Raw genomic sequence first — 72,089 nt, forward strand, 5'->3', positions numbered from 1 at the left:
AGGCTTGTTTGAACACTGTATGCTGCTATCCCATGAACTGATCAGGACTCATGATGCCATGTCTTTGTAACTCCCTCATTGTAAACAGAGATCGATGGAAGTAACTGAATGAAAAGTAGGAGGCGGAGAAGAGAAGAGGGGAAGGAATGGGGAGAGATGAAAACAGGGAGGATGTATCGGCAATGAGATGGAACTCCTGGTTGAATGTTATGCAAGTCACTTCAATTCCTCTGCCCAACAACAGCTCAGACTGTAAGCATGAGTCACACTGTATATGCCACACAACATCTCGTCAAGAAAACCAAAGTCTCTTGACCTCTAATCCATCCTCTGTAACAGTGATCTATTGACACCTGAGCCCTGACCCATGACCATGCATGGTGGCAGTGAGTGATGATGCAAGCATCCACCTGAACAGGTCAACATCACATGGGTCAATGGGGGGCCATGGGATTAGGGATATATCACACAGGTTGATATTACCCGCCCCGTGATGCTTACCCTTAACTCCCATTCTGACACAAGGAATAAGGGGTTATCTACCAATAAGATGCTCCCATGCCCCCACCACCATTAAGACACACAGCCCACCCCCCAAACAGCAAGTGAGTGAAGAGCGAAATGAGAGGAAAAGTGGCATTGATGCTTTAGAAACCGTTCGCTCCGTGGTGGTATCATTTGATTAAATTAATTTGATTCAGCATTTGTTATATAATTTCCTAAAAGGAGGGCACCAGCTTTTCCTACCACACAGGCCTAAGTCAGCAAACCATAATGAATGTTATTATGCATACATACACACCATTTCAGCCCACTAAGTCTCAAGGACTTATTGTGTGCCACAGCAGCATTTCAGACAATGGCCTCTATATCCTTCCCCCATCATTTCAAAGCACTGTCACTAAGTAACACTCATAAGAGCACTCGGATAAACACAAGGAAGTAACAGCTAAATAACTGGAATGGGGCCTGTCACCAAATGTATGTAACTGGTTTACTATGGACCGAATACCTGTTTCTCTGGGGAAGAAAAAATGAAGAGCACATACTACAGTATATCCCAGATCTGTCAACAAGACAACCGCATGTATGAAAGAGCTAACCACAGACATTCACAGAGGATCCAATATCAGATGCTTTGTGCAGTGTAGCTGTTAGCTAGCCCATGAGTCCTCTAAAATACAACCCTCCTGAAGCCTCCTGCTCGAGCGTTTACGTCCGTCATTCAGAATGGAAATGAGGCAGACAAGGCTCTAGGTTGAAAGAACCAGAGGATTTTAATGCTCACCTCAACCATGTTACTTTTGCCTAGCAGGCCTGGAATGAGTTTTAGATTACTTAAATCTTGAAAAACAACAACAATTTGGACAGTTTAGGAGGTAGGGGAAATGTGGTCATAATTCATGCTCAATGGGAAATCCTTCAGATTCCCATCTTTCAATGAGAAACTAGCTAATTTTAATTACATCAGATAATTGTGTTGTAACTGTTGCCAAATAATGACATGTATTGCTAAGATTCTGAGGGTATGGTGCCTCCCCTAGTGGGTCTCAAACCCAGGCCACCTTCACCAATAACAAATGCCCTAACCACTGTCCCAATAAGGGATATCCCTGAAGGCATTTGCTTATTAGGTAGTTAGGCCCTGTCCAGAAGCAAACCCTAACCCCTTCTCCCTAGGCACTTGTGTAGATCTCAAACAACTGTATATGTATAAGCATAGGGTGAATGCACTTTGAAGTAAATCTCTGCTCTGTTAAAAAGTACACTCAAGAAAAACTATTTCAGTTCCGCGGCCCTGTGGAAATCTAATTAGAATAATAAAAAAATCCCCATATAAAGCTGCCAGGTTAAACTAGAAATATCCGTTTTTTGCATTGGATGCGTCGCACTTCCGTATCTGCGGTGAAAGATATAAAGAGGTGTTTTTCAGACCATGGGACATCCCAAAAATTGGTCTTCTCACAAAATCGTCTGTAGCGTAATTTGTAGGACATGCTAACCTCTCACCATTAGAATAACAGGGGAGGTTAGCATTTTTGGGAGGCATGATATTTGTAACTTTCTCACTCAATTATTCACGATTCATTTAGGATTATCCGTAATCATGGTAGCATCCACATTAATGTAGAAGTTTTTATAAACATATTCTATTCTTATTTACAATAAAAGTGGCACAATACATTATTTACAGTACCATTCATTTCTATTTGGCACAAAACAAAACTAACAGCAAATGCATCCAACAAATCTTTAGAGTCACACGCTTGATGTAGTCATTGCGTTCTATGAATATGGGACCAAATACTTGATCTTCTACTACTTTGATTTGATTTATTAGAATCCCCATTAGCCAACCCCAATTGCGACAGCTAGTCTTACTGGAGTCCGACACATAACGGAAAAGAATACAGACAAAAGACTTCACAATTGACATACATTTAAAAACATGAACATGTAGTGTGTGTGTGTGCACATCTATCAGTTACACACACATGTCAATACATACCACACAACAAGTGCAGACTTTAATACACATACAAGTGAATTTGTCCCAAAACCTTTGGTGCCCTAAAGTAGTAGGACTGTGTACAAAAAGTATTGTAACTTCTAAACAGTTCACCCAATATGGATGAAAATACCATCAACTTAAAGCTGACAGTCTGCACTTTTACCTCGTAGTCATTGTTTGATTTCAATTCCAAACTTTTTGAGTTTAGAGCCAAAATAAAAAATGCTTCACTGTCCCAATAATTACAGCTGGTACGGTATATACAGTGTAAATATACACTGAGTGTACACTCACTGTACAAAACTGGAGTATTTAAGGTATATAGTGTAAATGTAGGCAGGGATTAGGAGAAATAATAATAATAATAGTAGTAAACAGTATGGCAGCGGGCGTGGCCAGTGGCACAGTTTAATAGGCCTTTCTCTTGGTCGCAAAGAAAAATGTTGCTGATTTAAAGCGAAATTCTACACATTTTGTCATGGGGTAAAAACTTTTTTTTTTTTACAGTTTTAATGCTAGTTTCTGCAATTATACAGATTTCGTCATGGGACTATGAGAAAAATTGCAGTTTACAAAACACATTTCAGGCAATTCCACACATTTTGCCATGGGGCCGAGAGAAAATGGTCAGTTTTAAAGCAAATTTCCTTCTATTATAGACATTTTGCCATAGCTTATGCATTGTTCTTAAACGTGACTCAAACATGACTCAAACATTACAGTAAAATCAATAGGGGGCCCATGCCATGACATTTTGGGGAATGTTAGATCGTCCCTGACTGTCTAGTCTTTATTTGAGGGATTGTTTGTTCTCAAAGATGATCTTATTTAAAAATATGTTGCTCTATTATCTTTGTCGTTTAAGTTTAAACTAAAAATGTTGTCTCTGCCCTATGGTAAAATGTGTAGAATTGCAGGAAACAAACCTTAAAATGTAACATTTTCTCTCCGCCGTTAAGAGGGGGGCCACTAAAATGTTTTGTCGCAAGGTGGCGGGCCCTCAACCAAATCTAGCTTTTTTTGTGCAGTGGCTGTCAAGATTCGACCATGAAGGCCTGATTCATGCAGTCTCCTCTGAACAGTTGATGTTGAGATGTGTTTGTTACTTGAACTCTGTGAAGCATTTATTTGGGCTGCAATCTGAGGTGCAGTTAATTGCCGATTTCTGAGGCTGGTAACTCTAATGAACTTATCCTCTGGGTCTTCCTTTCCTGTGGCTGTCCTCATGAGAGCCAGTTTCATCAGAGCGCTTGATGGTTTTTGCGACTGCACTTGTGCAATTTTCCCATCTTGAAATTTTCCGCATTGACTGACCTTCATGTCCAAAAGTAATGGACTGTTGTTTCTCTTTGCTTATTTGAGCTGTTCTTGTCATAATATGGACTTGGTATTTTACCAAATAGGGCTATCTTCTGTATACCCCCCCACACCTTCTTACAACACAACTGATTGGCTCAATCGCATTAAGAAGAAATACATTCCACAAATGAACTTTTAACAAGGCACACCTGTTAATTGAAGTGCATTCCAAGTGACTACCTCATGAAGCTGGTTGAGAGAATGCCAAGAGTGTGCAAAGCTGTCATCAAGGCAAAGGGTGGCTACTTTGTAGAATCTCAAATATAAAATATATTTAATTTTTAACACTTTTGGTTACTACATGATTTCATGTGTTATTTCATAGTTTTGATCTCTTCACTATTATTCTACAATGTAAAAAATAGTAAAAAACCTGGAATGAGTAGGTGTGTCCAAACTTTTGACTGGTACTGTATAATAGAGGGTTAACCATGTTAGGATATATTGATAGCTGTAGTTAGTATTTATTGGGCCATTGTATAACGATTGATTGAAATACATTTCATGAGATAACAAGTTGTATGTTTTAATGGAGGTAGTTGATTTTGTGTCATGTATTTAATGTTTTGAGTCTTAATGCATTTTGCAAATGAAATGTCTAATTTTGGCCAACGTGTTTCAGTTTGTGTTAATCTTTTTGAAAAAGTTAAATCTGTTCGGACAAATGTGCTCAAGCAAACGAGGAAAAACTGTTGTCCAAAATCTCCATCTCAACCATGAGTCAAAGATAAGAATAGGACTAAATCAAATCAAACTTTATTTAACGTGCATTTAAAGTTTGATTTGAATTAGTCATATTCTTTGGTTTAGTTGAAGATGTGAATCCAACATATTAATGATTAACTTGAAGATTAAATTTGAATCAACCAAAGCTTGAAACCCTAGGCCTATATGTATTGTATATTTTTAGTTTAACCCTGGGTGAATTGAAACAATAGCTGTTGATGACTTTGCAAATGCTATATAGGCCTAAATAGCTTAATTGAGGATATTTGAGTGATAAAGTATGGTTACATTTCATTTGCTCTGTTAAACCTACACTTTGGAATGTCTTCAATAGCAACTATGAATATGTTTGCTTATTAAGAGGTCTCTCAACAATCATTCTCAGGACAGCACATTAGTAGTAGTCAGTAACAAATATAAAAGCAGGACTTGGTTAAAACCCTGAATGGGAGACCAAATGAATAACTATAGATCAACTGCTCACTAGGAGGTGCTGCCCAGCCGATATTTTTGTTTTTGACAGTGGATATAACGTTGATGATCTGACGTTGTTCAAAAGGTACAAATTCAACATTTTATACAAGGTTTGTCTTTGTTGAAAATTGGTTACAATGACATAATCCTTTGGTTGAAGTATCACCCTCAAAACAGTTTACTTTTTTCAAATTGAAAGTATTTTCCACATAGTTTCCACTTGTTGTTGATGAAGATACATACCCCTCCCCCTCTTTCCATAAAATGTGTCTAGAACTCTAAGATTTTACATTCTGAGAACATGTATGTTTGATGTGACATTGATAGTAAAATGTTCTAATTGTACACAGGAATATTCTTGCAACGTCCTATGAAACGTCAAGAATTCACCAATAAATTGGTCCACATGCAAAATGAAAGGCATGGAAACCGTAAATGACTTGGTAATAGGAAATACATTTATTTCCATGATAGAAATAAAAAGCAATTTTGGACGGACTATTTTCAAATACATGCAACTTAAGTTTAATATCACAAAATGTTGATTTGAAATCTTTTGGACATCAGAACAATCTCGAGGCAATCCTATTTAAGTCAGAAAAGGAGATTCATACGACAGGTAAGAGATAATGAAAAGCTTGCAGAGAGCCTATCCAACTGACAATCTGTTAGAAAAAAATATAAACTATTTGAACCAAGACTTAAAAATAACTGATATTGGCACAAGATGGAGGGAATGTTGGAACATAAGTAACTAACAAAATTTCAGTTAACGAAAATGTAGGCTTAATCAATGGAGAGAAACAAAATGGTGGAGTTTGAGGCCATGTGGCGGAGAGTGATGCTGGCGCTGGAGATGGGTGTGTGAGCAGGTGGGTCTGGGTAGGTGTGATGTCGTTGATGTTTGTGTGCATTTGTATGCTGCCGTATGTGTGTATTGTTAGATAAAAATAAATAAAAAATAAACGTGTCTAGAACATTCATATCTTATACTCTGAGAATATGGCAACCATGTTCTGTGTATGTTTGTTGTGGCGTTGATGGAATATTCTACTAACCCACAGAAATGGACACAGTAATGTTCTTGCAACGTCTCATGAAACTTGTCTAGAACATTAATATCTTATATTGTGAGAACATGGCAAACCATGTTCTGTGTATGTTTGGTATGATATTGATTGAAATTCTCATGAAGAAAAACACATACACAAATTTAAGTCTGTTCTCAAACACATGCAAACATGCACATGCTCCTTAGTTAATCAGTTTTCAGTTTATTCAGTTTTCCATATGCAAAGTTCTGACAGGTTTGATAGTATTTACTCAGAGAGACCAGGTAGCAGTAAAGTGTGGCAAGAGACAAGGCTGGGCAGGGGTTCTGTAGAGCAGTGGTTCCCAAACTTTTTATAGTCCCGTACCCCTTCAAACACTCAACTTCCAGCTGCGTACCCCCTCTAGCACCAGAGTCAGCGCACTCTCAAATGTTGTTTTTTGCCATCATTGTAAGCCTGCCACACACACACACACACTATACGATACATTTATTAAACATAAGAATGAGTGTGAGTTTGTCACAACCCGGCTTGTGGGAAGTGACAGAGTTTTAAATCATTTTCCACACACAGTCTGTGCCTGTATTTAGTTTTCATGCTAGTGAGGGCCGAGAATCCACTCTCACATAGGTATGTGGTTGCAAAGGGCATCAGTGTCTTAACAGCACGATTTGTCAAGGCAAGAATACTGTGACCGCAGCCCAATCCAGAAATCTGGCGGTGGCTTCTGATTAAATTCAGTTTTCACAGAACTGCTTGTTGCAATTTCGATGAGGCTCTCTTGTTCAGATATTGGTGAGTTGACTGGAGGCATGGCATGAAAGGGATAACGAATCCAGTTGTTTGTGTCGTCCGTTTCGGGGAAAGTACCAATTTCAAGTAATTGCGCACCCAGCTCACTCAGGTTCTTTGCTTTATCACATTTGACATTGTTCCGTAAGCTGGAGATCTTTTGGGGCGGCAGGTAACCTAGTGGTTAGAGCGTTCTGCCGACAGGTTGCTGGATCGAATCCCCGAGCTGACAAGGTAAAAATCTGTTGTTCTGCCCCTGAACAACCCACTGTTCCCTGGTAGGCTGTCATTGTAAATAAGAATTTGTTCTTAACTGACTTGCCTAATGAAATAAAAAATTGGCCACAAAAAAATCATACAATGATGGAAAAAAGACCTGTGTGTTGTCCTTGTTAATGCAGACAGAGAAGAGCTCCAAATTCTTAATCATACACTCAATCATGTCCCGCTCATTGAATACATTTGCGGAGAGTCCCTGTAATCGTAGATTCAGGCGTGTGAGAAACTCGTCATCATGCAAGCGGTCAGACAAGTGAACATTTTGGTCAGTAAAGAAAACTAAGCTCATCTTTCAATTAATAAAAACATGTCAATATTTTGCCCCTTGATAACCAGCACACTTCTGTATGTTGTAAAAGCGTTACATGGTCGCTGCCCATATCATTGCATAATGCAGAAAATAAATGAGGGTTCAGGGGCCTTGCTTTAACAAAGTTAACCATTTTCACTGTAGTGTCCAAAACGTATTTCAAGCTGTCAGGCATTCCCTTGGCAGCAAGAGCCTCTCTGTGGATGCTGCAGTGTACCCAAGTGGCATCGGGAGCAACTGCTTGCACGCGTGTTACCACTCCACTATATCTCGCTGTCATGGCTTTTGCGCCATCAGAACAAATACCAACACATCTTGACCACCAAAGTCCATTTGATGTCACAAAGCTGTCCAGTACTTTAAAAATATCCTCTCCTGTTGTCCTGGTTTCCAGTGGTTTGCAGAAAAGGATGAATAAACAAAATGGACATATACCAGGAGCTGTGCCAGGCCCCTCACATCTGTTGACTCATCCAGCTGTAACGCATAGAATTCACTGGCTTGTACGCGAAGCAGTAATTGTTTCAAAACATCTCCTGCCATGTTACTGAAGTGTCGTGAAACAGTGCAGGTGTAGTACTGCTGGTAAACGCAGTACTAGAGCTGGTATGTCTCTTTTAACCATTTATCAATTTTAGAGCAAACGGAATGAGCAGCAGCTACGTTTGGCTACATACGGACCGTTAGTGGCATTCCTGTGAGAGAGTAATGGTTCATGTGATTGGATGTTAATTATTTGACTAGGCTACCTGTATTTGACATTGTGTTGTTATTTTCGCTGAACACTAGATGGTTTAATTTCATTTTTGGCAGTGAAACGAGGCTACTCAGGAGAGAAAAAAACATCACCCAAATGTATAGCCTAGTTGGAAAATATAATTGGACTGTTTGAAAATGCGAGTCACATTTTTATTTGGCGTACCCCTGACAGCATTTCGCATACCTCAGTTTGGGAATAGCAGCTGTAGAGGATTGTCTCCTCAGGGAAGTAGCGGAGGTGTCACACATTGGAACCTAGACCTATAGCTTCATATACTAACTGTACAGCTGTTATGTTTGTAATTAGCATTCCAATATCAAATATTGTAATCACTGCTTAAATTGCTAAAGATCTTATTTATTCAATCTCTAAAATGATACATGCAATTAGGGGGCTGCCATAAAGCATACTTGTTATCACCCTGCCATAAACACAGACCGAGCCTAGCTTATCTATTGATACCATCACTGCCATGTTTCTCAAGAGTTAAACAGAAATGAACCTGGAATTATTTTATATGATGTGGGGAAACTTTGTGGGGTTAAATGTAACACGTGAAAGATGGTGAGAAATGGAAGTTGGAGGAGCTTAGAGGTAAGTCAGTTGGGGAAAGGGACCCTGTGGGGAAAAAACAGGTCTAGCTATGTGCTTTGAAAAGAGACCAGAAAAATGTCAGAGCTCAGCATACAGTAAGACAGAAGAAAAGAACAAAGAGAAGTGTGAGAAAAAGAGCCTGTCTGTGTGTGTGACCTATGTCAAATCAAATTGTATTGCTCACATACAGTACACGTGTTTAGCAGATGTTATTGCGAGTGTAACGAAATTCTTATGCTTCTAGATCCGACAGTGCATCAATATCTAACACGTAATATCTAACAATTCCACAACAAAACCTAATACACACAATCTAGTAAAGGAATAAGAATATTTAAGTATAAAATATTTGGATGAGCAGTGACAGATCGGCTAAGATGCAATAGATAGTGAATGATACAGTATACATTATATACTGTACATATGAGATGAGTAATGCGAGATATGTAAACATTCTTAAAGTGGCATTATTAAAGTGACTAGTGTTCCATTTATTAAAGTGGCCAGATATCAAGTCTGTAGGTAGGCAGCCGCCTCTCTGTGCTAGTGGTGGCTGTATAACAATCTGATGGCCTTGAGATAGCTGTTTTTCAGTCTCTCTGTCCCAGCTTTGATGCACCTGTACTGACCTCGCCTTCTGGATGGGAGCGGGGTGAACAGGCAGTGGCTTGGGTGATTATTGTCCTTGATCTTTTTTGCCTTCCTGTGACATAGGGGTGTTGTAGGTGTCCTGGAGGGCAGGTAGTTTGCCACTGGTGATGCGTTGTGCAGACCGCACCACCCTCTGGAGAGCCTTGCGGTTGTGTGTGGTGCAGTTGCCGTAACAGGCGGTGATACAGCCCGGCAGGATGTTTTGTTTTGAATACGGCAAGATACAGTTGTAATTTACCCTTTAGTCAGCAGCCCTGTTGGTTCACACACACACACACACACACACACACACACACACACACACACACACACACACACACACACACACACACACACACACACACACACACACACACACACACACACACACACACACACACACACACACACACACACACACACACACACACACACACACACAACTCTGTGATGTCAGCAGCGGGGGAGGGGCTTGCCTTATATGGCTTTATTTGCACAATACCTAACTTCCTCAGCATCTGCCATTGCTGTGCTGAGAGCGAGTGAGGGAGGGAGAGAGGCAAGGAGAGGCAGAGAGAGCTGCTAGGAAAGCGGTAGTAGCAGCACAGTGAAAGAGGTCTTGAGCAGCTTGAATAAATATTTGTGAAGGGCTAGGAGGACACTGCCCATGGCTCAGTCTGCTAACGGTGTGGACCAGGATCTGGCCAGCAAGAGGCTCCACACGAGGTAGGACCCGAGCTGGAGGTGGGGGTTAGTGTGGTGTGGGACGCCTGGATGGTTGACAGACCCTGTTCTTAGTGGGGGGAGGAGAGTGGAAAGTGGCGGAGAGATGAGGGAGCGACAGGGCTGAGAGACACAAGGGCTGCCGGCTCTCTGCCTGGCTGCCTGAGGAGGGCAAGACAGGGGAGCTAGCATAGCCACAGCTCCCTGGAAGTAGGCTCCAGCCAAAGCCTCATTCCTGGCCTTGGTCCTGGATAGCTTAGCCTTTCCTCTCCCAGACTTTGATCTTGATGCTGCTCTGTGGGATCTTAAGTGAATGAGCAGACTGGAAGGGGCCATGAAGAACGTGGGATTCTGAGTGGAGCGTCTCAGCTGAGATTAGGCTCTATATTTGACACACACACACACACACACACACACACACACACACACACACACACACACACACACACACACACACACACACACACACACACACACACACACACACACACACACACACACACACACACACACACACACACACACACACACACACACACACACACACACACACACACACACACACGCACACAGCTGCTCAGTTAAGTCTGTATCTGTGGTAGGTGGATTTGTATATGCAACAGTCTGTCTAGGGGTGTATGAATCTTCCCGCACAGCCATGCCTTTCTCTGTCTGTTCCCTTCCTGTGCTCTCTACTACTGACTGCACTATATCAGTTGGTTTCACACTGCTTTAAGGTTAAACATTATGGACAGGTTAATTATAGACTGTATAGAAAGTATGACAGTGAAAATAATGGTGTGTCAGTTTTATTCTAGATTTGAATGTCCCTAAGGGATACACGAAGTGTGTGTGGATTGTCTGAATCAGCAGTAAGACCATGTTGGATTCATTAGCTTTAAAAAAACAAAATGTCTGCTGGAAATGTTAATGCCTGTTGTGAATGAACATTCACAGGGCCTGCGAGGTCATCACGCTACCCTCTCTCTCAGACACACATACAGAGGTTAACCCTGTGTTTTTCGGTCACTTTATTTGGATAGTCTGGATTTTCCATCTTCAGATGCTCTACAGATGGTCATGCAGTACTATCTGTTGATAAGCAACTGCTTACTAAGATTAGGTTTAGAATACGGGTTAGGGTTTAGATGAGGGTTACATTTACATTTACATTTAAGTCATTTAGCAGACGCTCTTATCCAGAGCGACTTACAAATTGGTGCATTCACCTTATGATATCCAGTGGAACAACCACTTTACAATAGTGCATCTAACTCTTTTAAGGGGGGGGGGTTAGAAGGATTACTTTATCCTATCCTAGGTATTCCTTAAAGAGGTGGGGTTTCAGGTGTCTCCGGAAGGTGGTGATTGACTCCGCTGACCTGGCGTCGTGAGGGAGTTTGTTCCACCATTGGGGTGCCAGAGCAGCGAACAGTTTTGACTGGGCTGAGCGGGAACTGTACTTCCTCAGAGGTAGGGAGGCGAGCAGGCCAGAGGTGGATGAACGCAGTGCCCTTGTTTGGGTGTAGGGCCTGATCAGAGCCTGAAGGTACGGAGGTGCCGTTCCCCTCACAGCTCCGTAGGCAAGCACCATGGTCTTGTAGCGGATGCGAGCTTCAACTGGAAGCCAGTGGAGAGAGCGGAGGAGCGGGGTGACGTGAGAGAACTTGGGAAAGTTGAACACCAGACGGGCTGCGGCGTTCTGGATGAGTTGTAGGGGTTTAATGGCACAGGCAGGGAGCCCAGCCAACAGCGAGTTGCAGTAATCCAGACGGGAGATGACAAGTGCCTGGATTAGGACCTGCGCCGCTTCCTGCGTGAGGCAGGGTCGTACTCTGCGAATGTTGTAGAGCATGAACCTACAGGAACGGGTCACCGCCTTGATGTTAGTTGAGAACGACAGGGTGTTGTCCAGGATCACGCCAAGGTTCTTAGCACTCTGGGAGGAGGACACAATGGAGTTGTCAACCGTGATGGCGAGATCATGGAACGGGCAGTCCTTCCCCGGGAGGAAGAGCAGCTCCGTCTTGCCGAGGTTCAGCTTGAGGTGGTGATCCGTCATCCACACTGATATGTCTGCCAGACATGCAGAGATGCGATTCACCACCTGATTATCAGAGGGGGGAAAGGAGAAGATTAATTGTGTGTCGTCTGCATAGCAATGATAGGAGAGACCATGTGAGGATATGACAGAGCCAAGTGACTTGGTGTATAGCGAGAATAGGAGAGGGCCTAGAACAGAGCCCTGGGGGACACCAGTGGTGAGAGCACGTGGTGCGGAGACAGATTCTCGCCACGCCACCTGGTAGGAGCGACCTGTCAGGTAGGACGCAATCCAAGCGTGGGCCGCGCCGGAGATGCCCAGCTCGGAGAGGGTGGAGAGGAGGATCTGATGGTTCACAGTATCAAAGGCAGCCGATAGGTCTAGAAGGATGAGAGCAGAGGAGAGAGAGTTAGCTTTAGCAGTGCGGAGCGCCTCCGTGACACAGAGAAGAGCAGTCTCAGTTGAATGACTAGTCTTGAAACCTGACTGATTTGGATCAAGAAGGTCATTCTGAGAGAGATAGCAGGAGAGCTGGCCAAGGACGGCACGTTCAAGAGTTTTGGAGAGAAAAGAAAGAAGGGATACTGGTCTGTAGTTGTTGACATCGGAGGGATCGAGTGTAGGTTTTTTCAGAAGGGGTGCAACTCTCGCTCTCTTGAAGACGGAAGGGACGTAGCCAGCGGTCAAGGATGAGTTGATGAGCGAGGTGAGGTAAGGGAGAAGGTCTCCGGAAATGGTCTGGAGAAGAGAGGAGGGGATAGGGTCAAGCGGGCAGGTTGTTGGGCGGCCGGCCGTCACAAGACGCGAGATTTCATCTGGAGAGAGAGGGGAGAAAGAGGTCAAAGCACAGGGTAGGGCAGTGTGAGCAGAACCAGCGGTGTCGTTTGACTTAGCAAACGAGGATCGGATGTCGTCGACCTTCTTTTCAAAATGGTTGACGAAGTCATCAGCAGAGAGGGAGGAGGGGGGAGGAGGGGGAGGAGGATTCAGGAGGGAGGAGAAGGTGGCAAAGAGCTTCCTAGGGTTAGAGGCAGATGCTTGGAATTTAGAGTGGTAGAAATTGGCTTTAGCAGCAGAGACAGAAGAGGAGAATGTAGAGAGGAGGGAGTGAAAGGATGCCAGGTCCGCAGGGAGGCGAGTTTTCCTCCATTTCCGCTCGGCTGCCCGGAGCCCTGTTCTGTGAGCTCGCAATGAGTCGTCGAGCCACGGAGCAGGAGGGGAGGACCGAGCCGGCCTGGAGGATAGGGGACATAGAGAGTCAAAGGATGCAGAAAGGGAGGAGAGGAGGGTTGAGGAGGCAGAATCAGGAGATAGGTTGGAGAAGGTTTGAGCAGAGGGAAGAGATGATAGGATGGAAGAGGAGAGAGTAGCGGGGGAGAGAGAGCGAAGGTTAGGGCTAGTAGATAGTTTGTAGAGCGTCTATAGATGGACTATCCAAATATGTTTCACACACCACAACAGAAAAATGGGCATGTAAATATGCACTGCACAACGTGTGTTTATGTATATAGGTTCGTTCCATTTGAATTCAATCAGTTTTTAACAGCAACTCTTTTTGATTTGAACCAAACTTTCTATACATATTTGGCCAACCATCCAGGAGACAGAGGTGCTCAAAGTTCACCCATTTGGCACACACCACCCTACCATGAGACATCTTTCTTCATCACTGGAAAAAATAAACCATTGTTTGATATCATTTAAAAGCCATTGTATAATTTCTTTAAAAAAAAAGTTTTATAAAAAGTGTTACCTTTGCCGTAAATGATCTAAAAACATGTAAACTAATTTTTTTCCATTTTTGCATATGTTGTGGTTTAGACCCTATTTTACATAATCTGAGCTGTTTGTGTTGTGCCTATCTTTGGTTGAGACACAACATGCTCTTGAATACAGGGTGGGTGTCATGTTTTAGCTGATAAATATACAAAAATGGGAATAAAATAGACATTTCAACTTAAATGGTAGCACAAAGATGGTTGGAGGTCCACACATCAGATAATATTGACTTGAAATAGAATATCAGTTGTTTTAAATTATACTGTCAATCTTCCATATGACTCCTATTGAAATATAGATAAAAGGGAATTTATATTCTAAGTTGACATTTGATGGTGGGTGGACCGGCGGCCATCGTTGTGGGAATAATTGGAAGTTAAAATGTAAATATGTACCAGCTAAATTGCAGTGGTCTGAAGGGATATGTTAATTCTATGAATTCTATTTCTATGATTGAAATGACACCCACCCTGCATTCAAGAGTCTGCTGTGTCTAAACCGATGGCAGACACAACACAAAAACCTCAGATGTGTAACGGCTTTCGTCGGTGGAAGGAGAGGACCAAAGCGCAGCGTGGTTAGTGTTCATCTTGATTTAATAATAATCAAAAACCTGAACACTTCAAATACAAAAGAACAAAAGTGAAAACCGAAACAGTTCTATCTGGTGCAGACACACAAAGACTGAAGACAACCACCCACAAAACACAATAGAACACAGGCTACCTAAATATGATTCCCAATCAGAGACAATGACTAACACCTGCCTCTGATTGAGAACCATATCAGGCCACACGAGAAACCCCACATAGAAACAGAAAACATAGATAATACCCACCCAACTCTAAACCACACTAAAACAAAGATAATACAAAAGAACTATGGTCAGAACGTGACAAGATGATGTAAAATAGGGTCTAAGCTTCAATGTAAGCCAAAATGAAATAAATCAGAGTTTAGGTGATGGATGTTAAAAGGTAAAAAAAGGACATTGTTATTTAATAACTTATTTTTCAAGAAATTATTAAATAATTTGACTATCCTGTTTATAAACGTTCAAATAATAAACTCAACTGTTTATCTTTTCCAGTGATGAAGACATGGATGTCTCATGTTAGGGTGTGCGAAATAAGCTTTGAGCACACCTACTGTATCTCCTAAACATTTTGGCATTCAGGTTCATAAAGTTACTTGCTGACCACTTCTTCAATGGGCTGATACAGTAAGTTTGGAAAGTTTGGTTCAAATCAAAAGGGTTGTGGTCAAAAAATTATTGAAACCAAATGGATCAACCCTATATGGTACTCTGTGTGTGTGCGTGTGTGCGTCTGTGCATCCATGTGTGTGTTTGTGTCGTGAGTAAAGGGAAAAAACACAGATTAGTCAACAGCAAGGCATTGTCTGGGGCAATTTTTTCATCACAAGCTAAATAAAGTCTCTCTTTCATCTGTCTGTGTTTGATACACAACGATCCATTCATGGCTTTGTGGGCAGTGCAGACACAACAATGCTGGAGTATGGAGAGGTTCAGCTCTGAAGAGGTGCTTCAGACCCTCTGTTTCCTAACACAGTAGATGACTATCCATTAGTCCCAGAGCTAATGTCGGTGTTCCTGTACAGAGCTGGAACAGTGTCTGGCACTCCATCTGTCCGTGACCAAGAGGTTTTCCTCTGTCAAAATATTCAATGACAAGTTCTTCCATTATCTACTGTATTCAATTGATGTAGCTAGACTATGAGAGCAATAGAGAAAAGGATTCAGGAAACCTCTATATGGCACTGTAACATGAAGGCCTCATCATGACCTGAAGTTGCGCACCCTGTTTGTTGTTGTTGTGTGTCCATGCTTCTTGGAGAGATAAACACAGCTACCCTAAACATTCAGGAATAACCTGCTCACATGCATACTGAGATCTTTTGAGGCCCTTAAAATGGCATAAACCAAACCTTTCTCCTCAAGCAAAGTGCGCCATCGCTGTTAAATCAATCTATTTTAAGAGGCATTGAATGTTATATTAATATAATTTTTTGGGGTTACATTCCTTCAGACTTTCTCCCAATTCCACAGAGAGTAAAATCTGTTGACACCATCTATTATAGAGTGAGAGTCTAGGAGAAGGAGAAAGATAGAGAAGGAAAAACAGAGAGGAAAGAAGGAGGGGAAGACAGGGATCAGCCAAAACTGAAAGGGACACTTACTGAGGAGAAAAAACATTCCTGGAGAGTTTCTCTTTGGTTTCCCCTGACAACCAGCCTTGCCTCGCTGTAATTATGGTCGGATTAGTACTCTGAGCACAGCGCTCCTGAGCCAAACAAGGACGCAGCCAAGAGAACAGTATCATAGCACCCAGAATCATAGTACCCAGAATCATATACACATTCAGCCAAGCATCACATGACACATACTCTGGCCTTGCCAAATGTAACAGGACAGATCTGAACTGTGTCACCTTGACACTCATGCCCACACTCAAATATATTTGATTACCGTGGGTGGTTATAGAGCTATTTCAACTGAAACTGAAGGCAAACAACTGTCTTCAGGTCTCAGAGCCCTGATCAATATAGTAGTAACCTTTATCAGAACCAGAGGAAACTCACCATAGTCCAATATTTGCTGGGCTTGTCATTATGGTGGATGGGAGAAACTGGAGAATTGGAAAGCTTGGTCAGAAAGCCACAGGTCTGTGGTACAGATCTATATGTTTATTGAATAAAACGAGTGCATTACCGCCACCTGTCCCAGACCTGTTGTTTTTCAACTCTTGATGATCGGCTATGAAAAGCCAACTGAAAATTATTCATGATTATTATTTGACCATGCTTGTCACTTATGAACATTTTTGAACATCTTGGCATAGTTCTGTTATAATCTCCACCCGGCACAGCCAGAAGAGGACTGGCCACCCCTCATAGCCTGGTTCCTCTCTAGGTTTCTTCCTAGGTTTTGGCCTTTCTAGGGAGTTTTTCCTAGCCACCGTGCTTCTACACCTGCATTACTAGCTGTTTGGGGTTTTAGGCTGGGTGTCTGTACAGCACTTCGAGATATTAGCTGATGTACGAAGGGCTATATAAAATAAAATTGATTGATTGATTGAAAAATTGATTGATTACTATTACATTGACATTGATATCAGTTTGTGCCAAATATCAAGGCAGAGAATGTTATAGTCTGATTTTATTAGTGCTGCATTTCCTGGTATAAATTACATATTAGCTTTGAAATCAGAGATCTTGGTGGATGGGTTTTCCACCACAAGTCATCAAATGTTTTACCATTTGGGACTGATCTCTCACATTTTCACCCTAAACTGAGTACAAACTAATTTGCAGGGTTAGGGAGTAACTGATTACATAGTATATTGTAATCGGATTACATATACTTTTGAAAAACTAGATGATTATTTCTTGGATTACTTTTAAATTCAGAAAGGATGTTTCAACAAAATACATTTACAAATTCTGTTGTTTTCTCAATAACATTCAATTCAGCATTGAAGTTAAGTTTGTTCCACCTAAGCGAGTCTGACCACAAGTCAGAGACCACTGATGACACACCAAATGCATTTGATGGATCACTTGTCTTCTTATGCCTCTAAGGGGAAAGTAATCAGATTACTATAATGAATTTGTGCAATACAAAAGTTGTGTTACTGATTCAGGGCCGGCGTTATGAGCGGGCTTTAGGGGGCCTGGTCCACCCTACCATACCTCCTTGCCTGTCCAAATAAAATATTTAAATATTGATAATTTGACTGAGATGCGCTCCCTGACAAAGACGCATCAATCTCAGGTAAAGCTTCCCGAGCGAGCAAAACAGCGCCCCTATGTATCAGTATGTGTAGCCCATGTACAGTATCTGATGCTGTCTGGACAAAAAGATTAAGGCATGTCATACTCTTTTTGGCCAGACGGCATCAGATATATTTGCTATATATAGTAAGACAGAGGGGCGCTGTTTTGTTGAGTATAATTTAAATTGTTGGGACAAAAAGAAGTGGAGGGGTGTGTTGTGAAGAAGTAGGCCATCGCTCACCAGAATGCATGCGCTCAGCTCTCCTGTCTCTCGCCAGTTCTTGCACATTCATCGTGGGAATTGTTTGCCCTTTAATTTTTGGTTTTATTTATAAATTCCCCATTGCATATGCAGACACGGCGCCAGGATTTTTTCTCTCCCGGGGCCAAGGGGGGGGGCTTGACCAATACGTGGGGGTGCTATGAAAATAGTCGATTTTCATGACTTCAGAGTTATAAGGAAGTTCTCATTTTTCAATAAAAGCAGATATGGCGCACAGCACATTCAATATAAATGTAGTTTAATTGAATTTGGCCAAAGAATATTCAACAAAATAGCTATAAGCCTAACACAAGTGACCACAAGGCAATGACAAAAACGTCTTTCACGTGCAAAGGTCTTTCAGCAATAACTTTTCTTTAAATGTTTTTATTTATTTCACCTTTATTTAACCAGGTAGGCTAGTTGAGAACAACTTCTCATTTACAACTGTGACCTGACCAAGATAAAGCAAAGCAGTGCGACACAAACAAACAACAGTTACACATGGAATAAACAAACATACAGTCAATAACACAATAGAAAAAGTCTTATATACAGTGTGTGCAAATGAGGTAAGATAAGGGAGGTAAGGCAATAAATAGGCCATAGTGGCAAAATAATTACAAGATGAATGAAGATGAATGTGCAAGTAGAGATACTGGGGTGCAAAGAAGCAAAAAAATGTATAATAAAAATAACAGTATGGGGATGAGGTAGTTGGATGGGCTATTTACAGCTGAGCTATGTACAGGTGCAGTGATCTGTGAGCTGCTCTGACAGCTGATGCTTAAAGTTACTGAGGGACATATGAGTCTCCAGCTTCAGTGATTTTTGCAATTAGTTCCAGTCATTGGCAGCAGAGAACTGGAAGGAAAGGCGGCCAAAGGAGTAATTGGTTTTTTGGGGTGACCAGTGAAATATACCTGCTGGAGCGCGTGCTACGGGTGGGTGCTGCTATAGTGACCAGTGAGCTGAGATAAGGTGGGGCTTTACCTAGCAAAGACTTATAGAGGACCTGGAGCCAGTGGGTTTGAGACCACAATACATCCAAAATGCAGCAAGTGCATTTATACCATATGCATAATCAGACAACTGTGCATTGGTAATAATGTTTCGGATGAAATGGCTATCACAACGTCAGAAATTAAATTAATAATATCCAAAGTGCAGCCACAACGAGAAGTGAAATGCATTTAGCCTATGCCTGTTAACTGTGCACACACACACACTTGTAAAACAAACTGCTATCATCACAATCTTAGTGATTACATTTCTGTTGCAAACAAAAATTACTTGTAGGCCGATGATATACATGCGTCCTGCTGTGCATTGGTTATAATGTTACGGATTAAATGTCTATCACAACATCAGAAATACAGGAATAATATCCACATTGCAGCCACAACGAGAAGTGCATTTACCCTATGCTTGTCAACTGTGCACACATGGTGTAAAATGAGCTGGCTATCACAATCTTAGCGATTATATTTCTATTGCAAAAATACTTGTAGGCCAACAATAAGCATGCGTCTTCTTGTTCCATCCAGATCAGCGTATTGAATCATGTTCCCACCACCGGATAGGCACGCTCTGTCAATAAATAAAGGCCTATCAGATACTCAACAAGTGTTGTTTTATAGAAGGACGATGCGTCTGTTGCGGTTCAGTGCAAATTAGTCTATAATCTTATGGACCTCCAGGGCCTTGGTTCTTTCTGCGTGTATGGACAGGCAGGCAAGGTTGCTGAGTTGAGGGTTTGCCCAGTAGTAAATGTATCGTTAATCCCCGTCACTTGGTTCTATTCATTCATGTTAATGCATGTATTAAATCAGTCATTTACCATTCTCATTGTCTGAGTGGAAACGTTGTTTGCAAAGTTGGCAACCTATTACACTTTTTTACTTCATAACCATCATTTAAGAGTTGTCCATTTTTTCATTGTCTTCTGTCTAGAGGGCTCCATGTGAGCAATAAGCATGTGTCTGGTTTCTCTGTCCTGTTAAATGTTGAGGGAGCTCGCATGTATAGTAGCTTACCTGGCCTGCTGGGTGCAAATGTAGCAAAGTGCCCATTTGGGGATGTCTGATTGTCTTAATTCACCACGTCCAACAATGAGCTGAGCTTCTCAGACATGTTTTCTTCATCTCACACAGTAAGTCAACGAAGTCTGTTTTTTAAACATCCATTACAAATGATAATAGTTCCTCACTGTATTTGAAAAATATTTCCTCGGTGTGAAACAAAATATCATGATCTGATGATCCCATATACTGTATCCAGTGGAAATGTCATAAAATCAGAGAGGTGCAGGGGGCCTTGCTCAGGGGTAGAATGACAGATTTTTACCTTGTCGGCTTGGGGATTTGATCCAGCAACCTTTCGGTTACTGGCCCAATACTCCTACCCGCCAGACTACCTGCTGCCCCTTTTATTTGTTGGCTTTATGAATTTTAGTTAGTTGACAATGGAAGTTGTATGCCTACTGCTGCATTAGCCTATAGGCTATCTTTGAGTTCCCCATGCTCATTTCTTTAGCAGCCAATGGATCAAGGTGTATCAATGTGTCCATATAGAAAAGACTGGGGCTCTCGCATTAGTTGAATTCTAACTTTTAGATTTTTATCATTTTAATTCAGATTTTATGATTAACCAAGTGACAATGATTTTGATTAACAAAAACGTTATTATTGAAATGAAACTGTCCAAACGCGCATATGAAAATCATAACTGGCACGCAGACTGGTAGAAAGGGTAGGATAAATTGTAAGCTTCCCCAAACTTGAAACTCACGCACTGCCCATATTTTGTGATTTGTTTGAAAATCAGATGAAAACATCATGACTGGTTGTGTTCATGCATGTCTTCAATATAAAACCCATTTAAAAAATGTGTGCAGGCGCACATGAAAAAAAAAACGTGCCCCCTTTCTAAATCAAATGCACTTCAATCTGATCTGTTCTGGTGCCGGCCCTGTATTGATTACAATTTGACAGGTAGCTAGTAACTGTAATGGATTACATTTAGAAAGTAACCTACCCAACCATGCTAATGTCTCCACTCAGACGGTCAAAGTTCAACCAAAACCTTTTCTTCTCTCAACAGACAGACACATTTAAGTTCACCCATTCTTCTGATAAGTTTGGCCGACCAATGACACAGCCACCTCTGATGAACTCACAAAACTCACTTCCTGTAAAACTGACCAACGAGGACGTGTAACCCGGGGGCTGCCATGATGAGTGTTGAGCTAGCATGCCGTCTCCCTCAGACCACAGGCGGGTTATTATGGAATGCTTGTCTCCAAACAGACCAAGTTGAGCAGTAATCAGAGGAGAGCATGGCTGACTTTACCACACAGACACATTCTTAGAACAGCCACAGGGAAAATACAGTATGGGAGCCGGGTCTAAAACCCCTCCAATGCCTGCCAATAATGTAAGATTTATGTCAATGCATTTCTCTTGTTGTTTTTTTACTACCTTCGTCTGTCTGCCGGGTCAATGTTACTCACACACATCTTCAGTTAGGACTTTGTCTGTCACTTGTTCAACTCAACTGTCCCCGATGACCCTCTTGCCTCCTTTCCAAGGGAAAGGTCATGTAAAAATAACTCTGATTACGCAATCAGAACAAAGACATCTTCCATTTTTATTGGCACTGTCATGCTTGACTACTGCTGGGGTCTTGAGTTCAGGCCACACAGATGAAGCTTGTGCCTGTTTTTAATTGGAAATATATACTTTCCCAATATAACTTCCCTTCAGAGAAGAGAAAGCGCACTCTACATATGTCTTTAAAAATTCACAGCCAACATCTGGGAGCTTTATGCAAGGCAAGAAACATGATCCAAGTATCCATATCGTTTCTGGGAAAGAGGAAATCGTTTGACCTCATTTTAATTTATAACTGTACTTTTAAGACTAAAAGAAGTCTCTGTGATCACACACACTACATTTTTATGCGACTACTTTGTGGCTCAGCGGCATGAGGGTGTTTTATGACATGCTGTGTAATTATTGTTTGTCTAGAAGGATTCCACATTCAGTGGTGTAAGCTTATTAAAGATCTCTCTCGCCCTCTCGTTCGTTGTAATTTCCTCATTGTCCTCAACTATAAAGTCATTAATGAAAACATCCAAGGTAAAAAGAAAACATCAAGAAGCATGCTACAAAAACAAATCTCCTCCCTTTTCGAGACTAAACCACAATTCCACTCCACATTTTTGAACACCGATTCCAAATATCTTCAATAAAATCACGACAGCCTTTTCTACTGGGATATTATGGCGACTTAGTGTTACTATGCAAAGACCAAATGTCACGGAGGGAAAATGTATTATTCCTTTTAGAGTACTATCTATCTTTTGCCCAGAGTAACCATGGCTCCCTTTTTGATTCCACTCTTTGGAGGTTTATCCTGGCTTCAAATCGGGCCGCGTCCAGTAGCCAAACGTTGCAGATAGAAATGCATGAATAGAGTTGACGTGATTCCTTATTCTACATGTCAGAGAGGCATATTTGTTATACATAGCATATTTCTATCTGAATTTAACAAATCGTTACATCCTGCTGAATGTGAACCTGGCTCCTTCAGTAACCTCAGTGTGAATGAGAATTCAGATATCATATGCTTGGGTAAATATTCAACTAAACATTGCCTGTGTTAAATTAGCATATTTGTATTAGCTCCCGCTGAACACCTAACTCACTGATGATTTGTTTCCCCCCCTCAATGAATAAGTACAGGCCACACAGCAAAGCGCAAACAACGATATAGCTACTGATTTAGGGTTTAAAACCCCCTAAGGTCGATGTCCGCGCCCCTGTGGAAATTTTATTAGCATAATAAAAAAAAATCCCTATAAAAATCTGTCAGTTTAAGCTACAGGTATGTTTGTTTGTGCATTGGTTGCGTCTCAATCCACCACATCCGCCTATGTCGCACTTCCACATCTGCGGTGAAAGGTGACAGAGCTAGAACAGTGTTCGTCTGACAATGAGACGTCCTGAAAAAAAATCGCTCCTCACAAAATCGTCTGTAGCGTCCGGAGGGTTTGGCCTAAAAACTATTATGACCTCTCTATTGAAAGATGAGACCAGTGGTGGAAAAAGTACAGAATTGTCATACTTGAGTAAAAGTAAAGATACGTTAATAGAAAATTACTCAAGTAAAATGAGTCACCCAGTAAAATACTACTTGAGTAAAAGTCTAAAAGTATTTGGTTTTAAATATACTTATGTATCAAAAGTAAAAATATTATATTCCTTATATTAATTTTATATTCCTTATATTAAGGAAACTAGACAGCACCATTTTCTTTTGATTTTTAAATACGGATAGCCAGGGGCACACTCCAACACTCAGACATAATTTACAAACAAGGCATGTGTTTAGTGAGTGTGCCAGATCAGAGTCAGTAGGGATGCCCAGGGATGTTCTCTTGACAAGTGTGTGAATTGGATCGTTTTCCTGTCCTGCTCAGCATTCGAAATGTAACGAATACTTTTGGGTGTCAGGGGAAATGTATGGAGTAAAAAGTACAGTAATGTAGTGGAGTAAAAGTAAAAGTTCTCATATATAAATAGTAAAGCACAGATACCCCAACAAACTACTTAAGTAGTACTATAAAGTATTTTTACTTAAGTACTTTACGCCACTGGATGGGACTCTCACGATGGTGTTCTCCGTTTTGCTCTATAACCCATACAAGCATCTTGGGACTCGTCTGAAGTCGGTACAGACGATCTGCCAACTTCTGTCTGTTGCATCCGAACAGTTTGGGATACACAATAATATGGGCTACACACCCCTCTGTGCAAAGGTGAGACTCACGAGCACGTACATGTTGATTGTTTTGCTCTAGGATGCCCACAGGCCTCACACGACTCATCTGAAGGTCGCCTGGTACCAGTTAAAAAAATGAACGGAAGTAATACAGTGCATGGGGAAAGTATTCAGACGCCTTGACCTTTTCCACATTTTGTTGTGTTACAGCCTTATTCTAAAATGTATTAAATCGTTTATATCCCCCTCTTCAATTTACACACAATACCCGATAATGACAAAGCAAAAACTGTTTTTTAGACATTTTTGCACTCTGACGGAGCTCTAGAGTTCCTCTGTGGAGATGGGAGAACCTTCCATAAGGACAACCATCTCTGCAGAACTCCACCAATCAGGCCTTTATGGTAGAGTGACAATGCAGGAGTGGCTTTGGGACAAGTCTCTGAATGTCCTTGAGTGGCCCAGCCAGAGCCCGGAATTGAACCCGATAGAACATCTCTGGAGAGACCTGAAAATAGCTGTGAAGCAACGCTCCCCATCCAACCGGACAGAGCATGAGATCATCTGCAGAGAAGAATGCGACTAACTCCCCAATACAGGTGTGCCAAGCTTGTAGCGTCATACCAAAGACTCGAGGCTGTAATCACTGCCAAAAGGTGCTACAACAAAGTACTGAGTAAAGGATCTGAATACTTATGTAAATGTGATTTCAATTAAGAAATTAGCTAAAATATTTTTAAAAAGTTGGTTTATTGTGTGTTTAGACTGATTAGGGGGGGGGGAACAATTTAATAAATGTTATAATAAGGCTGTAACGTAAAAAACAGTGGAAAAAGTCGAGGGGTCTGAATACTTTCCGAAGGCACTGCACATAGAGTTGAAGTCAGAAGTTTACATTCACTTAGATTGGAGTCATTAAAAAACTCATTTTCAACCACTCCACAAATTTCTTGTTAACAAACTATAGTTTTGGCAATTCGGTTAGGACATGATGTCATGATGTCAAGCTTTAGAAGCTTCTGATAGGCTAATTGACATCATTTGAGTCAATTGGAGGTGTACCTGTGGATGTATTTCAAGGCCTACCTTCAAACTCAGTGCCTCTTTGCTTGACATCATGGGAAAATCAAAAGAAATCAGCCAAATTGTAGACCTCCACAAGTCTGGTTCATCCTTGGGAGCCAAACACCTGAAGGTACCACGTTCATCTGTACAAACAATAGTATGCAAGTATAAACACCATGGGATCACGCAGCCGTCATACCGCTCAGGAAGGAGACACGTTCTGTCTCCTAGAGATGAAAGTACTTTGATGCAAAAAGTGCAAATCAATCCCAGAACAACTGCAAAGGACCTTGTGAAGATACTGGAGGAAACAGGTACAAAAGTATCTATATCCACAGTAAAACGAGTCCTATAACGATATAACCTGAAAGGCCACTCAGCAAGAAAGAAGCCACTGCTCCAAAACCTCCATAAAAAAGCCAGACTACGGTTTGCACCTGCACATGGGGACAAAGATCGTACTTTTTGGAGAAATGTTCTCTGGTCTGATGAAACACATATAAAACGGTTTGGCCATAATGACCATCGTTATGTTTGGAGGAAAAAGGGGAAGGCTTGCAAGCTGAAGAACACCATCCCAACCGTGAAGCACGGGGGTGGCAGCATCATGTTGTGGGGGTGCTTTGCTGCAGGAGGGACTGGTGCACTTCACAAGATAGATGGCATCATGAGGGAGGAAAATTATGTGGATATATTGAAGCAACATCTCAAGACATCAGTCAGGAAGTTAAAGCTTGGTCACAAATGGGTCATCCAAATGGACAATGACCCCAAGCATACTTCCAAAGTTGTGGCAAAATGGACTAAGGAAAACAAAGTCAAGGTATTGGAGTGGCCATTACAAAGCCTTGACCTCAATCCTATAGAAAGTTTGTGGGCAGAACTGAAAAAGCATGTGCGAGCAAGGAGACTTGACTCAGTTACATCACCTCGGTCAGGAGGAATGGGCCAAAATTCACCCAACTTATTGTGGGAAGCTTGTGGAAGGCTACCCAAAACGTTTGACCCAAGTTAAACAATTTAAAGGCAATTCTACCAAATACTAATTGAATGTATGCATGTAAACTTCTGACCCAATGGGAATAAATCATTCTCTACTATTATTCTGACATTTCACATTACTAAAATAAAGTGGTGACCTAAGACAGGGAATTTTTACTAGGATTAAATGTCAGGAATTGTGAAAAACTGAGTTAAAATGTATTTGGCTAAGGTGTATGTAAAATTCCGACTTCAACTGTACATACGAAATATCACATACACATATCACACATTTACATATACATGTACATGAACACCTCCCCTGTAAATATTCCTGTATTTTCTATAGATGTTATATCCGTGTATTCCTACTGCTGTATCATCAAATGTACTGTATAAGTGAGTATCAGAAATGGCTAATATATTCATTTGATCTAAGATTAGCAAATTACTATTCTCATCAATTTTGTTTCTGAGGCTACATATCATTTATATGAGCTAACTTTAACTCTTTCCTGGGTAGCTTATTGAAAACTTAACTCGTAATGTTAATAGTTTGTTTTTCTACAGTAATATTTCTATTTCTGATAATAACAATGAAGGAATTAATGGATTTTTGAGCAGATTATGTTCAGCAGATGCCTTATCTGGTTTGGCCCGGCTGCAGCAGGCACTGCAGATATCAATCTAATGCAAAGGTTTAGTAAATCTGTCCCTCCGGGGGCTAAAGGATCCATCTAATCCAAAAACCTCTTAGCCTTCTTACCCTACACTAGTCCAACCCAGTAACCATGGGAAACTGTCTCAAAGACCAACAGCCAATGTGTCCTATTTTCCCTTCCTGAGGCCTGTGCTTCTCTCTGCTGCTCAAATGAGAACTGATGATATAAAACTCAGGCTCTTTACTCTATACATCAAAAGCACCCTGATTCAAGAAATAGACCAGCCAAAGATAGAATGCCAAATATTCCATATTTAATGGAATCAAAATCAATTGTGTACTCACTGCAATTTGTCTCCGATTTGTAAACCTGCGTACTTGTATCGCTCACTCGCTTTATTTCTCTCTCTCTTCCTTGCTATCTTTCTCTCTCGCTCTCTCTCACACCGGGGCACCGGTCCTGCTGAGAGACGGTCGTGTCACACTGTCGTCACCAGCAGTCACCCAGGATCCTCGCCCCAAGATACTTCCCCTTCTCTCAGCGTGGCTCAGCGGGATTGACTACAGTACTCAGTGCTGGTTGAGAGAAGGACCACGCAATACTACTTAGGGAGGACAACACTATACAGTCATTTACTGACTCACCTGTTAACCTGCCTCATATAGTGCTTCTGTGGAATTGGGGAGTTTTACATTTGTGGATATCCATAGAAGACATCTGCAGTGTTGGAAGGACTAACTTTGTTGATTTGTTAGAAGTTTGTGTTCTAATCTGAAGGGGTTTTGGGGATTCTTATCATTGTCCCGAATAGCTTCAGACATTCATCGTTGGTACTTTGGGCAGCATTTGGGGACACCTGAGGAACAGGGCTTTCAAGCGTGCATAGTATCTCCAATGGGATTCTGTCCAAATGGTCTGGATGCACTGTTGCTAAGGTTGGCGTATTCGACTATGGAGTAATTAATCAAATCTGACATCTGCTTTCATATAGACTTATCAGGGTCATACAAAGCCCTACATCTCAAACCCGGCTGTGTGTATGTGTATCCTGGTGGCAGCATAGTATTGCTATGTTTTTCTCCTGGATTCTCTAGCAGAACACTTGAGTGTATTACATTAGCATACGTGAGATTTTGCATTCAAGTTCACCTCCACCCTAAAGTTCCACCTCATGCCTCACATCCCTACAGCTAAGGAGTGCCTTTAGTTGACCCGGTAGTCCATGTCGTCTAACTCTTGCCACCTCACTGGGGCCCAGAGTGCGGTGTGCAGGCTGGTCCACCGGGGCTTCAGACCCCGGGCCCTGCTGAGGCCCATAAGGCTGGAGCTGGGGGTGTACGTCGAGAAGACCCGCACCAAACAGAAACACAGGTACTGGTTGAAGTTCTGCCAACAGCAGGCTCAGATGTAGCACTTTATTTTACTGTACTATTAAGGTATTTGCTCAACATATAGCCTAGATGCTGACTGCAAGGGTATTGGTTGGCTGCATACTTCAAGTAATTCCATTTCCAACCTATTTGGAACAAATTAGTGTCAGGTGCTGCATGAGTCATAAGTCTTACTGTATTTAAGATGTTTTGTTGTTGTCATTGAACCCCTTGGAAATTGGCATAAAGGAGTAATTGTTGTGTAATATTAAGTAGTTTCTAAGTAAATACCAGGGAAGTAGTGTACCGTAAAATAATGTGCTACTAATCATATAAACACATATGGATTACACTGTGGGGCTAATCTACACTGAACTCTACCCTGAGCTCTACCCTGAGCTTTGCCTTTCAAATGATAGCATAAACAAATCCACATTGGCTGGTTGCTTTCATCATATCAATGGTTCTCAGATGACTGTGGGGAAGGTCTTAGAATGGTCTCAAGAATGAGGCTAGCTGATATTACAAATATTTTGGACCGTTTTGAGTGACAGAAACTGTTATGTGAAGTCCAGAAAGAGGTTAGGCATGCATGGTATTGTGTAACCATGGTAACTAAGGCATTCTGGAGGGCGAGAGGGACCTGGCTCTACAGCAGTTATTTCTGGCATATGAGCCCTCTATTCTCTTCAGAATTATAATGAACAGTTATTATCTTGACTAAACCCAGACACTTGATAATTGTATTCTTGGACTATACGTTGGAGGCCCTACTGTATACTGAAAAATATTTTGCTTGGACAACATTGACAAAAATACAGTGCTTGAGGGGGCAAGGAAATGCTCCAAAGAGCATGTTCATTGGGCTTGAGGCTTTGTGTGTAGTGATATGAATTCTGTCTCCTTCCTTATTGTCAGTGTGGAGATGAGGTGTTTTCCCATTTCTTCCCACTGTCTCCCAATGCAGCATTTAAGACCTGCAGCGCATCAACACTAGCCTGGTTAAACCAGACTGAACTAGAGTGTGTGGGCTGGACAGCTCTGGGAGGATGAGACACTGATTCTCAATGCAGGGAAGAAAAGACGTGTCAGTTATCTTCACTATATAAACTGGACTTTTAAACAGTAGTGTTATGGAGAGATAGAGATGAGATCAAGGAGCTGAAAAGACTACATCTACAAGGTGCTCATGTCAAGGCAAGTGTTTCTTCTGACACTGTTGCTGTGGTAACCGCACAGTGATATTGATTCAGACACTGTTGCCATGGAGACATTTAGGAGTAAACTTTTCATTGTTGGTGACAGTTTTCGGACACCATTGCCATGGTACCTTCATAGGCACACTGTTTCGCACTCTGACGCTGTAATACTGACATTCTCTTTTTCTCTGTCCCTGTGTGTGTGTGTCTGTGTGTGTGTGTCCCTGTGTGTGTGTCCCTGTGTGTGTGTGTGTTCAGGATGGAGGCCTCATGTCTGGAGTTGGCCCTGGAGGGAGAGAGGCTGTGTAAGGCGGGGGATTTTAAAGGGGGGACAGCGTTTTTCGAGGCGGCTGTGCAGGTGGGAACAGAAGACCTGAAGACCCTCAGTGCCATCTACAGCCAACTGGGCAATGCCTACTTTTACCTGAAGGAATACGGCAAGGCCCTGGAGTACCACAGACACGACCTCACTCTGGCCAGGTGAGGCCACGGAATACCAGACCACATCATGTCTGATTATGGATTCAATTGTAGTTAAAGTACTTCAACCTATGGTATGAATATGTTTAAAAGAGTCATTTTATAGAGTGCAATGGATGTATATGTCATTTAGACTAAAGTCATTCATAAAGCATAAGAGAGTATGTAAACAGTTATCCATAGCTATAGGTTGCATACTATACAGAGTAGGGCTGGGAATTTCCAGGAACCTCACGACATATTATCACGATACTTATATGCATTGTGATTCGATAATTAGATTTTATTGCAATTCAACGTTTCAAACATATTGCTTACCATATGTCTGCTGCAGAGGGACAAGAGAAAGCCACGAGAAAACAAGTTTTGATCAGTCATGGAAATAAAAAAAGTGCTGAAAACAAATTGGCTCCCTATTTAAAAAGAGAACAAGCTATGAAAAATGATGGAGTTTTGGTGCAGGTACAGCTAGCGCAACAATAATATTGCGATATTGTCAAAACGACACAATGTCAAAAATAATATCCCGATAATGAACTGTATCGATCCCCCCCATTATTAATATGACTTGTATGCCTGTTGCCCTCCTAGAAGAAGGAGGCAGGTTTTGATAGTGTTCATTTTGATGAGAGCCCCTTGGTATTTAGCTCAGATGACTAAGCCTGTCTCCTGTGGAGAGGTGTGCAGTTGGTAGCCTGGCGATTACAAACCCAGAGGGCTGGTGCTTAGTTACAGTACATTACAATAACAGCAGGACAACTGGAACCCTGTCCTAAGAAGGTAGGGACCACTTAAACAGTTGGATTTGATGACCTAAGCGCTAAGTCTAAGCAGTAGCATGTGTGTTATTGTGTTGACAATGAGCAATGGATTTGGCAAGACGTCACAAACAGATCTGGGACTCAGGCTATGTACGCATTGATTATGACTTCAAAACCATGACTGATAATGAGATACGGTCTCTATTTACAGGACAATAGGGGACAGGATAGGGGAGGGGAAAGCCAGCGGTAACCTTGGAAACACATTGAAGGTTTTGGGGCGCTTCGACGAGGCAACGGTGTGCTGTCAGAGACACCTGGACATCTCTCAAGAGCAGGGGGACAAGGTAGCACACACACACACCACCACATTGGATTGGAGGATTGCAACTGTTAAGTACCATTTATCAGATTTAGAAGAACGGCATATTGTATTGAAAATAAATTTCAGTGTGGTCCATGCTATTTCAGTTGAAAAATACCCTAATGTCTTCGAATGTCTCTATTTGCCTTCTTTTTCCCTTTGCGTCTGACCAGGTGGGAGAGGCCAGGGCTCTGTATAATATAGGGAATGTGTTCCATGCCAAAGGAAAGCAGCAGCTATGGGGCTGTACCCAGGACCCTGGGGACCTCCCACCAGTCGTCAGAGATACACTGCAAAGGGCTACTAGCTTCTATGAGTGAGTGTTAAGCTGTATACACATGCTTGTACATGTGCACATGAACACCTACGTACTCTACGTGCAAGAACACAAGCAGGCACCCGTGCATGCACACAGCACAGACACCATACATATGATTGATATATCCCACTGGGCTATTAGCTCCGTCAAAATCTCTGCAGGCAATGAACACTACCTGAATCAGTCTGTGGAGGAGTGGGATAAAAGTGAATTGCCTTTACAGTTAAGTCAAAACTGTAGTACACAATCCCCTGTGGACACACAGAGTGTCACGAACGTCGTCAGGGAAATGACCGGACCAAGGTGCAGCGTGGTGAGCGTACATTTTTCTTTATAAAGAATGTCGCCAACAAAACAAGAAACACCAAAAACGAACGTGAAGCTTACTAGGGCTATACAGGCCACTAACAAAAAGACAACTACCCATAAAATACAAAAGGAAAAAAGGCTGCCTAAGTATGATTCCCAATCAGAGACAACAATAGACAGCTGTCCCTGATTGAGAACCATACCCGGCCAAAACATAGAAACACAGAACATAGGGTTTCCCACCCGAGTCACACCCTGACCAACCAAACATAGAGAATAAAAAGATCTCTACGGTCAGGGCGTGACTGTACCCCCCCCAAAGGTGCGGACTCCGGCCGCAAACCTGACACTATAGGGGAGGGTCCGGGTGGGTATCTACCTCGGTGGCGGCTCCGGTGCGGGATGCAGACCCCGCTCCACCTCTGGCTCCCCCCACTTTGGTGGCGCCTCTGGTGCGGGGACCCTTGTCGCCGACCCCGGACTGGGGACCCTCGCCGCAGGCCCCGGACTGGGGACCCTCGTCGCAGGCCCCAGACTGGGGACCGTCGCTGGAGGCTCCGGACTGGGGACCGTCGCTGGAGGCTCCGGACTGGGGACCGTCGCTGGAGGCTCCGGACTGGGGACCGTCGCTGGAGGCTTCGTGCCATGGATCCTCACTGCAGGCTCCGTGCTGTGGATCATCACTGGAGGCTCCGTGCCATGGATCATCACTGGAGGCTTGGTGCCATGGATCATCACTGGAGGCTTTGGGCCATGGATCATCACTGGAGGCTTCGTGCCATGGATCATCACTGGAGGCTTTGTGCCATGGATCATCACTGGAGGCTTCGTGCCATGGATCATCACTGGAGGCTTCGTGCCATGGATCATCACTGGAGGCTTCGTGCCATGGATCATCACTGGAGGCTTCGAACGTGGAGTCCGAACCGGTCTCACCGGACTGAGGAGACGTATGGGAAGCCTGGTGCGTGGAGCTGCCACAGGGCTTACCAGACTGGGGAGACATACTGGAGGCCTGGAACGTGGAACCGGAACAGGTCTCACCGGACTGGGGAGATGCACTGGAAGCCTGGTGCGTGGAGCAGGCACCGGATACACTGGGCCGTGGAGGTGCACTGGAGGTCTCAAGCATAGAGCCGGCACAACCCGTCCTGGCTGGATGGTTACTTTCGCCCGGAAAATGCGGGGCGCTGGCACAGGACGCACTGGGCTGTGCAGACGCACCGGAGACACAGTACGCAGAGCTGGCGCAGGATATCCTGGGCCGAAGAGACGCATTGGAGGCCAGGCGCGCTGAGCCGGCACCATCCGTCCTGGCTAGATGCCCACTCTAGCCCGTCCGATGCGGGGAGCTGGAATATAGCGCACCAGGCTATGAGTGCGCAATGGAGACACCGTGCGCATCACTGCATAACACGGTGCCTGACCAGTCACACGCTCCCCACGGTAAGCAAGGGGAGTTGGCTCAGGTCTCCAACCTGACTCAGCCAATCTCCTCGTGTGCCCTCCCCCAATTTGTTTTTGGTGCTGCCTCTCGTGCCTGCTCCGCTGTGCCAACTCCTCGTACTGTTGCTGCTCTGCTTTCGACGCCTCTATCTCCTCCCTTGGACGCTGATACTCTCCAGCCTTTTCCCAGGGTCCCTTGCCTTCCAAGATCTCCTCCCATGTCCATTCCTCCAGAAAACGCTGCTCCTCCCGGCCACGCCGCTTGGTCCGTTTGTGGTGGGTAGTTCTGTCACGAACGCTGTCGTCGTGGAAATGACCGGACCAAAGTGCAGCGCGGTGAGCGTACATGTTTCTTTATTAAGAATGTCGCCAACAAAACAAGAAACACCAAAAACGAATGTGAAGCTTACTAGGGCTATACAGGCCACTAACAAAGACAACTACCCACAAAATACAAAAGGGAAAAAGGCTGCCTAAGTATGATTCCCAATCAGAGACACCGATAGAACCATACCCGGCCAACACATAGAAATACAGAACATAGAGTTTCCCATCCGAGTCACACCCTGACCAACCAAACATAGAGAATAAAAAGATCTCTACGGTCAGGGCGTGACACAGAGGCTCGCTCAGGCCTTCGGTCTTGTATGAAAACACACTGACAGGCCAGTTTCCTACGTCAAACTACTGAAGTACTGTACTGTTTATTTTGTGCAACCACAGCATAAAAAATATTTTTTTTAGTTCAAGACAACAAAAATGAGACTTTTGATTAATTTGTGTAAAACACAATTGGTACACAATACTTTAACTCAAGTCCTCCTCTCTCCTACAGGATGAATCTATGTCTGGTCAAAGAGCTGGGCGACCGAGCTGCTCAGGGCAGGGCCTTCGGTAACCTAGGCAACACCCACTACTTGCTGGGAAATTTTGTGGAGGCCATCAAATTCCACAGACAGGTGATATACATATCCCTGGGACAGTAGTCAACACCATCATGTGTACTAGTAAAGAGATAGAGTATGTAACACACACAATAGTGTAACATAATTAATGGTAAGAAAAGGTGTTCTCACATTCAACCATTTCGCCCCTGGATGAAAACACATAATCAACTTGCCTGTTTGAATGAGCTTAATGTAAAGTGTATGATGTACTTACAAGACGTAAAAGTATCAGTTTTGCAATGCTATTGTTCCATCAATAGGGTAAAGACTGGTCAAGGTGAGCAATATACACATACATTCAAGAAAATAGATAAACTTTCTTTTGTTCAGAGACTATCCATCGCCAAGGAGTTTGGTGACAAAGCAGCTGAACGTAGAGCCTATAGTAACCTAGGCAACGCTCTGATTTTCCTGGGACAGTTTAACACTGCCACGGAGTACTACAGGTAAACAAAGACTACACGCTGACACCTAGTGGACTTGATGTGTATCAACCAATGGAGCTCAGAGCGCTACGCCATGTTCTGTACTTGATTACCTGCATGTATTCAAATCTATTAATGTTTTAAGATCAATATAATGTATGAGATTAATTTCTAATAAGAATGTTTCATTTAAAATAAATACTTTCAATTTTGTGTGGAACAAACAAATGTTTTACTTTAAATACCTCTTTCTCCATTCACCACCCTCTTACTTCCCCTATGTATACATCTCATTCCTTCCTCCTCTCTCCCTCTCAATCGCCCTGTCTTCCTTTTCCATCTAGGAAAACTCTGCAGCTGTCTCGTCAGTTGAAGGACCAGGTGATGGAGGCGCAGGCGTGTTACAGCCTGGGGAACACCTACACTTTGATGCAGCAGTACGAGAGAGCCATAGACTACCACCTCAAACACCTCCTCATAGCCCATGAGCTCACCGACAGGTATGCACACTCGCATGCAGGCACACACACTCACTTAATAGTCAGACACACCGAGAAATCTGACTGCCGATAGGTAGTTAGCACAGTAGGAGGCCGTTCCTTCTCTTGCTAAAACAAAGACAAACCACTGTGTATCGACCCGGTACCAACAAACTACTAGTAGAATTGCACTTCGTCAATGGACAACATCTTGACTTTGATCCAATCAGAGTGTACAAACCTCCACATGGGGGAGCTGACAGGAATGGTAAGGTCATTTTAAAAAATAGGGCAATTTCACGGTGTAATTAGAATTGTGACCAAAAATAAAAGCTGCATAATAAAAAAAAATTCTAGAGCAACTCTTTACATCTTTAAAACTTCTTCAGGATTGGTGGGTCCTCTGAGGGACGGTTGAGCTAACGTAGGCTAATGTGATTAGCATGAGGTTGTAAGTAACAAGAAGATTTCCCAGGACACTGTAACGGCTGTCCTCCTCCTCATCAGAGGAGGAGTAAGAAATGTCGGACCAATGCGCAGCGTGGTATGTGTCCATAATATATTTTAATGAAACAAACGAACACAGAAACAAAACAATAAACGCCACGTGAAATAACAAACCGAAACAGTTCCGTGTGGAACACACAGACACGGAAGACAACCACCCACAAAACACAATAGAAAACAAGCTCCCTAAATATGGTTCCCAATCAGAGACAATGACTAACACCTGCCTCTGATTGAGAACCATATCAGGCCAAACGAAAAACCCAACATAGAAAAACAAACATAGATAACCCACCCAACTCACGCCCTGACCAAAAAACTAAGAAATAACAAATTGTCTATGTCTGTCAGAACGTGACAGACATAGACATATCTGATATTGGCAGAAAGCTTAAATTATTGTTAATCTAACTGCACTGTCCAATTTACCGTAGCTATTACAGTGAAATAATACCATGCTATTGTTTGAGGAGAGTGCACAGTTTTGAACATGAAAAGTTTTTAATTAACAAATTAGGCACATTTGAGAAGTCTTGAAACAACATTTTGAACAGAAATACAATGGTTCATTGGATCAGTCTAAAACTTTGCACATACACTGCTTTCATCTAGTGGCCAAAATCTAAATTGCACCGGGTCTGGAATAATACATTATGGCCTTTCTCTTGCATTTCAAAGATGGTACAAAAAAAATACAAAAATACAGTTGGTTTTTTCTTTGTATTATCTTTTACCAGATCTAATGTGTTATATTCTCCTACATTCCTTTCACATTTCCACAAATGTCAAAGTGTTTCCTTTCAAATGGTACCAAGAATATGCATATCCTTGCTTCAGAGCCTGAGCTATAGGCAGTTAAATTTGGCTATGTCATTTTAGGCAAAAATTGGAAAAAAAGGGGCCGTCCCTTAAGAGTTTCTAGCTAAGGAGTTTTGTGCTTGGGGATTTTTGTCAGGTTTGATAATGTGCACTTGCTCGTGCTCGTTAGTTAGCTAGATAGCTAACGTTAGCTTGCTAACTAACTTAGCCAGGCAGTTACACACACATGAAATGAATGGGGTGGTGAGTCAAATCACATTTTATTTGTCACATGCTTCGTAGACAACAGATTTATAATAGCAGTGAAATTATTACTTACTGGTATTTTTCCAACAATGCAGAGTTAAAGATAAGATAAAAAATATATAAATAGTGACACAAGCAACAAATACAGTGAATAACGAGTAAAAATAACATGGCTATATATATATATATATAGAGCCTATAGTAGCCTAGGCAACACTGATTTTCCTGGGACAGTTTAACACTGCCACGGAGTACTACAGGTAAGCAAATTTATTAGAAATGAAATACAGAAAACTCAAATTTACATAAGTATTCACACCCCTGAGTGAATACTTTGTAGAGAAGCACCTTTGGTGGCGATAACAGCTTTGAGTCATCTTGGGTATCTCTGCATTTGTTTTGCACATCTGGATTTTTGCCACATTTTTTGGGGGGCAATCTTCCAGTCTTTCCACAGATTTTCAATGCGATTCAAGTCCGGGCAATGGCTGGGCAACTCAAGAGGCTCTAATTTTGGCTGGCATTAAGGCCGCCCTAGTTTCAAAATGCAATTTAGTTTTATTTTATTAAAAACAAGCTTAGCCTCCCCTCTAAATTAGGCCTTTTTTTGTCTGCCCAATGCAATCACAAAGTAGTCAAGAAGACTGTCGATAAAGGGTTTGTTTCCTGAGACCGCTTGGAAATAAATCTTAAATCACCAAAGCTTTACTAAAATATCAAGTTTGAGAGGAGTAAAACAGTGAGCTGACACTCACCTTTATCAATGCATTGTAGGCAGGCCCACATTATTTTAGCCTGGCATGTTCTGTTTTAGGATTTGCGTAAAACCCTCCCTAGTCTGCGTTGTTTTATATGCCCACTGGGAGAAATGATGGTGCCTGTAAGTGTGACAGACTATTTAAAACAGGTTGTTGCTTAGTTTTGTTTAGAATTATCTTTTTAAGCCTTATCAATAATAAATTTAATCTTCCTTATTGCTTGGCATGTCCATGCTCAGTCATAATGCAATTTACAGTAGGCCTAGCCTCCAGATCAGTGTGAACGCTATTGAAGTCATTCAATTACTTAGAACAATGTGGACTGCAAATAGGTTCAAGTTAACCTATTTAACCTTTAGCAAAGATGAGATAGGTCTACAATTTGTTATTTCGTTTCTGTAAGCTATTTAACTATAAAAACGGACTAACATTGGAATTGGAGTTGATTCCAAGGCAATACATAAGACCGTAAATACACAACCTGAAGCAACCACATATTTCTCCATGGAGCAGGATCTGATTGGCCAGTAAGGGGCCAAGCCTTGACACACCCACAACTTGTTTATTCATCACAACCCAGCACTATCGCACCAACACCAGCAAGTGCGCTGATAATTGTGATAGTGAAAATAGCAAAAATATTTGCCACACCCCTGAACCTATAGTGTTACCGCCTGCGCTTAGATTTACCAATGCGGTAGGTTTGTTAAAATAGAGCCCAAGGACTTTCACATTTTTGTACTGAAGCCATTCCAGTGTTGCTTTGGCTGTATGCTTGAGGTCATTGTCCTGTTGGAATGTAAATCTTCGCCCCACAGTCTAAGACTGTTTGCACTCTGAAGCAAGTTCAAGGATTTTCCTGTATTTGGCTCCATTCATGTTCCCTCTATCCTTACCAGTGTCCTAGGCCCTGCCGCTGAAAAGCACCTCTATAGCATGATGCTGCCACCACCAAGCTTCACGGTAGGGATGGCGTTAGACAGGTGATGAGCTGGGCCTGGTTTTCTCCGGACATAGCGCTTCGCATTCAGGCCAAACAGTAAAATGTTTGTCTAATCAGACACCAGAATATTTTGCCTTATGCTCCAAGTCTTTCACATACCTTTTTGCAAAGTCCAGGCATGCGGTCATGTGCGTTTTTTCTCAGGAGTGGCTTCCGTCTGGCCACTCTCCCATAAATCCCAGATTGGTGAAGTGATGTAGAGATTGTTGTCCTTCTGGCAGGTTCTCCCATCTCAGCCAAGGATAGCTGTAGTTCTGTCAGAGTGGTCATTGGGTTCTTGGTCACCTCCCTGACCAAGGTCGTTCTTGCCTGGTTGCTCAGTTTGGCCGGATGACCAACTCTAGGCAGAGTTTGGGTAGTTCCATATTTTTACAGATTCCCAATGATGGTAACCATTGTGCTCTTGTAAATGTTCAACACTCTAGAAATCATTTTATACCTTTCCCCAGACATATGCCTCATCACAGTTATATCTCGGCGATCTAAGGACAGTTCCTTGGACTTCATGGTATAGTTTCTGCTCCTACATGCACTGTTAACTGTGGGATCTTATATAGACAGGTGTGTTTCTTTCTAAATCATGTCTGAATTGGCCACAGGTGGACTCCAATCAAGTTGTAGTGACATCGCAACGATGATCAAAGGACATTTTATGCACATGAGTTCAATTTGGAGTGTCATAGCAAAGGAGTGCGAATTACATGTAAATTAGATATTTCTGTATTTCACTTTCAAGACATTTGCAAAAATGTATACAAATATGTTTTTCACTTTGTCATTATGGGGCGTTGTGTGTAGTTGGATGAGAATAAAAATATATTGAATAAATATTGAATTTAAGCTGTGACACACCAAAATATGGAATGAGTCAAGTGGTATGAATACTTTCTGAAGGCACTGTAGGTAGGGGTAAAGTGACTAGGCAACAGGATAGATAATAGACAGTACCAGCAGCATATGTGGTGAGTGTGAAAGTGTGTGTATGTGTGCGTCTGTTGGGGAGTCAGTGTAAGTATGTGAGTGTGTGGGTAGAGTCCAGTGTGTGTGCAAGAGAGTTAGTGCAGCACAATGCACACAACACTAAATGCTTTATCATGCTAGCTATCTAGCAAGATGATGAAGAAAAAAAATTCATTCTCCATTACCCCATACTGCCAGTAACAGCTCGCTTGCTAGCTAACGTTAGCTAAACAGTTAGGACAACATAGCTAGCTAGCTACTCTACTGACTCTCGGCAGCTAATAAGCAGCTGCTTCATTCAAAAACATGTCCTTTGTAGCTCAGTTGGTATAGTGTGGCACTTGTAATGCCAGGGTAGTGGGTTTGATTCCTGGGACTACCCATATGTAAAATATATGAATGAATGTAAGTCACTTTAGAAAAAATAATCTGCTAAATGGCATATTATATTAAATGCATTGTGATGTAATTATAATGTTGGTAGGTACGCTAGTTTTCTAGTTGTAGCCGTCTGGATAGTATTGACAAGGGCTTACTACAAACTCTAGCTAGCTGGCTACAACATTAGCGCAGCTTGCTAGTTCTGATCTACAGCAGGCACAAGCCAAACATACCTGTAGCTTAAGTAAGCTATTGCCACTCTGTGGTCTGGAGTATTTTAACTAGGCTGGGCGGTTGGGAATCTGTGCTATGTGAACATCAACAAGTTGACAGCCGGACAGATGTGTACCTCTCAGCAGTCTGTATCCTTGAAGTGTCCGAACCTTTACACGCACACACACTTTAAAACCTTTACTTAAAATGCTTATCATTATGGTGTTTGATTTGTTCCTTCTCTAACTGTGTATGTGTTGATAGGGTTGGTGAGGGCCGTGCCTGCTGGAGTCTGGGAAATGCCTATGTGTCTTTACGGAACCATCGCCAGGCCCTGCACTACGCCCGCAAATACCTCGACATTTCCAGAGAGGTAACTAGTGACCACTGCAGCTACACAATTTTTTAAAGGAGGTATATTACTGTGAAGACAGTTTATTTTCAACACTAATATATTTGCAGTCGCTTTTTTTAACTAAAAACATCTAACTGTGAAATCCCATACACCTGTAGTCAATACGGTGTCTCTCTCTCTTTCTCGCTCTCTCTGTGTCTCTCTCAATTCAATTGACTTTATTGACATGGCAAGTTCATTATTACTTACATTGTCAAAGTATACATATCGAAAAATACAAATCAAATATATATGTATATATATACAAAATATATATATATTTATATCTCTCTCTCTCTCTCTCTCTCTCTCTCTCTCTCTCTCTCTCTCTCTCTCTCTCTCTCTCTCTCTCTGTGTCTCTCACTCTCTGTGTCTCTCTTTCACGGTCTCTTTCTGTCTCTCTCTCTCTCGCTTAACCTACTCTCAGATTGGGGACAGGAATGGCGAGTTGACTGCCAGGATGAACGTGGAGCAGATGATGGAGGCTCTGGGGGTCAACGAGAGTGACCTTTCATCATGTGGGTCAGAGTTCGATGTGCAAGGTAACAGGGAGATTTCTTTCTATGGTTCTTCCTTGAACTTGTATTTTCAGTGTGAGAGGAAATTATGACCATGTGCCAGAGTCTGGTGTAACAGTCAAAGCACCCAACTCCGGACCACACAAGGCCCCTCGCGACCATGCTGTCTGTGCCCCTCTCTGCCACAGGATTCTGCTTAAATACATAAATTATGACCACTGGAGTTGTTTTTAGAAAAGGATGAAGTTTCCCATGTAGACACTGGTTTGAGTCTAGATGTGTTTGTCCTCTTGGTGGTTCAGTGTGGGATTTGAGGAGGGTAAGATGATTCTAGAATTCTAGATACTTCTACCTGGAGCGCCAAAATCATAACATGCTGAACTAACAGTCCAAATTATTTAATCTACTTTTGTTGTTTATAGAGAGTAGATTTTCAATTTGACCCAGGTCTGCACTTTTTTTCTTGGTAATGACAGTAATAATACATATGGAAAGTCCTGTACAGTAAGTTTTGTCTCTGACCAGCCTTAGTCCACATGCACTGCCCATCTCTCTCTCTCTCTCTCTCTCTCTCTCTCTCTCTCTCTCTCTCTCTCTCTCTCTCTCTCTCTCTCTCTCTCTCTCTCTCTCTCTCTCTCTCTCTCTCTCTCTCTCTCTCTTTCCTTACCACACCCCACGCACAACCCTGAGCACAGACTCACTCTCACACTCGCTCAGAAGGAGAACATATCACTTCTCCATCCAAACTTTGAGTTGAGAGAAGCAGGACCTGTGATTAGTTCCTCCAGGATACTTACTGGACACCGCAAATGGAATACAACTATAGACTAATAACAATTATAGCAACATTTGATTTAAATTTCATGGGATTGACAACAATAACTGTACCATAGCTCTCTGAGTCCGGAGTATGAGGTAAGCAAGGTCGAGGCTTAATTATAGCCTTTTAATTCTTTCAAAATACTGTACATGGTATTGGAAGCTTTCTTTTCTAGTTGCCATGAATCTGTAAAGAACACTTGAGGGGTTTGAATGCACACTTTAAAAGGCTTTTGTAAAATGCTATAGCCCATTTTCCATTCAATAGGTTGAGGGAGATGTATGTACAGTATATGTCAGAGGTGGAGTGATGTTAGCAAAGCTCAGAATAAGCTCTAGAGAATGCATACATTTGTCCTTGTGCAAATATCTCCAAGCTCCGGGCTTAGATAGATGATGTGTCGCTGTGCTTCTGTCAACAGAATCTTCCTCTGCTGATCATTCATCTCTAGGGCCATAGTCTTAGTGAATATATTATGTATGACCCTCTAAAAGGATTTCTGTACAAGTCTAAAGTCTTCTATAGAGTCATCATTTCAGCTCAATCAACCACGGATCAGACGATGGCTTTGTACATTTTCCTTTGTAAAGGAAAATGTATTCTTAATGTGTCTGCCAGACAGACATGCCCTTCATCTGTCAATGTGTGTTAATTATTCATGTACAGTTGTACAAATTACATACTCTACAATTCTACATGCACAGTGCTAAGAGTTAAGAGGAACTCCATGTATTGTCCTTATCTTAATAACCCGTCAAGTCATTGTGACAGCTTGTAAACCAATATCCAGGCAATATACTCTGTCTTCCTACAACAACGTTCTCAGGCTATGACAGGAGAAAGATGAAGGGGCCATGTGAGACATTGTCTGACGAAGATAGACTGATCAACAGGTCAATGTTTGACAGGTCAATGTTTGAGGTCACTTGAGGTCATTCTGGGCCATTGCATCTTCCATTGCGTCCGGGTCTAGGAGGAAAGGGTGAGTCAGGTGGACACAGCCCTTTTCTGTGTATGGAGAGAACGTGTTGGATGTTTATTTAAAACAGGGAGCGTCTGTTTAGAGCAGCAGGCCCACACTGTATAGACTGTGGTTAGGTGGGACCTGAGGTCAGGCAGCCCTGGCACTGCCACCTCACAGAATAGAAATACAACAAGTAGAACAGACAAATCCAGCGTGAAACCAACATACCTTTGTAGATACCTAAATAATTTCCCCCCCTCTAAATAAATAGACAGATGGGTTCTCCGACTCGCATAACATAGACACACTGTAAATAAAGAGGCATTTGCGTCCCATTTTGAATAACTAGGCCCCAGATACATGGTTCAAATCCATTGGTCAAATAATGATAACATAACTTTCTAACTGTAGTTCCAATAATGCTAGAGCTAATGATACAACCAAATACATACATAGTGTTTTCGTTTTCTACTATTCAAGTGTCATATGACTGACAGATGCATATGTAGGATCTTAATTTGACCAGTATTGTAGTAGCAAAATAATCCTGCAGCAACAGGAATTGAACGTTTAGTCCATATCGTTGCTTGATCGGTGGTTATGCTATTAGCTGAAACAAAGTAGGCTGCATGAAAAGTCCAATACTGTTAATATAACCGTGTTTTACTGCAGGTTATCAGTGAATTTATGTAAATTATTAAGCATATCTGCATTTCCTGCAGCGTAGGACAATTCTCTGCAACAAGAGTGATCACATTAAGATCCTACATCTGTAGATCTACACAGATAGTAGAAGTGTGAGAAGTGGACTGCAGAAATGGACATGCAGTCCCATCCCTCACAGAGCTGTTCTGGGTCTCTGTGAAGGTCCTCCAGGTCACACACTGGCCCAACATTTGCTATGGGCGCATGGCTCATAAAGGGCCCCTTATTCATAGTTTGTTTGCCTGGCTGTCTGACTGAACCTCGTCCTCACTGCACATCATAAGACCACAGCACACACATGGGAAACCATGCCTGCTGCGTTGAGCTCCCATAGACTTCATGGGAATCAACTGTTTGCGCTGTATGTGTGAAAAACTGTAGATTTTCTGTTTACGAGATTTATCTCACAGTTGAGAAATGTAGTTTTGAATGGTCAACGTACAGAACTTTCTGTAATACATCAATGTTAGAGTCATTAGTAAAACAGAACGTTACTCAACCCTCTATAAGGGGTTTGTACACTGTTGATACACTGAACAAAAATATAAACATGCAACAATTTCAACAATTTTACTGAGTTACAGTTCATATAAGGAAGTAAGTTAATATAAATAAATTCATTAGGCCCTAATCTATGGATTCTACATGACTGGGCTTGGGCACAGCCATGGATGGGCCTGGGAGGGCATAGGCCCACCCACTGAGGAGCCAGGGCCCAGCCAATCAGAATTAGTTTAGTCCTCAGCAGCCCCCCTGGGAGGTCCTTGTCTGGCGTGGTTACACGCGACTTGTGGTAGAGGAATGAACATTAAATTATCTGGCAACAGCTCTGATGGACATTCTGCAGTCAGCATGCCAATTGCACACTCCATCAAAACTTCTGGGGCATTGTGTTGTGTGACAAAACTGCACATTTTAGAATGGCCTTTTATTGTCCACAGGACTAGGTGTACCTGTGTAATGATCATGCTGTTTAATCTGCTTTTTGATATGCCACACCTGCCAGGTGGATGGATTATCATGGCAAAGGAGAAATACTCACTAACAGGGATGTCAACAAATTTGTGCACACAATTTGAGAGAAATAAACTTTTGGTGTGTATGGAACATTTCTGGGATCTTGTATTTCAGCTTTTTTATAGTTTATGATGATTGTACAGATTCAATCATGAACTGATAATTATTGATCAAATATTTGTATTCACTGTAACAATTCTAGCCTTGATGAGTTACTGTGTCTCTGACGTGGGATTGTGGATAGGATGTTTGTCTTTAAAGCCCCACTCAGGGCAATAATGGCCCTCCATTCATTACATTACTAAAGGGCACACTTAATCTTCTATTGACAACTTTACAAAGGGTATCTGCTTTAATGTCCTCTTTTGCGCTCTTCTCTGTTCTAGGAGCCAGACCAAAATTCACCAAGAGAAACAGCATGGACAGTGTCGAACTGTGGAAGTACTCGACAGATAAGGTAAAACAAAGTCATATTGTTGATTCCATTTTCGTTTTCTCACATAATTTCTCTGACAGTTTTCTGTAACACAACTTACATGGTACATTTCAAGTTTATATAAAAATACAGCATACAAATATAAAATAAATGAAAATTCATTGGTATACTTTACTTTCCCTGCAGATTGGAGACAGCCAGGACGTGGACAGTATATCCCGGAGAACCAAGAGTCAGCAGTCTCAGCCAGGCAGAGGGAAGGGCTACCCCGACAGCCAGTCCTCAGATGACAGGCAATGGTTGGAATCCCCTGTGGACACCGATGACATAACTGTCCAAGTCCCGCCTCCAGTGAGTCTTAATTTTCAATTTCAACAGAGCTCTGAAAAACTCAGTTAACCATGAAATATGATTTTCCATCCACTCAACTGATTTTAATCTGAGTAGATTTATTTTTTGAACTTTCTTTTTAAATTGCCTACCAGCCCTCTCGATAACTTCACTTTCTCAATATATCTCTGCTTAACAATAACATGCACCTGGTGTTTACTAGTCAAGTTAATTTAGATCAGTCATCCCTGTCTCATCAGCTCCACTAAAAGGCATCAATTACAAAGACTATTGTTTTCAATGTGTAGTGTAGCTCTATAATGGACTCAGACACAATGACTTTGAACTGTGTTAGCTTTAGCCAACAGTAGCGATTGCTCCTCTGAGTAGCTTGCTTCTCCTTAAAGCCCTAATTAAATCTCACACTTTCCACCTAGTATGAAAGTGTTCTACTGAAAGGCATTATCTACTGACTCCAGCTTCAGTTCCCCTCTGCATTTAAGGATCGGCAGCCTTTTAAACAATCAATGAAAGCTAACCTGACAGCTAAAACGACATAAATGTGGTTAGCGAGCCAATGCTGGTGGTCAGGAAGAGGCTTCTGAAGTCTGTAGGGTTCTTGCATCCAGATTTACGTTATATGATGATAGTGGCAAGGGAAAGTGCTGTAGGTGAAACATGATGTGATGTAATGAGGGTTAATGGCCAGACTAGGTCTCCAGGTTACTTCCTGGTAGAGAGGAGTACTATGTCTGATGGCTCTTCCAGGAATAACACAAAGTAAACTTGCTGGCCTTTCTGACAGCTTTAGATTGTTCATAACAATACACCTTTGTGCTGTCCTTATCCTTAGAACATCATCGGCCAGCTTCAGCCAATGGGGTTGTGTAATTCAGCGCCTGACTCGACCAACCATGCATCTCGGTTCTGTGATGCTGTTAATTGTTGTAATCAGTGGACTGCCGTTGAAAAGAGTGAGGAAGCCATTGTGTGAAGGCTGCCTGTTATTTATTGGCTGACTAAAATAGCTGTTGTACCATTGTGGGATGGTATGGAGACAAGGTGCATTTCCTCTGTTGCTTATCCCTCTCTGGATTCCAGAACTAGACTCAATAATATATTGAACTGACAATCAAAAGGGTACTTGGTCAATTTTTTTCACACCAGGTCACAAGTCACTCTGATCACAAAATGCGAGGGGAAGGGGTCGGCCATTGGGAAGTGGTGAAATGTCAATGGGTACCATTGTGTGCCTCTGTGTGTGTCTGTTAAGGATAGCGGTGCAACTTTGAGTTCTGGTTTCCTTAGCAACACTGATTTAATTTAGGGAGAGCCCTTTCCCCTCTCACTTCCACCTCTCTCTCTCCCAACTCACACACTCTCTCCTTCCACCTCACTCTCTCGCTCCCCTTCACCATAATTGAGTAATTGAACAATACATAGGCAGAGGGAAGGTCCAGACAGAGAGGCAAGGGGAGAACAGACGGAATCCAGGAAGTCACAGCTCATTATGCTCGGAGGGGGAGAAAATTACAATCACATGGAGCTCAGCTGAGGCACAGGAAGACGCACAGAATGTTTCTTCTTTTGCTGGTCAATTTGGGAATTGATCACAGAATAGCATTTTAATGAACTTATAGTATTCATGAGAGATCCATATTAATTTATTGCTCCTATAGATACAATTATTAAATAGATGGCTTGATTGAACCCAATGAGATGTTCCATTGTGCTTGCCGGAACTGTCTCTTGGCAGTGCTCAGAGTTTGTTGTTCCCGTGATTTGTTAGTGGGCACTCTCTGCCATCCCCCTGCCTCGGCTGACAATGTGACCTTCATCAGAAGACCCCCCTCTCCTCATAATGAGTTATTTTCCCACAGTGGGAGAGAGAGCTGCAGCTGGGACAAAGATGTCCTGCAGAAGGGAGAGAGGGAGGGGAAGATGGATATATAATTATATATATATATGAAGGAATGAATGAGTGGGAGAGAGAGAAAGAGAGAGGGGGAGAATGGAGAGAGGGGGAAAGATGAGAGAGGGAGATATAGGAGAGAGGGGGAGCGATGAGAGAGGGGGAGCGATGAGAGGGGAGAGATGGGGGAGCGATGAGAGAGGGGGATATAGGAGAGAGGGAGCGATGAGAGAGGGGGAGCGATGAGAGAGGGGGGAGAGGAGAGAGGGGGAGCGATGAGAGGGGAGAGATGGGGGAGCGATGAGAGAGGGGGATATAGGAGAGAGGGAGCGATGAGAGAGGGAGGAGCGATGAGAGAAGGGGGAGCGATGAGAGATGGGGGATATAGAGGAAAGGAGGAGCAATGAGAGAGAGGGGGATATAGGAAAGAGGGGGGAGGGGGGAGCGATGAGAGAGGGGGATATAGGAGAGAGGGGGATATAGGAAAGAGGGGGAGCGATGAGAGAGGGGGAGAGATGAGAGAGGGGGATATAGGAGAGAGGGGGATATAGGAAAGAGAGGGGGAGCAATGAGAGAGGGGGATATAGGAGAGAGGGGGATATAGGAAAGAGGGGGGAGCGATGAGAGAGGGGGGAATGATGAGAGAGGGGGATATAGGAGAGAGGGGGATATAGGAAAGAGGGGGAGCGATGAGAGAGGGGGAGCAATGAGAGAGGATGAGAGAGGGGTAGCGATGAGAGTGGGGGATATAGGAGAGGGGGGAGGGGGGAGAGGAGAGAGGGGGAGTGATGAGAGGGGAGAGATGGGGGAGCGATGAGAGAGGGGGATATAGGAGTGAGGGGGAGCAATGAGAGAGGTGGATATAGGAGAGAGGGAGAGATGGGGGGTGATGAGAGAGGGGAGCGATGAGAGAGGGGGGAGCAATGAGAGAGGGGGGAGCAATGAGAGAGGGGGGAGCGATGAGAGAAGGGGAAGAGGTGGGGGCATAATGAGGAGGATAGTCGTCAGTGGGGAGGGATGGGGGAAAAAGAGCACAGAGAGGGAAGGGTGGAAAGGAGGATAGTGGTGAGGGAAGGGGGGAAGACAGGGGAGTGTGAGTCAGGCGTGTGGAGAGTGAGGGAAAGAGGAGAGCGCTCGGAGAGAGAGAAAGAGTGAAGAAAGGGAAAGAGAGGTGCTTGTGTGGTAAGACACTTCACTGTACTCTTTATCTGTATGATACTTTGATGGATGATGGTGTTACTTGAACTAGTCTCTCTAATTTTTGACTTTGTTAGCCTAAATGTCTGTTTCTTGCTCTGCCAGAGGCAGACACATTTTGTGACACTTAATTATTTTACGATGCCCAGTAAAGCAAACGTTTGAAGTGTAGCCTAATTTTGGTACAAAGTTTTCACAAGAAAAGTCTCTGCTGAAAATGTGACCGCCTACAGCAACAGCACTGTTGTATCGTACTATTGAACACTGTAGCCTCTGACCATATTCTGGTGAGCGTATTCAGTGATAGTTGCCTTTGTACAAATCACCCTGTACCGAGTTGAAACTTAAAGGTTCTTAATTATCAACGTAAATTAAAAAATATATAGAATTTGCTACCAGATAAAATTGCCTTGTACAGTACGTGTATCCAGTCCTATTTTTGTGACGATAATGTTGGTGTTGATTGGGACATTATGGTGTGTGTGCCTGCGAGGCGTGGTGGGGAAAGCGTGGGGAGGATAAGGACACCATCAGCCATTATTGATCCATGATGTGTCCTGTGGCTCCCTGCCTTTGATGCCTGCCATTAACCTGCCCAGGGTTTTATCATCAACATGAAGGCAGGATCACACACTGACCAATACAGAGAATCATGCTGATATTGGAGATGGCCACAGTACTAGATGTTGATACTCAGAGGAGGCTGTGGAGGTTTTATACGTGTACTATATATATATATATTTTTTTTTTTACCTTTGTTTACCTAGGCAAGTCAGTTAAGAACAAATTCTTATTTTTACCTTGTCAGCTCGGGAATTTGAAGTCCAACGCTCTAACCACTAGGCTACCTGCTGCCCCAAACTCAGGTTGTGCTATGTTTGATGACCTAACAGCAATTTTGTATGAAAACTAAATGTAGTGAAAATTCATACATATTCATGTTTCCATTGGAATTAGGTCATTATAAGAGTACACATTATTTGTAACATACTTTATACACCAACATTTTAACACTTCAAAAGTCTATTTTTATGAATATATTAATGGAGAATGATTTATCTTTTACATGATGTCACGGGACGGATTGCGCAAACTTGAAGGCATCCTAGTTGGTCAGATAGTGAGAACACTGTTATGTGCTATTCCAGGTAGTATCGAAGCCATTTTTTTGTCCAAAGTGCTATGAAAAGGTTGAGAACAACTCAAACAACAGCAACTCAATATATAATGGTACAGGTCACCATAATGGTAGAGAGCCAATAATTGTACTGCCACTGATTGCATTGGGCAATTACTGGAGAATCTAATAGGCAATCAATGGAGACAAACAGACAGACTGTGTATCTATTTGGCCATGTGACTCATTAGACACTCTAACACCAGGACAAACTGCATGGTCATTTCACAGCAGTTCAATAGTACTTGATATGCTAAGCAAATGTTCTCCTCTATCTGGAACACCAACCGCCCCAAACCAGGCATCCTGTTAAACAAGCCAAACAGAAACGACATAAACAGGATACAAGAGACAAGTGGGTCAGTGTATGTGGAAATACAGTGCATTCAGAAAGTATTCAGACCCCTTCCCATTTTCCACATTTTGTTACGTTACAGCCAAATTCTAAAATGGATTACATTTATTTTTGTCCTTATCAATCTGCACACAATACCCCATAATGACAAAGCAAAAAACAGGTTTTCTGAAATTTTTGCAAATGTATATAGTCAAAAGTTTGGACACACCTACTCATTCAAGGGTTTTTATTTATTTGTACTATTTTCTACATTGTAGAATAATAGCGAAGACATCAAAACTATGAAATAACACATATGGAATCATGTAGAAACCAAAAAAGGGTTAAACAAATCCAAATATATTTTATATTTGAGATTCTTCAAAGTAGACACCCTTGGCCTTGATGACAGCTTTGCACACTCTTGGCATCCATCTAATGTAATAAAATGTGGAAAACGCCAAGGGGTCTGAATACTTTCCGAATGCACTGTATGCGCCTGTTACATCACTTAGCAACAATGTCCCTCTGTTTCAGAAGCTAGGTCGTGACCCCTCTGATGAGGACTGCTTCTTCGACCTTCTCAGCAAGTTCCAGAGCAGCCGCATGGACGACCAGCGCTGCCACCTAGACGACCCGAACGAAGAGAATGGAGAAAATGGCGAGAACGGAGGGGCCGTCTCTCTCAATGAAATGCTAGGTAGGTTAATGACTGTGACGGCGGTCTAAAGCTAGAGCATCACTAATACTACTTGGGACCGTCATTACTTCCAGCGACTTGATTTGACGTCAATGCATGATTCACTCAAAGCAATGGTCTCTAGTCAGGAATGTGTGGCTTGGAATATCTTCTGTCAATGACAGTAAAATATAGTTTTCCTCCTCTTGTGCTTCTCAGACCCTACACTTATCACCTCACCCCAGACAGAGGAGCTATTTGACCTGATCGTCAGTTCCCAGAGCCGTCGCCTGGACGACCAGCGGGTCAGCGTCAGCAACTTACCCGGCCTCAGGATCACCCATAACAACCTGGGCCACCTGTGTGTCGATGCAGACCCCCAGGAGCCCAGCGATGACTTCTTCAACATGCTCATGAAGTGCCAGGTAGGGCCATGTCTCACTGCCTCAGCATCTCTATGAGTTGAATCTTAACCTAAGATCTCCTCAAATAACTCACATTTTTGTGTTGTCAGTCTCTGGTACAATCAATCAATGCATGATTTAGGTAAAATACTCAAATGTTTGTGCATATCTCAGGCTATGCAGGATTCATAAACTGCAGGACTTGCTATTTTAGATGTCTGTCTCTCCCTCTCTCTCACTCTCGGTGTCTGCTTCCAGTCCTCCAGGATCGATGACCAACGGTGTTCCCCACCAGAAGGGGGGCCCCGGGCCCCCACGGTGCCTGACGAGGACTTCTTTAGTCTGATCCAGAGGGTACAGGCCAAGCGCATGGACGAGCAGCGGGTCCACCTCCCATCAGATGAACAGGACGGGCCCGACTCCGACCCAAAACCACCCTCTGGAGACTCCAGCTAGGGACCCAAGCCCACATCCCTCGGGGAGTCTGCCTCATAGAAGGTGGAGAGAAAGAGGAGAAATGGGCCACCACTTGAGGAGATCTGTGAAGGGGTGAAAGTAAATTAGGTTGATGTGTGATGCAAGATCCAAACCCTATGTGCAATATGTGTCCCCCTTTCAGCTGTTGTGAATCTGTTTAGGTTTGAAATGTGTGTAAATCCGATAATGATGAAATGGAATGTATATGATACATTTATGTGAATTAAGGTTTGGGGTGTTTCGCTAGGGTTTGAGACACCAACAAGAAATAACAGATATTCATATTTACCCCATTTACTGCCTTAATCAGTTTTTCTCTGACTCAGATTGTATTCCCAAGTGTCAGGGGTCTGTGGGTTCAAATTGCATGATAGAATAGTTTTCGGTTTGAAGGATGACGATGAATGCTGCTGGTATTATTGGTGTAGCAAACAGTATTGGCTACAGTTTTCGGTGGCAACAACATGGTTAGTTAAGGTCTCTTCATTATTGAGTTAATGTCCTTTGGAGCACAACCAAACAGGTTTTCAAACAATATATCAATTTATCAAAATAGTAAAAGATACAGTGAAAATACATTTGATGGATAATAGTATACAAAATCAAGAAAAGCACATTTTAGGGAGAAATTCAAGGGAGAAATTGAGTAGATGGATCAGGGGACTTTTTAGGACAGCAGGGGGTTAGATGCACAGCCTATGCACACAGAATCCTGTTTTGCAGGGAACTCCTGCTACAATGCCACAGCTGTTAGTCTTCAATTTCCAATCATCTACAACGGATGTCTCATATTCTTCTGGTATACTGCCCCATTGTGGTGAAACTTGTATACTACAACTGTTCTGTGTACCCCATTGGAAATGATTTGTAATTCCTGTGGAAGGTTGAGGATGTAATCTTCTGCGCAAGTATATTGATTTTAAGCACTTTTTATTATTTTAGTGACAAGCTATACTTAAACTGTACAGTATATACATTGCATATTTTTTGCTGATAATTTTTTAAAGGTTAGTGTATTTGCAACAAAAATGTAGTGCCTTGTGTGTATTTTATTCAGTTGTGGATATCAGAGTTATTCTGTTACAGACCCAGCAGACCAAAGACGGGTGCAAACTGAGGAAACTAAACAAAAACGTCTTATAGTAAGATCTAACGTACTGTATGTTGCCTAACTGATGTTCCACAATGGACATTTTAGTTGCTCTTCTTCTTTGGGACTGCATTTGTAAACGTATTAGCGTGTAGCTCTTCTTTGTACCTCAAGGGTCGGGAACCTAACCCAGGATGGGTCGTGGTCCATATGATTAATCTCTATCTCTGTAGTAAGAGTGTAACAAGGTCCCCACTGTTCTCCCCCAAAAATTGATTTCCTCTATTTTCTCATACCTTATGAGGATAAACTTGGTCCAGACCTATCCGCTACGCTTCTATTTGTCACTGCCATATGTACATATTTTTTGTATTCATGTTCCATTTGAGGACATGAAGATGTCCCCTCTGCTTTTAATGAAATGTTGATTCAAATGTTTCATGTGCCTCTGTAGTCATCAACAGTGTTGTTCTAAAGATTACCATAAGAATGTCTGCTTTCAAATTCGGGGCTATGCTTAAACTTAAACACATTGTACGTAGGTGGTGTTGAGACTGCCTTTTTTTATTACACCCCATTCTACAGTATTTTGCAAAACTATTCTTATGGCCCGACCCTCATTACGTGCAGTGCATGATTCATTTTCCCCCCAGTCCAAAGACATGGACATTCTTTAGATATCAGATATGGAACATTTTACAATATATTTACAGTCTCCTCGCCCTGATAAGAATGACTCCTTATAACAGCAACTGAAAACACGGCCATAAAAAAGGATGGGGAGTGTCATTGACTTGCCCTTGGTTGGGCAAGGCACAGTGGGCTGACCAAACATGTTGGTTTGCTTTTCTCTGTTTTCTAGAGGAGATTATCCCAGAAACCCTAGACCTACTCCAATTTGCATACCGCCCCAACAGATCCATAGACGACGCAATCTCAACTGCACTCCACACTGCCCTGACCCACCTAGATAAGAGGAATACTTCCGGCGCTGACAGAGATGGCCGCCTCGCTTCGCGTTCCTAGGAAACTATGCAGTATTTAGTTTTTTTATGTGTTATTTCTTTGTTACCCCAGGAAATCTTAGGTTTTATTACATACAGTCTGGAGGAACTATTGGATATAAGAGCAACGTCAACTCACCAACATTACGACCAGGAATACGACTTTCCCGAAGCGGGTCCTCTGTTTGGCCCACCACCCAGGACAATGGATCAGATCCCAGCCGGCGACGCCGCAGAAGGGGCAGACGGAGCGGTCTTCTGGTCAGGCGCCGTAGAAGGGCACATTGCTCCCGAGCATACTACTCGCCAATGTCCAGTCTCTTGACAACAAGGTAGACGAAATCCGAGCAAGGGTTGCCTTCCAGAGAGACATCAGAGACTGTAACGTTCTTTGTTTCACGGAAACATGGCTCACTCGAGACACGCTATCGGAGTCGGTACAGCCACCGGGTTTCTTCACGCATCGCGCCGACAGAAACAAGCATCTCTCTGGTAAGAAGAAGGGCGGGGGTGTATGCCTTATGATTAACGAGACGCGATGTTCACCTGACTTAGAATTCCTCACAATCAAATGCCGACCGCATTATCTACCAAGAGAATTCTCTTCGATCATAATCACAGTCGTGTATATTCCCCCCAAGCAGACACATCGACGGCCCTGAAAGAACTTAATTCGACTCTATGTAAACTGGAAACCACATATCCTGAGGCTGCATTTATTGTAGCTGGGGATTTTAACAAGGCTAATCTGAAAACAAGGCTCCCTAAATTCTATCAGCATATCGATTGCGCGACCCGGGCTGGCAAAACCCCGGATCATTGTTATTCTAACTTCCGCGACACATACAGTATAAGGCCCTCCCCCGCCCTCCTTTCGGAAAAGCTGACCACGACTCCGTTTTGTTGCTCCCAGCCTATAGACAGAAACTAAAACAGGAAGCACCCTCACTCAGGTCTGTTCAACGCTGGTCCGACCAATCGGATTCCACGCTTCAAGATTGCTTCGATCATGTGGACTGGGATATGTTCCGCATTGCGTCGAACAACAACATTGATGAATACGCTGATTCGGTGAGAGAGTTTGTTAGCAAGTGCATCGGTGATGTTGTACCCACAGTGTCTATTAAAACATTCCCCAACCAGAAACCGTGGATTGATGGCAGCATTCACGCAAAACTGAAAGCACGAACCACTGCTTTTAATCAGAGCAAGGTGACCGGAAACATGACCGAATACAAACAGTGTAGCTATTCCCTCCACAAAGCAATCAAACAAGCTAAGCGTCAGTATAGAGACAAAGTAGAGTCGCAATTCAACGGCTCAGAGACGAGAGGTATGTGGCAGGGTCTACAGTCAATCACGGACTACAAAAGGAAAACCAGCCCCGTTGCGGACCACGATGTCTTGCTCCCAGACAGACTAAACAACTTCTTTGCTCGCTTTGAGGACAATACAGTGCCACTGACACTGCCCGCTACCAAAACCTGCGGGCTCTCCTTCACTACAGCCAACGTGAGTAAAACATTTAAATGTGTTAACCCTCGCAAGGCTGCAGGCCCAGACGGCATCCCCAGAGCGTGCGCAGACCAGCTGGCTGGTGTGTTTACGGACATATTCAATCCATCCTTATCCCAGTCTGCTGTTCCCACATGCTTCAAGAAGGCCACCATTGTTCCTGTTCCCAAGAAAGCTAAGGTAACTGAGCTAAATGACTACCGCCCCGTAGCACTCACTTCCGTCATCATGAAGTGCTTTGAGAGACTAGTCAAGGACCATATCACCTCCACCCTACCTGACACCCTAGACCCACTCCAATTTGCTTACCGCCCCAATAGGTCCACAGACGACGCAATCGCAATCACACTGCACACTGCCCTAACCCATCTGGACAAGAGGAATACCTATGTAAGAATGCTCTTCATCGACTACAGCTCAGCATTTAACACCATAGTACCCTCCAAACTCGTCATTAAGACTGGGTCTCGACCATGCCCTGTGCAACTGGGTCCTGGACTTCCTGACGGGCCGCCCCAGGTGGTGAGGGTAGGTAACAACATCTCCACACCGCTGATCCTCAACACTGGGGCCCCACAAGGGTGCGTTCTCAGCCCTCTCCTGTACTCCCTGTTCACCCACGACTGCGTGGCCATGCACGACTCAAACTCAATCATCAAGTTTGCAGACAAGAAATTCGGCTTGTCACCAAAAACACTCACAAACTTTTACAGATGCACAATCGAGAGCATCCTGTCGGGCTGTATCACCGCCTGGTACGGCAACTGCTCCGCCCATAACCGTAAGGCTCTCCAGAGGGTAGTGAGGTCTGCACAACCCATCACCGGGGGAAAACTACCTGCCCTCCAGGACACCTACACCACCCGATGTCACAGGAAGACCAAAAAGATAATCAAGGACAACAACCACCCGAGCCACTGCCTGTTCACCCCGCTATCATCCAGAAGGCGAGGTCAGTACAGGTGCATCAAAGCGGGGACCGAGAGACTGAAAAACAGCTTCTATCTCAAGGCCATCAGACTGTTAAACAGCCATCACTAACATTGAGTGGCTGCTGCTAGCATACTGACTCAACTCTAGCCACTTTAATAATGGAAAAATGTATGTAATAAATGTATCACTAGCCACTTTAAACAATGCCACTTTATATAATGTTTACATACCCTACATTTCTCATCTCATATGTATATACTGTACTCTATACCATCTACTGCATCTTGCCTATGCCGTTCGGCCATCACTCATTCATATATTCTTATGTACATATTCTTATTCATTCCTTTACACTTGTGTGTATAAGGTAGTTGTTGTGAAATTGTTCGGTTAGATTACTTGTTAGATATTACTGCATGGTCGGAACTAGAAGCACAAGCATTTCGCTACACTCGCATTAACATCTGCTAACCATGTGCATGTGACAAATACAATTTATTTGATTTGAATACCTATGTGAGAATGCTGTTCATTGACTACAGCTCAGTGTTCAAAACCATTGTCCCTTCCAAGCTCGTAACAAAGCTTAGGACTCTGCAACTGGATCCTGGACTTCCTGACGGGCTGAACCCAGGTGGTGAGGGTAGAAAACATCGCCTCCGCCATGCTGACCCTCAACACAGGGGCTCCACAAGGGTGTGTGCTTTGTCTTGTACTCCCTGTTTACGCATGACTTCAACACCATCATCAAGTTTGCTGACGAAACAACGGTGTTAGGCCAGATCACCGGCGACGATGAGACAGCCGACAGGGAGGAGGACAGTGACCTGACAGTGTGGAGCCGGAACAACAACCTCTCCCTCAACGTCAGTAAGACCAAGGAGCTGATCGTGGACTACAGAAAACAGGGGGTAAGCACGCCCCCATCCACAACAATGGGCTGCAATGGAGCAGGTCGAGATCTTCAAGTTCCTCAGTATCCACATCTCTAAGAACTAAAAATGGTCCACACACGTGCTCACAGTTGTGAATAAGGTGGAAAAGGTTTGGCATAGGCCCTCAAATCCTCAAAACGTTCTACAGCTGTACCAGTGAGAGCATCTTGACTGGCAGCATCACTGCTTGGTATGGAAATAGCACCGCCCTCGATTGCATGGCACTACAGAGGGTGGTAATGACAGCCCAGTACATCACTGGGGCTGAGCTCCCTGACATCCAGAACCTCGGAGTGAAAGGAAGGCCCGGAAAATCGTGAAAGACTCCAACCACCCAAGCTATTGTTGTTAGGCAGGGCGGAGCAGGTGAACCCAGGTGCAGACTCAGACAAGGAGACAGGGATAAGGTAACTAAGGTGTTTATTGAAAAGCAGGGGGGAGATGGGCTGCCAGGGGAAGTAGGCCAGGGGAAGAGTATTTGTAGAGCTCTTGATAATGGATCTGCTCCGCCTCCAGCACACCTGTCTTTACTCACAAAACCACATACACCCACACAGGGAGAGAGGGAGAGAGCACTGGGGGAGTGGCGGCAGGTTAGGGAGACACAGGATGAGATGGCGTGGCAGGAGCATATGTAACAATTGTTCTCTCTGCTTATGCATAGCAAGCGGTACTGATGCATCAAGTCTGACACCAACAGGCTCCTGAACAGCTTCTATCCCATGCCATAAGACTGCTAACTACTGTACACCGAGCAAAAAAATGAATGCTACGTGTTGGTCCCATGTTTCATGAGCTGAAATTAAAGATCCCAGAAACTGTCCATACGCACAAAAAGATGCAATCAAATGTTTTGGACAAATTTGTTTACATCCCTGTTTACATCCACCTGACAGGTGTGGCATATCAAGAAGCTGATTAAACTGCATGATCATTACACAGGTGCGCCTTGTGCTGAGGACAATAAAAGTTTTCACACAATACAATGCGACAAATGTCTCAAGTTTTGAGGGAGTGTGCAATTGGCATGCTGACTGTAGGAATGTCCACCAGAGCTGTTCCCAGAGGATTTAATTTTCATTTCTCTACCATAAACCACCTCCAACGTCGTTTTAGAGAATTTGGCAGTACGTCCAACCGGCCTCACAACCGCAGACCACGTGTATGGCGTCGTGTGGTCTAAGTGGCTTGTTGATGTCAACGTTGTGAACAGAGTGCCCCAGTGGCAGTGGGGTTATGGTATGGGCTGGCATAAGCTACAGACAACAAACCCAATCGCATTTTATCGATGACAATTTGAATGCACAGAGACTCCGTAACGAGATCCTGAGGCCTATTGTCGTGCCATTCATCCACTGCCATCAACTCATGTTTCAGCATGAAATAGCATGGCGACATGTCGCATGTACACAATTCCTGGAGGCTGAAAATGTCCCAGTTCTTTCATGGCCTGCATACTCACAGGCCAAGTCACCCATTGAGCATGTTTGGAATGCTCTTGATCGTGTATAATATTGTGTATAAAAATGTGTATAATAGAGCGTTCCAGTTATTGCCAACATTCAGCAACTTCGCACAGCAATTGGAAGAGGAGTGGGACAACATTCTACAGGCCACAATCAACAGCCTGATCAACTCTATGGGATGGAGATGTGTTGCGCTGCATGAGGCAAATGGTGGTCACACCAGATACTGACAGGTTTTCTGATTCACGTGCCTACCTTTTTTAAAAAAGGTATCTGTGACCAACAGATTGATATCAATATTCCCAGTCATGTGAAATCCATAGTTTGGGGCCTAATATATTTATTTAAACTGACTGATTTCCTTAAATGAACTGCAACACAGTAAAATCTTTGAAATTGTTGCATGTTGCGTTTATATAACGTTTCAGGGAAGACCCAGATGCAGACAGTGTTGAAGTAACAAAAGTGTATTACTAGAACAGGGGCAGGCAAAATCACAGGTCAAGGGCAGGCAGAGGTCAGTAATCCAGATCAGAGTCCAAAAGGTACAGAACGGCAGGCAGTCTCGGGGTCAGGGCAGGCAGAGGTCAATAAACCAGGGTGGTGTGACAAGATACAGAAACGGCAGGCAGGCTCAGGGTCAGGGCAGGCAGAATGGTCAAAACCGGGAAAACAGGAACTAGAAACAGACAGGAGCAAGGAGAAAAACGCTGGTAGGCTTGACGAACAAAATGAACTGGCAACAGACAAACAGAGAACACAGGTAAACTCAGCAAAAAAAGAAACGTCCCTTTTTCAGGACCCTATCTTTCAAAGATAATTCGTAAAAATCCAAATAACTTCACAGATCTTCATTGTAAAGTGTTTAAACACTGTTTACCATGCTTGTTCAACGAACCATAAACAATTAATGAACATGCACCTGTGGAACGGTCGTTAAGACACTAACAGCTTACAGACGGTAGGCAATTAAGGTCACAGTTATGAAAACTTAGAACACTAAAGAGGCCTTTCTGCTGACTATGAAAAGCACCAAAAGAAAGATGCCCAGGATCCCTCCTCATCTGCGTGAACGTGCCTTAGGCATGCTGCAAGTAGTCATGAGGACTGCAGATGTGGCCAGGGCAATAAATTGCAATTTCCGTACTGTGAGACAGCGCTACAGGGAGACAGGACGGACAGCTGATCGTCCTCGCAGTGGCAGACCACGTGTAACAACACCTGCACAGGATCGGTACATCCGAACATCAAAACCTGCGAGACAGGTACAGGATGGCAACAACTGCCCGAGTTACACCAGGAACGCACAATGAGTGCTCAGACTGTCCACAATAGACTGAGAGAGGCTGGACTGAGGGCTTGTAGGCCTGTTGTAAGGCAGGTCCTCACCAGACATCACCGGCAACAACGTTGCCTATGGGCACAAACCCACCGCCGCTGGGCCAGATAGGACTGGCAAAAGGTGCTCTTCACTGATGAGTCGCGGTTTTGTCTCACCAGGGGTGATGGTCGGTTTCGGGTTTATCGTCGAAGGAATGAGCGTTACACCGAGGCCTGTACTCTGGAGCGAGATCGATTTGGAGGTGGAGGGTCCGTCATGGTCTGGGACGGTGTGTCACGGCATCATCGGACTGAGCTTGTTGTCATTGCAGGCAATCTCAACGCTGTGCGTTACGGGGAAAACATTCTCCTCCCTCATGTGGTACCCTTCCTGCAGGCTCATCCCGACATGACCCTCCAGCATGACAATGCCACCAGCCATACTGCTCGTTCTGTGCGTGATTTCCTGCAAGACAGGAATGTCAGTGTTCTGCCATGGCCAGCTATGAGCCCGGATCTCAATCCTATTGAGCACGTCTGAGACCTGTTAGATCGGAGGGTGAGGGTTAGGCCATTCCCCCCAGAAATTTGGGGGAACTTGCAGGTGCCTTGGTGGAAGAGTGGGCTAACATCTCACAGCAAGAACGGGCAAATCTTGTGCAGTCCATGAGGAGGAGATGCACTGCAGTACTTAATGCAGCTGGTGGCCACACCAGATACCGACTGTTACTTTTGATTTTGACCCCCCCTTTGTTCAGGGACACATTATTCCATTTCTGTTAGTCACATGTCTGTGGAACTTGTTCAGTTTATGTCTCAGTTGTTGAATCTTGTTATGTTCATGCAAATATTTTCACATGTTAAATGTGTTGAAAATAAACGCAGTAGACAGTGAGAGGACATTTCTTTTTTTGCTGAGTTCATAAATACACTGTGGATAGTGGGAAAAAAGGGCGACACCTGGAGGGGGGTGGAGACAAGCACCAAGAGAGGTGAAACAGATCAGGGTGTGACAGTTATATTTTTGTTCAGAATAGTATGCTTACTTACTTTATTGTGTACTTCTTATTTTTATATCTTGTGTGTTTTTGTTCTACCTTATTATTTTTTCTATTAGATTGTTATTGATTGCTGCATTGTTGGGGTTAGAGCTGGCAACGAAGGCATTTCACTGTACAGTTGCATGTGCAATTAAAACTTGAAACTATGTAACAGTGATCAGACTGCAAAGCTCTTTATTCAGCTTGAGTTGTGGTTCACCTTTGCACATTGGCTCTTTTCCTGTTTGTTGCAAAAACACAGATGCACCATTTCTCTTTTAGGATCAGCCTTCCTTTGATAACTACTGTACATAAACAGCCTCTGCTCTATGATGTCATAGGGAAGCTTGCTATGGGAAAAGAAGTGAGCAAAGGCCAAGCAATTCCCATGCAACTCCAATCTTCTGCTGGAACAGACCACAAACCTTTCATTGGGCACGCCACGTCATTTAAACGTGGAAATGTGGGTAACATTTGGTTGAGACATTGGTCAATGAGATTTCAAAAAGACAGCCAGGAGTTTCCTGAATTCCCAATGTGTTATCACTATGCGTTCAGCCATTTAAAGGTACAACAAATTGCAAATGGTTATACAATGACAGATATTTTGTATTTATACAACAACTTAATGTGTTATCACTGTACTTCATGTGTTAGCACAACCAAATTACCTGGATTGCAGTTTACATAGTGTAAGTAATCAATGATGTTCGAGATTCTGCACAGATTATTACAGCAATTGTGAAGCTCTCCACAGATTTGCAACCTTTGCATGCTATCATCTTGAACATGCACACTTTCTATGATTACATAAGAAGACATTTATAGTTACAGTAGACTAACCTCAAAATGTGGCCATGGATGTGTTACTGATTTTAAGGTTGAATAAATACTCTTACATTCGATTCTGAGATAGCCTCAGCTTTAGGATGTTTACTGTATTACAAAAATATTATTGAATTTTGTTTGGTTGACAGCAGAATCAAATATCGACATTTAAAGGGTATCTAATGCTTGGATAGTTTCATCTGAGCCACTGGCTTAATCCTATTCTTGAAGTTATTTTTGGTTTAGTTGGAGACGTGAATCCAACATTTAATATGTTAACTTGTTGATAGGCTATTTACTGTATTGCAAAAGTGTTATTGAAATGTGTTTGGTTGTCAACAAATTCAAATTAAGAATTTATATGCTGGATTCACGTCTCCATCTCAACCAAGAATCAAGTTAAAGAATAAGACTAAATTAAATTAAACTTTATTTAAAGTTCATTTAAAGTTTGATTGCATTTAGTCCTATTCTTTAACTTAGATGTTTGTTTGTAGACAAACTGGAATTAAAACCAGACTAAATCAGTGGCACAGATAGAACTATTTAAGCAGAAGATATTGTAAATCTCCTTCAAATGTTGATATTTGGTTGCATTAACAACCAAACACAAATTCAATATCCAGTTTGTCTTCAAATTAGTAATTGGATTCACGTCTCCATCTCAACCTAAAGTCAAAGTAAAAAAATAGGACAACATTTAATCTAATCTAACTTTGAATGCACTTTAGATAAAGTTGGATTTAACTTTGATTTTTGAAATGGCGACATTAATCAAACATAGAGTATTAATGATTAACTTGAAGATTACTTTTGAAATCAACCAAAGCTTGAAACCTTGGCCTATATGTATTGTGTATTTTTCAGTTGAACCCTGGGTGAATTGAAACAATCGCTGTTGATGACTTTGCAAATGCTTATATAGGCCTAAATAGTATCATTCATGATATATGACGTATAAAGTATGGTTACATTTCATTTGTTCTGTTAAACTTAGCCTTTGGAACGACTTAGATAGCAACAGCTAATATATTTCGTTATTAAGGGGTCTCTCAATAATCATTCTCATGATAGCACATTGGTAGTAGTCAGTGTTCTGTTCAATGTTCTCTACCTATAAATGACTCTAAATACCCCAGTTCATGTTGTTCATTTCAAAAGATTACAAGATAAAAAATTGCTCACACCATTCAAACCAACGAAGGGCAGTTCTGAACAATTTAAACTGGATTTGAAAGAGATGATTGATTCCCTGCCTAAATGCGAAAGACACATTTCAGTTGAATGCATTCAGTTGTACAACTGACTAGGTATCCCCCAATCATATCTGGCCCTGTGCTCTCTCTGACTCATGGCATTGAACGCTTTAGCAGGATTCTTTCTCTTCACAACTGGCTACATGATTATCGCATCTCAAAGAGTGTAACTTTTTTTGACAATTTTGATACCTTTTGGAAACAAAACACGTTTTATTAAGGAGGATGGGATTCAGCACGCTTATAGGGAAGGACATTCAACAAGCACAGCACTTAAACAAATGACTGATGATTGGCTGAGAGAAATTGATGATAAAAAGTTAGTTTGACATTGACATTATCAATCATAGTCTGCTGCTGGAAAAACACAAGTGTTATGGCCTTACACCCCCTGCTATATTGTGGATAAAGAGTTACCTGTCTAACAGAACACAGAGGGTGTTCTTTAATGGAAGCCTCTCCAACATAATCCAGGTCAAATCAGGAATTCCCCAGGGCAATTGTCAAGGCCCTTTACTTTTTTTTCAATCTCTACTAACGACATGCCACCGGCTTTGAGTAAAGCCTATTTGTTTATGTGTGTGGATGACTCAACACTATACACGTCAGCTACTACAGTGATTAAAATGACTGGAACACTTAACAAAGAGCTGCAGTTAGTTTCAGAATGGGTGGCAAGGAATAAGTTAGTCCTAAATATTTCAAAAACTAAAAGCATTGTATTTGGGACAAATCATTCACTAAACCCTAAACCTCAACTAAATCTTGTAATGAATAATGTGGAAATTGAGCAAGTTGAGATGACTAAACTGCTTGGAGGAACCCTGGATTGTAAACTGTCATGGTCAAAACTGTTGATACAATAGTAGCTAAGATGGGGCAAAATGTACATGGAGAGCTAACATTAATGATAGGGTCGGCAGGTAGCCTAGTGGTTAGAGCATTGGACTTGTAACCGAAAGGTTGCAAGATTGAATCCCCGAGCTGATAAGGTAAAAATCTGTCGTTCTGCCTCTGAACAAGGCAGTTAACCCACTGTTCCTAGGCCATCATTGAAAACAAGAATTTGTTCTTAACTGACTTGCCAAGTAAAATAAATAAATATGCATGTCAATCTCTCATGACTCAAAGTGGAGGAGAGATTTATGTCATCACTACTTGTTTTTGTAAGAAGTGTTGACAAGCTGAATGCACCGAGCTGTCTGTTTAAACTACTAGCCCACATCTCGGACACCCATGCATACCCCACATGACATGCCACCAAAGGTCTCTTCACAATCCCCAAGTCCAGAACAGACTATGGGTGTCACGCCCTGACTGTAGATTGCTTTGTATGTTTCTATTTTTAGTTTGGTCAGGGTGTGATGTGGGTGGGTATTCTATGTTGTAGGTCTAGGTTTTCTGTTTCTATGTGTTTGGCCTGGTATGGTTCTCAATCAGAGGCAGCTGTCTATCGTTGTCTCTGATTGAGAGCCATACTTAGGTAGCCTGTTTTCCCACTTGTGTTTGTGGGTGGTTATTTTCTGTTTAGTGTTTTTCGTCATCTTACAGGACTGTTCGTTTGTCGTTTTTGTTGTTTTGTTCAGTGTTCAGTTGTTTATTAAAATAATAATTGTTTTATTAAAATAATAACGCATCTGCCGGGCGAGAGTGGGCATCGAGCCAGGAAGGAGTGTGCCAGCCCTGCTCTCCAGGCCTCTAGTGCGTATCCTCGGCCCGGGTTATCCTGCGCCAGCTCTGCACACTGTGTCTCCAGTGCGTCCTGTGCCTGTGTCCCGCACGTGCAGGGCCAAAGTCACCATAAGCCAGGACGGGTTGTGCAGGCTCTTTGCTCGAGACCTCCAGTGCGCCTCCACGGCCCAGTGCATCCGGTGCCTCGGCCAAGGACAAGGCCTCCTGCATGTCTCCCCAGCCTGGTGAGTCCTGTGCCTGTGCTAAGCCCTAATCCTCCTGCATGTCTCCCCAGCCTGGTGAGTCATGTGCCTTCTCCCAGAACCAAGCCTCCAGTGTTGATCCATGGCAAGAAGCCTCCAGTGATGATCCATGGCACGAAGCCTCCAGTGATGATCCATGGCACGAAGCCTCCAGTGATGATCCATGGCACGAACCCTCCAGTGATGATCCATGGCAAGAAGCCTCCAGTGATGATCCATGGCACGAAGCCTCCAGTGATGATCCATGGCAAGAAGCCTCCAGTGAGGATCCATGGCACGAAGCCTCCAGTGATGATCCATGGCACGAAGCCTCCAGTGATGATCCATGGCACGAAGCCTCCAGTGAGGATCCATGGCACGAAGCCTCCAGTGAGGATCCATGGCAGGAAACCTCCAGTGAGGAGTTATGGCACGAGGCCTCCAGCGTCGCCCTCTAGTCCGGAGCCTCCAGCGACGCCCTCTAGTCCGGAGCCTCCAGCGACGCCCTCTAGTCCGGAGCCTCCAGCGACGCCCTCTAGTCCGGAGCCTCCACGCCCTCTAGTCCGGAGCAGCCAGAGTCCCCCTCCTGTCCGGAGCAGCCAGAGTCCCCCTCCTGTCCGGGCAGCCAGAGCCTCCCTCCTGTCCGGCGCTGCCAGAGCCTCACTCCTGTCCGGCGCTGCCAGAGCCTCCCGCCTGTCCGGCGCTGCCAGAGCCTCCCGCCTGTCCGGCGCTGCCAGAGCCTCCCGCCTGTCCGGCGCTGCCAGAGTTTTTCCACCCAGACCCTCCCCTATTGGTTCAGGTTTTGCGGCCGGAGTCCGCACCTTTGGGGGGGGTACTGTCACGCCCTGACCGTAGATTGCTTTGTATGTTTCTATTTTTAGTTTGGTCAGGGTGTGATGTGGGTGGGTATTCTATGTTGTAGGTCTAGGTTTTCTGTTTCTATGTCTTTGGCCTGGTATGGTTCTCAATCAGAGGCAGCTGTCTATTGTTGTCTCTGATTGAGAGCCATACTTAGGTAGCCTGTTTTCCCACTTGTGTTTGTGGGTGGTTATGTTCTGTTTAGTGTTTTTCGTCACCTTACAGGACTGTTCGTTTGTCGTTTTTGTTGTTTTGTTCAGTGTTCAGTTGTTTTATTAAAAGAATGAACACTTACCACGCTGCACCTTGGTCCTCCTCTCCTTCTCCCGACGACATGCGTTACAATGGGAGGTGTACAGTATTACATAAAGCCATGAGTACATGGAACTCTATTCCACATCACGTAACTGATGCAAACAGTAGACTCAGATTAAAAAAACGGATAAAAATACACCTTATGGAACAGCGGGGACTGTGAAGAAACACACACACAAGTACAGACACATGCATACACACATGGGTGCTAGCACACACTCTACACGCATGTACATTATTGTATTCTTGTATGGTGGTATCATGTATTTTATGTTGTGGATATGTAGTGGTGTAGCGATGTTGTATGATGTACTATTTTATCATTTTTTTGGTGTAATGTAAGTGTCTTGATGTGTTTGGACCCAAGGAAGAGTAGCTGTTGCTTTGACACCAGCTAATGGGGATCACTAATAAAATACCAAAAAATACAAATGAGGGTTTGGAACTTTAAAGACAATTTTATCAGAATAATATTTTGCGGATAGAACATTATAGACCCAAGCTCTCGAAATATAAAAGCTGAGCTGTGCTGGGCTTGGTTAAAACCCTGAATGGGAGATTAATGATCAGCTGTAGATCAACTCTCCAGTAGGAGGTGCTGCCTAGTCTATTGTTAAAAACAAATATATACGTATATATATATATATACATATATATAGTGTATATAAGGTTGAATTAATGATGTTGTTTCAAAGGTACAAATTCAACACATTTTATACAAGGTTTGTCTATGCTGAAAATTGGTTACAACGATGACATAATCCTGAGGTTAAAATTTTACCCTCAAAACAACAATTGATTACTTTTTTCAAATCCAATGTATTTTCCATGTAGATTCCACGTCAGAATACATTGACAAATTACATTGAAACAACTTTGATTCAACCAGTTTGTGCTCAGTGGGCTCCTTTGTACAGTAGTTGTGTGTTTCCCTACTGACCTCCCCAGCAGTTGGTTCAGTCCATATTAAAGGAACTACATCTCAATCTGCAGTTGGTTGATAATCCCCCCCTTAACTGACTTCCTCATTAGCTTGGTGTCTCCCTAGCTCTCTCTCTCTTCCCCTCGATTACACAACCTCTCCTTAATGAAGCAGGGTGTAAAATTTAAATGCAAAGGGAGCAGCCGCAGATCGAACACACAACAATAATTAATCCTTAGAGCAGCACACTGCCTGCAAACCCTCCCCCTCCCTCTCCTCCTGTCTCTCGCCCTCCTTCACTCTCCCTCTTTTCCCAGAATGCACTGGTGTCTGAGCAGGCTGAGCTGCGCTATAAAAAGGAGGAGGAAGGAGAGGGAGGGCCACCGTGCATCAGGGACACTGCTCAGACAGACACAGGATACAGGGACAGTCACACTGGTGGACAGATCTGCACCGTTACAGAGAGGTCAGTAGAGTACAGACACACAATGGCAGCAGCGCAGAAGAAGAGAGAGTGCAGGAAGTATGGCTTGGGGGCTTGTTGCGCTGCAGGAACACAGAGAGGCTTGTCAGGGAATAGTGAGCAGGCTGGAGAGAGAGAGAGAGAGAGAGAGAGAGAGAGAGAGAGAGAGAGAGAGAGAGAGAGAGAGAGAGAGAGGCACTGTGCAGTGGCGCCTGAGCTTAGCTGTAACTTCTTCTCTGATGCAATTCATTTAGAGGCTATGGAAGGCTGACAGCCAAAGGAAGCGTGTGTCATTCTATGTGTCATCCACCATGGCTGTGAATGGACTAGACCATCGCACAGTATTTATAAATCTCAGTGACTGACAAGAGCATGCCTAGGCTGCATGCACAGAAGGAGATAAAAAGAACAGGCTTGGCTGGATTTTGACTCGCTCATCTTTTATTGAGCTGTCATGAAGTTCAACTGGAATTGCCTACATGTTCCTGTGCCTGTCCTGTTGCTTCTCCCCTCATGCTATTTTTGCATTCAGACATAAGCCTACCTTATTTGCAGTATGGCTCTATTTACAGCATGTTGCATTGATACGAGCTGCTGCATGCCTTCTCATGCTATTGATTCTTCTCAGTTAATGGTGCAGCTCCAAAACAGCGAAGCCCTACAGCCTAGAACTCACACGCGCACGCGCACGTGCACGCAACAAAGCTACAGTAGACCTCTCTCTCGCTTTCTCAGACTACAGAATATCATAACTCAGACTGGGCTGATGATGTCAAAGAGTTTCACTGCTTTCCCTTAAAGGCATATCACCACTATTAAAGTAGCAGTACCACAGGAGGACCACATACAATACAGTACATCACCTGCTTTGCACAACAGCAAGCAGGGAACACTGCAGTTGTTATGACGGATTATGTGCTTATTGCTAAATACTCTATGCTACACTTTCATTGGCTTTCCCAGCTGCAAGTGCAATACAGCATTCCATGTGCTTTCTGGGAATAGTTGACATGGTATCTGGGAACAACTGCACGGGGGACTGACCGGGTATTTTTATAGCTGGGGTAAGAGAGTTGCAAAATAAATTAACAGTCAACGTAAAGGTCAATGTATGTGGTCAACATTGTGCAGCGTAACACAATATAAAACACATGTTACGCCTCATGTCAAATCAATCATACTTCATAACGGTAACCCCAGCTGCCTGGGACATGTCAGGTCCTCCCCTGACTGGAGGCTGTGAGTGTTTGGCATTCCAAGTACGCTGGAGACCCTGATGAGGGCACCATAATAGGCCAGGATGGGAGTCCCAAAAGGGCACAGCACAGACTCAGATGCCAGGGTGACATTTACAAAGACCACAGGGTCAACAGCCCCTACATAAAACCTGCCACCCTGGACCTGGACTAGTGAGCCTTCAGAAAAAGGAAGATAGAGTAGGGTAGATCCTCTCAGCTCTGTCAGGTTGGATGGGTGTTGCTGCACAGTTATTTTCAGGTCTCTCCAGAGATGTTAGATCGGGTTCAAGTCCAGGTTCTGGCTGGGCCACTCAAGGACATTCAGAAACCTGTCCCGAAGCCACTCATGCTTTGTCTTGGCTGTGTGCTTAAGGTCATTGTCCTGTTGGAAGGTGAATCTTCGCCTCAGTCTGAGGTCCTGAGCGCTCTGGAGCAGGTTTTCATCAATGTTCTCTGTACTATGCTCCGTTCATCTTTCCCTTGATCCTGACTAGTCTCCCAGTCCCTGCTGCTGAAAAACGTCCCCACAGCATGATGCTGCCACCACCATACTTCACCGTAGGGATTCTGCCAGGTTTCCTCCAGCTGTGACACTTGGCATTCAGGCCAAAGAGTTCAATCTTGGTTTCATCAAACCAGAGAATCTTATTTCTAATGGTCTGAGAGTCTTTTAGGTGCCTTTTGGAAAACTTCAAGTGGGCTGTCATGTGCCTTTTACTGAGGAGTAGCTTCCGTCTGTCCACTCTACCATAAAGGCCTGATTGGTGGAGTGCTGCAGAGATGGTTGTTCTTCTGGAAGGTTCTCCCTTCTCCACAGAGGAACTCTGGAGCTCTGTCATAGTGACCATCAGGTTCTTGGTCACCTCCCTGACCAAGGTCCTTCTCTCGCGATTGCTCAGTTTGGCCGGGTGGCAAGCTCTAGGAAAGTCTTGGTGGTTCCAAACTTCTTCCATTTAAGAATGATGGAGGCCACTGTGTTCTTGGGGACCATCAATGCTGCAGACATTTTTTGGTACCCTTGCCCAGATCTGTGCCTCAACACAATCCTGTCTCGGAACTCTACAGACAATTCCTTCGACCTCATGGCTTGACTTTTGCTCTGACATGCAGGATGATGAAGACAATCAGTGAAACTAAATGCCTTCTTACTTTTCTCCTCCGTGAATGGGGTGGAATAATCTTATCAAGCACTGTCTGGCACAGCTAGACATATGTAGACACATACACCAGACAGTGTACAAACAATATGGCCGCTCTATTGAAACACTTTTCCAATGGTGAAATTTATACTCAAGCCTGTCTGTGGAACACGGCTGAGCTGTGACTTTTTTCTGGTGCATTATAAAAAATCACAAAGCAAATGAAAGGACATCTATGCTTAGTGCTACTAGTCACCTGCCTACCCATTTCTTTGGCAGTGTCACTGCACAATTAATCATAGGATATTTTAAACCAGAAACACCTTCTAGTGTGTGTGGTTGGTAACCTGTAAGTTTATGCAATGAAAACTATTGCCATGACACAGAAAAACATGCAAACATTTTTCTATTCAGTCTCTAATGAACCTGAATATCCAGTTTTCTCTCTGGAGTTCAAGTCAGGATACTCAAACCCACAAAAGGTCACTAAGTAACCAAATAAACCCTTGATTATGTTCCACTGTACTTAGGTTCAGGCTAAAAGAAGGGCTAGTCTGTGTTAGTGTTTCTGATGCTGCATTCCCATGATTCCCTTCTGTGGACTGACTGGGTCAAGTTACATTCAAGTTACATAATATACAAATGGTAGTGTGTTTCATCTGCAAAAGACTTGGTCAATAAGAGATGTATGGAGAGTCTGAGGAAACGTTATTCTCACATACATTCTCACAGTGCATTCGGGAAGTATTCATACCCCTTGACTTTTTCCACATTTTATTATGTTAAAGCCTTATTCTAAAATTGATTAAATAGTTTTCCCCCCTCATCAATCTACACACAATACCCCATAATGACAAAACAAAAACATATTTTTATTAGATTTTTTATAAAAAAATGAAATATCACATTTACATAAGTTTTCAGACCCTTTACTCAGTACTTTGTTGAAGCACCTTTGACAGTGATTACAGCCTCGAGTCTTCGTGGGTTTGACGCTACAAGCTTGGCACACCTGTATTTGGGGAGTTTCTCCCAAATTTCTCTGCAGATCCTTTCAAGCTCTGTCAGGTTGGATGGGGAGTGTTGCTGCACTGTTATTTTCAGTTCTCTCCAGAGATGTTCGATCTGGTTCAAGTTCAGGCTCTGGCTGGGCCACTCAAGGACATTCAGAAACTTGTCCCGAAGGCACTCTTGCCTTGTCTTGGCTGTGTGCTTAAGGTCGTTGTACTGTTGGAAGGTGAATCTTCGCCCCCAGTCTGAGGTCCTGAGCGCTCTGGAGCAGGCTTTCATCAATGATTTCTGTACTTTTCTCCGATCATCTTTCCCTTGATCCTGGCTAGTCTCCCAGTCCCTGCTGCTAAAAAACATGGCCGGGTGGCAAGCTCTAGGAAAAGTCTTGGTGGTTCCAAACTTCTTCCATTTAAGAATGATGGAGGCCACTGTGTTCTTGGGGACCTTCAATGCTGCAGACATTTTTTGGTACCCTTCCCCAGATCTGTGCCTCGACACAATCCTGTCTCGGAACTCTACGGACAATTCCTTCGACCTCATGGCTTGGGTTTTGCTCTGACATGTACTGTCAACTGTGTGACCTTATATAGACAGGTGTGTGCCATTCCAAATCTTGTCCAGTTGATTGAATTTACCACAGGTGGAATCCAATCAAGTTGTAGAAATATCTCAAGGATGATCAATGTAAACAGGATAAACCTGAGCTTAATTTCGAGTTTCATAGAAAAGGGTCTGAATACTTATGTAAATAAGGTATTTCTGTTTTTAATTTGTAATACATTTGCAAACATTTCCAAAAACCTGTTTTTGCTTTGTCATTATGGGGTGTTTTGTGTAGATTGATGAGGAAAAACATTTATTTAATACATTTTAGAATAAGGCTGTAACGTAACAAAATGTGGAAAAAGTCAAGGGGTATGAATACTTTCCGAATGGACTGTACATTATAAGAAAATAGCAAGTTCAGGCGTAAGTGGTTATTCTCACTTACACATTTTCTCTTTTGCTTGGACATCAACTGTCTTAATGTCAAAACTGTGAAAGAGTATAGGCTTTACTACAATATAATGAATATGAATGCTTTCAGATTAGATTATGTAATTTGCAGTAATTCACTTTTGACAGAGATTCGTAAGTATACTAAGATAAACTACTGACCAATATTACCATCTTTAGTTCTCTTTGAAATGATATGGGTGACTATTTTAAATAAGAAAATTAGATTGTTTAACCAAAATATTTGCATGGAATCAAATGCAGTCGAAATGTGATACTAGCTCTGAATGTACAAGCTAACATCTGTATTCTCTGTCTTCTATTTCAGTTAAAAGGAACAACCCTTACATAACAGATCAAGATGGCAGGTAATTATGAGAAATTATATTATGTTGGTCAGCCTTTTCCATAAGACTGTTTTCATGGTGGAAGTGCATGCTTAGGCTATGGTGACCTCTGCTGGTTATTTTTTATATTGCAACAGCTGACAGTTAACACAACACTCACATGGGAAAATAGTTTATATGAGTTTGTAGCTATACATTCTATTGTTGTTGATTAATCGATGAGGCAACATGGATTTCTTAGCAACTTCTTATAGTTACTACTTATCAATGACTGATACATTTTTTCCATTGAGAGATATATTTGCACTGCTTGTGCAAATCCAATCCAGATGTAAAAAACTCAAAGACTTTACTAGAAAGTACTTTTGGATTCCCTAGTGACTTTAACACTGCATTTCCTCATGTGGAATCATGTTAAATGATATTATGCATAAACATCCCAAATTGCTACCAAATGTGTGTGACTACAGTGAATTTGGATAAACTTACCCCATAATTCTAGTTAGGGGCCATCTTCTATGTGGTCACAAAGCATTGTGGTTGGTTGTAGTTGCCAAGGTAACT

General features: G+C 43.0%; 2 protein-coding genes across 3 annotated transcripts in view; both read left to right on the top strand.

The window, feature by feature from the left end:
- Positions 1-10,021: 10,021 nt before the first annotated feature.
- LOC139543990 (G-protein-signaling modulator 1-like) lies at positions 10,022-52,567 on the top strand. 2 transcript variants are annotated; one of them, XM_071350624.1, is made up of 14 exons: positions 10,022-10,214; positions 29,411-29,632; positions 30,605-30,740; positions 30,931-31,073; positions 33,667-33,790; positions 34,109-34,224; positions 34,548-34,703; positions 39,834-39,942; positions 40,391-40,505; positions 44,374-44,444; positions 44,610-44,774; positions 49,914-50,076; positions 50,275-50,480; positions 50,718-52,567. In XM_071350624.1, exons 1-14 carry the CDS (start codon positions 10,156-10,158, stop codon positions 50,913-50,915), a joined length of 1,983 nt encoding a protein of 660 aa, XP_071206725.1. In that variant the 5' UTR covers positions 10,022-10,155; the 3' UTR covers positions 50,916-52,567. The 2 variants fall into 2 exon arrangements, with proteins under 2 accessions (XP_071206725.1, XP_071206726.1); XM_071350625.1 differs by having other exon boundaries at positions 49,917-50,076.
- Positions 52,568-66,659: 14,092 nt separating this feature from the next.
- Positions 66,660-72,089, top strand: part of LOC139543992 (adenylate kinase isoenzyme 1-like) — a 13,654-nt gene continuing 8,224 nt past the window's right edge. Inside the window, exons 1-2 of the mRNA XM_071350626.1 lie at positions 66,660-66,797; positions 71,507-71,546. Coding sequence (XP_071206727.1) covers positions 71,540-71,546 — 7 coding nt within the window. The 5' untranslated portion in view covers positions 66,660-66,797; positions 71,507-71,539. The remainder of the gene's footprint in view (positions 66,798-71,506; positions 71,547-72,089) is intronic.

This window comes from Salvelinus alpinus, chromosome 18 (genome assembly GCF_045679555.1).
Source record: "Salvelinus alpinus chromosome 18, SLU_Salpinus.1, whole genome shotgun sequence".
Taxonomy (NCBI): domain Eukaryota; kingdom Metazoa; phylum Chordata; class Actinopteri; order Salmoniformes; family Salmonidae; genus Salvelinus; species Salvelinus alpinus.

What these genes read in the sequence shown, in the direction of transcription:
- LOC139543990 (XM_071350624.1), top strand. Translation starts at nt 10,156, where the DNA reads ATGGCTCAGTCTGCTAACGGTGTGGACCAGGATCTGGCCAGCAAGAGG. An exon ending in GCCCATGAGCTCACCGACAG is followed by an intron (nt 34,704 to 39,833) that starts GTATGCACACTC and finishes ATGTGTTGATAG; the next exon opens with GGTTGGTGAGGGCCGTGCCT. An exon ending in CTCTCTCAATGAAATGCTAG is followed by an intron (nt 50,077 to 50,274) that starts GTAGGTTAATGA and finishes TGTGCTTCTCAG; the next exon opens with ACCCTACACTTATCACCTCA.